The 72,089-nt window shown below is 34.6% G+C and overlaps 1 protein-coding gene across 1 annotated transcript; it reads right to left on the bottom strand.

The window, feature by feature from the left end:
- Window positions 1–28,832: 28,832 nt before the first annotated feature.
- LOC130865916 (60S ribosomal protein L7a-like) lies at window positions 28,833–29,687 on the bottom strand. Its single transcript, XM_057757062.1, has one exon. It carries the CDS (start codon window positions 29,667–29,669, stop codon window positions 28,869–28,871), a length of 801 nt encoding a protein of 266 aa, XP_057613045.1. The 5' UTR covers window positions 29,670–29,687; the 3' UTR covers window positions 28,833–28,868.
- Between the last annotated feature and the right edge of the window lie 42,402 nt (window positions 29,688–72,089).

The following is a 72,089-nucleotide window of genomic DNA, read 5'->3' as shown; positions in this document are numbered from 1 at the left end:
TTTATTCACAATTTTATTTGACACATTAATGCATGTATACAATGAACTCTGACTTTTCTATACATTGTATCTCCTATATCCCTCCTGTCTCAATCAATTCTCCACCCACCTTAAGATTTCATTACTAGATACATGACATTATTTTTTTGTTTGTTGATCAAATAAATATTTCTTAAATGTATTTTATAACTTTGAAATACTTTTATAAAATGAGTATACTCAAAGAGATTATTGAAAAAGAAATTATGAACTTAAAGAGAGATTGTTTATATTATTTTATGTTTTCATTACTTCTTATAGAAACACACAAATATACAATTCAGAGTTACAAAATTGTTGCCTTTATCTATAAATATCTGGTGAAAACATCCAGCCTGTAAGAAGATATTTTCTGACATCTATTTAGGGAGTAATATCTTTTGTATTCATAAATAAACTGGAATATAATAAATATTTTCTGTATTCAGTGTAAGTTATTATTTTGGTAACTACCATTGACAGAAGATAAAGAAATCTTTTATTCACAAGAAATTATATTAGTTGTGTTAGTCATATTCACAACTTTAAAATATTCATTTATTGAGATAGTAGCAAAGACATGAATGTTCTGTGAAACCATAAGTGAGACAAACACACTTCATGAACTAAATATTGAAAAATAGAACACACACAGTAATGGGCTCTCAATACATAAGGGAGTAGTACAATGTGCTACCTCGTGACCTGAGAATAATGACCCTTACATCTTTGTGAAAAGACAAAAACAATTCCTGCAAACTGTCCTTATACCTCCACACATGTGACATTTTATGTATAATGACATGGCTCTCTCTCTCTCTCTCTCTCTCTCTCTCTCTCTCTCTCTCACACACACACACACACACACAAAATAAATAAATACAATGAAAAACAATAGAAGAATGAAAAGTTAGATATTTATTTTTCACTAAGGAATACTACTCTAAAATGGCTATATCCTATATTGGCCCAAAATACAAAATGCTGGAACAGAGAAATCTAGGAATACATAAAAAGATCAGTAACTGACAAAGGGTGAAGAGAAAAGGAAGAATGGGTAGACAGATCTTCATAGCAGTTGAATCCTCCGTATTATCCAATTGTGGTGAATTGTACATATACTGAAGTCTGTTTATCTTCCAATATTATTGGTGAATTTAGCACCAACTATTAACTTTTGCTGATAATAATGTACTGTGTGAGGCTGATCAATTTACTGAATGTTTCAGTTTGCTGGGAGAAACTGATTAAGCACACATACTATGTGTGTGCATGGGATTATGGTACCCTTTGTTGGGAAACTAAAAATTTTCTAAATTCTGTAAGGATTAAAATCACAAAGCTGAGCATGATTCCTCGTTCTTGGACTAATGTTTGGCTGTGGGTCTCTGCATCCGTTTCCATCTGTCACTGGATGAAGGTTCTCTGATGAGGATTGGGATAGTCACCAATCCATTCAGTGATACACTTGCTACTGCTGCAGCAGTGGTAGTATCTTGCCAAGCTACTCTTTATAGTCGCTCCAAGGTTTCACAGATGGGTGTGATGGATGCTTTTCTCCTGTGTGGAATCCACAGCACCTACAGCTCTATGGAAGCTTCCAGTCCTACTGTGAAGATGGATACTAAAAAGAAATCCCACACTAGCTCAAAACTGAGTATAATATAGGACTATTTATTTAGGGGTAGACTCACAGATATCAGTCCTCTGCTTGAATGGGGAACAGCAACCAAATCCAGCAGCCTGGAAGAGAGAGAGAGAGCACACACTTTACATCAGGGTTTATACAATAAGAGGGCACCCCTAAGTGGGTGGGTAACTTAAAGGCTACTGGCTGAAGGATTTCCTACAACACCTCTCCCTTTTGTTTAAATAAGAGTTCTAAGCCTAATATAAAATTATTTACAATAAGAAAACATCATCAAGTATAAAAAATAGAATCATAACCAGCATAAACAATATCAACCAAGAAACATGGGATAAATGTTTCAATAATTATGCTATCCTAAGGAGTCTAAGTTTTATATTATAAATTACTTGGCCGACTCATGAGAGGAAAGTAGCGATAACTATCTAATCTTCAACCCAATCGAAGACACGAGATGGAAAATAATATTACTTGAGTAAGAAGGAAGTCCAATCAAGCAACTTCAAAAATTTGCAAAAAACAAATGACAAAGACAACTGACTTCCTGGGCAATTACCCAAAGTATCATTTGCAATGCTGGAGCAAACAATGTTGGCTAAGGCCTAGAGTAACTGACAGACCATTTTCAGAGGCAGGAAATTTTTAAAAACCATCTTACCTGTCTTGGCAGGATTTGACAGTGTTTTTTCTTGTATCCTGCTTGTCTTGTCCGGACACCGTGCATTTTGTCGATGCATGGGCCGTTCCTTACCCAAAGGCCAGTTTTGCCAAGAAGAAAACAAGCTCCAAGAGGAGTATCTTCAGTGTTCAATTTTCTCTCGGGAATAGATCAGTCCTGCCAGGAACAATCTTGTCTCATGTTAACACAACTCTAAGTTATTGTTATTTAAATGCATATTCTACAGTTCTTTAAAGAGGTTGAAGATAACCTATTTATGCAGAATACAATCTCCATGTATCTAAAGAATCTGATTAGTCTAACTGTAAGTATGATAAACACAAATGACTATTGACCTATAATTCTTAATACTGATATAACTTAAAGGCTAAGACTTAATATTAGAATATTAAACAATCTTTAAGCAACTATGCAACAAACAAGGACAATAACCTCAAAATGTAAACAATGTATAAGTATTTTGATCTGAGGTAGAAATGTATATTGCAATATGATAAATATATCCTAAAATTTTATTAATATACAAAATGTCTTAAACAGGGGTAGAAGCATGCATGCATACAATATGACAAAATAACTTTGCCTAGGTATACAAATATTGTAGAGAAAATAGAAACATATTCAATATAATTTAAGCTTGTATCAATATACAAGAATCTATACCAATGTAAATTATCTATAAATAATAGCTCACAAGTATTCACTCTATTATTCAATATAATTATTAGTGTGAGTACAAACTTTGTTGGGAAAGGGGACATCATCTTTTAGAATTACTTCCAGCTTTCATGGGGGTGATGTTCTTTCTATGATATCCTGTAAAATAAAATGATGGCTAAGCTTAAAGATTACTGTCTGGTATAACTGAAAATAGTCTCTGAGTATTTAGTAGGGTTTTTCTGAGGTTCATATTTGGAGTTCTGGCCAGAATGTTGTAAAACAGTGCACCATTTCAGCTAACTAAGTTGGAACCATCTTGAGAAGTTGATACCCCAAACAGGTCTTATAGTAGCCCTATCAGTTTCATGACATCATGAAACCAGGTGGAGTCGTTGTGGGGCCCCATATTTTTCCAGGAAATTTCAAAGATTACTTCTGGAAAAGCATTGTTCATTGTTGAAAACTTAAACATTATTTATATAGACATATATTCAATGAAAAGTATGATGGAGACAAAAATAGGTATGAAGAAAAGTAAATTTTTTTCTCAATTGTTTCAACTTTCTGTCCCATAACATAAATGGAAGAATGCTCTAAAAATAATAATGTATATGGAAAAAAAGGACGTGGTGAAAATCAAAAATGTTTAAAAATTAAGTGGAGTTATAGGCAAAAACATAATGTATATAAAGGGTTACCTTTCAGGAAATAATGTTAAGCAGTTTTCTTTTTTTACCATATTGAATGAAAAAGGGGATTAGCTGCAACATGGATAGTTCAAGCTAGCATGTAAGGGGAACATAATAAAGGATTTCTTAACAATACGGAATATTGAACTTGAAAATGGGTTGCCCAGGGAAGTCCCTTGCTAAGAAAGCGGTTTTACTATTTCTGTTTCTTTAAATGTGGTCTTGCTAGAGGCCAGAAAATGGACTTGACAGGCTCCCAGGGTTCTATCCAGTCCTGTGACTTTCCAAATAAATATTTGAGTAAATGTGATTATATTTTTCACAGCGGAAAGGTTTTGTGCTTTCAGGATGGATTACCAGCCATATTTTAGCATCATCTTCACAAATTCAGTTTTATGGTATCCTCCTGAGGAGATATTTGCATCCTTTTACAAGTGTGTTTCCCATAGAGAGCTGAAACTCAGGCTCTGTTCCACATTGCCATTATCAGGCGTTGACAGTGAGCTCAGTGGGCATTAGAGGTTTTAAATGGATATATCTCAGAAGCGCCGAGAACTGAAATTTAAATGGCTGTACTGCTCATAAAGCCTCCAGTCTTTAGTAAAAAAAAAAAAAAAAAAAAACAGTATGAGTGCATTTTCAGGAAATATGTTTTTTTGGAGTTATCTAAGTATAAAAATAAAATGTCAAGTGATAGAGTTTTACTGTCATAGGAGGAGGTAATAATATGAAACAAGATAGGAACAAAGACCAGTGTGTGTCAGATTGGAATTGAAGATTCTAATTGAAGAATCTAATATCATAATATGACATTAGGTAGACATTTAAACAAATGATTTACCATACACATACAACATAAAGATCACACACACACACACAAACAGTGTTTATTGCTAATTCAACCTGCTTAAGTTGCCTAAATCAACAAAATATCAGTAGCATCAATAAATAGATTTTTATCGAAATTAATAATTCCTTTGTAGTCTTAGGAAAATAAAGTGTTCACAAAACATTTTTTATTATGGTGTTAAAATATAATTAATTTATTTTTCATCAAAAAATAACAATTTTAAAGGTTACTAACACAGGAGTTTTTTTGCTTGGGACTTTACAAAATTCCCTGAATCTCAAGAGGATAATAGTCTCAAAAGGGGTAATAATTCGGTAGGTTTTCCTTTTATTAAGGAGTTGAATATATCCTTGTTATTTTAATTTAAAAAGAAGGGTAATTTTACTCATCTTCAGCACATTATCGATATTTATGAAATTTGTATCTATAAAGATGTGTCATGACTATTTCAAGTGCACATAACGCTAAGAGGAGTTAGTGTGTATTTTTGAAATTGTGACAGAAAATGAAACTGTGGCTCTGACAGTCCTTCCTCGCCCTCTTCTGTAGGATTTCCTGAGCTCCCTCTAATGTTTGGTTGTGGGTCTCTTCAACTGTTTTATTCTGCTGCTGGGTGAAGCCTTTCTCATGATAACTCGTCTGGGAACTAAACTGTAAGTATAATAGAATATCATTAGGGATCATTTCATTGACCTTTATTTTTTTTTCCAGTCTTATTTGGTTCTATCCTGGGTCACTTGGCTATCCAGCTTCTGGGTCCTAGCCCTCCACGCAATGTCAGGGGTGGGTTCCCTCTTAGCTAGTGATTGGTGTGGGAAGACCCTACCTATTGAGGAAAATGGCACCCCTGAGTTGGTGGTCTTGTGTGCTGTAAGAAGAATGAGCAAGTCAGTAAGCATTACTCTCTTTGTGACCGCTGTATCAGCTCTTTTCTTTACATTTCTGACTTGATTGAGTAGCTGCCCTGATTACCTTAAACAATGGACTTTGATATGAAAATGGAAGCGAAATACAACCTTTTCTCCTCAAGTTGCCTTTAATCATGCTGTTTTTATAACAGCAATAGATGCCTTAACCAAGACAACCACTATTATTTCACATAAAGTTTTGTATAGCCACGGTCTTCTCCAGTAAAGAGAACAGTTATCATGTATTATCTAAGTAGTTTCTCGGTGTCTCCAAAAGTTGCAGTCATACAGAAGGGCTGCTGGTGCAAAACCAGATGTAAAGACCCATAAAGCTTAGCAGAAATCCTAGAAATGTGGCCAAAACCCTCCAGGAACTAATATGTAACATATGTTTCCAGAGAATACACTAGAATCAGTTTCTTCTGACATCCACATGCAGAGGAATTAATCCAGATCTCAATCTGCCACCAATAACGAAAATCAAGAAACGGGTTTAAATATAAGACATGAACAATGAAACCTTTATAAGCTTATAAAAATTGCCTCTGGAAATATCAAATGAGTAAGGATTTTTATACAATGATTCTGAATGTGAAAAGGATACAAAATACTGTGGTGACTTTTCATAGAGATAGCATTAAGAATGAATCAGAAGTGATAAATTATAATATATAAATGTCTAAAAATTTTACTGTGACAATGTTGATAAGACTATGGGAAGCATCTGTAATTTTACATATTATATAAATTTAAATAAGACATTTGGTTACTATCTCTATATATGAGAGAGAGAGTGTGTGTGTGTGTGTGAGAGAGAGAGAGAGAGAGGGAGAGAGAGAGAGAAAGAGAGAGAGAGAGAGAGAGAGAGAGAGAGAGAGAGAGAGAGAAAGTGTATTTTCACAAAGGTCAACAAATATTTATCTAGGAAGAAAATAATATAAAGTTTATATAATGTTATAATTTACAAAACTGAACCTTTTGTCTATAATTTAGAAAACAGATTTCTTCTGCCTCATTTGACATACCTTAAATAAATCCTTTGTTTATTAATAATATTCAAATACCTTCACATTCACTTGCAAATTTTGCTCCATAGCTGCTGATATTGATATCACTATTATTATCAAGAAATACATGTTAAGAATTGAATTACAGTATTGAAAATTAAACCTAATTTTATAAAAACAATAAAATTACTCAATTATAATTTTAAGTTAATGAAAATTCCATTTTATGTATCCATATGAAAAAATTGAAAAATATTTTTGTGCACTTTTTTTCTTAGAAAGGCTCATAGGACAAAGACATAGGATGCACTTGAAAATATTTTGTATAATTTGTACTGTACAAAGAGTACTGTAGGCATTATGTTATTATTTAAATTTTAGTTTGAGAACATGAGTCACATAAGATGAACCAATATTCTAAAGCTGAAAAGATACTACAATAAAATGTTTAGTGCAATGTGTATACCATTGCATTGACAATGCATTAGTACTCAATTTTATTTTTAGGTAACAAAATGTCTGCCATGTTAATTAAAAGATGATGAGCTAGTTATTATTGCTGCCCAGGAAGTCTGCAAATATGCTAGGGGTTATCACTACAATAACCTTAATTATCATCTTTGGAAACTGTTCAAATTATGTGTGCTTTAACTTAGCTGATGACCAAATGGAAGCATTCACAGTGTGCAGAGTTGCAAATTCAGTGCCAAGAAAAGCTGCAAATAAGACATTTTGTAGCAATTTAATAGACTCCCTAAATACTGTGAGATTGCTGGTCATCATGTGTGAAATCTTCCTCTGTCTATAATTTTCAAGTTTTACTGCAGATCTCCATTTGAGCAAATATAAAACCTCCAGTTCTCAGCAGCTAACAACTGCTATTGATCAATCTGGGCAATAGTTTTAGGTAAGAAAAAGAAGATTATAGATGAAGAGCTTTGTAGGGGGATTTTATACACTTAAAGATAGGCTTTAAACTGTGATCACAAAAAAACTTATATTGACTTAAGAGACGTAAGTATCAGTTTTTAAAATAGGTATTTGTTTTAATTTCTGTGTAAGAAGAAACCTTAAAAATCAAATTGTCAGCTTGTCACTTCTCTGAGTCTTCTATGATTGATCCATTGTTAAAGACTGTGATTTGTAAGGATCCTTTGCCCTGCTCTTCCCTATATGGCAATAATTTCCAAATCATATTGACTTGATAATTTTAGTATATATCACTATTTTAACTACTTAATTAATATTAACAAAATATGGTTCCAAAATTATTGCAATCTAATGATAATTCTCTTTGCAAAATAACTCTTATATTTTTTATACTTATGTAATCTGATTTGCAAGTGTTTACATAAGCAGAAAATATAACTATCATTATATACTGATAATCTTTTTAGTTTATATAGTTCTTTTTTAGTTTTTTTAATTTATATATGTTCTTTTTCCAGAATATATAATGTAAATAAAAGTACAATAAAGCACTTAATGTTATTTTGAATTGTAAATAAGTCATTTATTTCAAGTCAAAGAACTATTAAAGGTATATTTTAGTGTATTGACATTACTCAGTCGCATATGTTAATTTTTTATAGATTTATGTAGATTTTTTTCTTTCACACAAGCATATTGTCTAGCCATTTCAGTAATTCAGGTGTGTTCTCTGTGAATATTGATACTTCTTATTTCAACCTTACCTTTATTTAAACGCTTTCATTTGTGTTGGAATTATAATCTTCTGTGATGAGGTTCTGTGCTAGACTGTCTGATTATTACACAAAAGTCTATGGTATAGACCCATGTCATCAGGAAAACAAACAAAATAATGCATAATAAACAGTGTATATTCTAAATTGATAAATTAAGTTATAAACACATAAAAAAGGAATTGTTATATTCTTGGTATATAGGGGAAAGATAAAAGTGTAGGCTTTATCCTTACAAATAGAACATGGATTAGAGAAGAGACAATATTTGGTCACTTTCCTAAATGTGTATGTGTGTGTGTGTGTGTTAACAAATAATTAATTTGAATTTATGCAGTAAATGCATTGATTTTAAAGAAAGATGACATAAAACTTAAAGATATAAAACAAAGCAGAAACAGAACAAACAATTCTTTTGAATATTGCTAAATTTAGTTTAGATGCAATCGAAGGCTGAATACAAGAAAAAAAGAGTGAAAGAAACTGAGGAAAACAGAGTAGAGAAAAATCTACTGATGAGATGTCTTCAAAGCATTAAGGTCACTGAAAATAGCACAGTTTGATTCTGGGAGTGAAAGCTGATTCATTGAAGCTGCTGGCTAGAAAGGTTTTTCAACTTGATGGGCTGGAGGCTAGCAAATTCTCTGAAGATGAATTGCTTGTGCTTGGAATTCCACCTTGGGATAGATCCCATGATTCCTTTGGACTGTTGTTATACAAACACACATCCACACTTATGCGCGCGTGCACACATACATATAATAGATACATCTTAAAAAAGTAAATTACTAAGCAGGGGCCATAATTTGGACTAAGACTCTGAAGTACCTCAGTGTGTTCACTGGAATAAACATGATTGACTCTCACAGCAGTCAATGTTCCAAGCTATATATCATATATAGATATTTTCTATATCAGTATCAACATTTCAATGATCATATTTCAGATTTTAAGCTATGCATACACATAAGCAACTGCTTGATTAATTTACTAAGAAAATAAATAAATATGTCTAGATAAAAAAATAGAAAATATTACGCTGTCCATAGCTTCAGGAAATAACATTGCTAAACCAAAAAAAGAAATATTAGAGAATTTAAAGTTTTTGCTTCAGTCAGTATTTTTCAGTAACTTAAACTGTTTGTTTTTTAAATGAGAAAACAGTTCTAAATAGAGCTATTTTTCAACAAAAAATATTTTGAATATATCTAGCACTTAAAAATATTGTTTGATGTAAAAACAAAAGGAAAATGAAGAAAGGCAATATTAGTAATCATTAAATCACACCCATGATAATTAATCAGACTTCTGTGACTGTCTTAAATGTAATGAACCATAACATTCTTCAAATTGGGCAAAGTCATTATTACAAATAGTTATTCTTGTGTATTAATTTGTAGCAATACATCAATATTTTTTAGCAAAAATAATATAGTATAGAAATCTTCAGTAAAAACACAAAAAACTTAAATTTCCCCCCAAACACACTCTGTTCATCATAGGCTTTTGCGTTAGTAAAGCTGCATATGGGAAGGTTGGTGTGTCTGGGCATATAGAGTCCTTGTCTTTCAGGAGCTCTTACTATGGAATCAGTCGACCAGTTGGGATTCCGAACTAAAAACAGAGGTTAAGAAGGAACACTGGTTTCAGTGACTAATGATGTAAAGTTAAAAAGTAACCCCAGAACCATTTGGAACTGAGACATTTTAGCAACTTCCAAGAAGTCAGAGTTCATAGAAAATTTTTTCGTGTTTTTGAAAAGTTAGCAAATAAGGTAGATCACTAAAAAGCACAGCACTGTATTTTGACAGACCTGTGAAAAATGAAATGATTACTGCCATCAAGGTAATTATATATCCTTCACACAGTATAGTAAACTTTCATGTGTATGTAATGATAACATTTAAATTTATACTAACTATCCAATTTAATTATTTCATACATTTTTACTAAGTATAAACATTATGCTTTAGATGGGTTATCCAGGATATATCCACTATATAAAAATCATATGTCCTTTGACTAATATCTCCATGTTTCTCCTTTTATCCCTACTAGTTACCATTGTATTTTGTGTCTATGAGTTTGCATGAAAATTGAAGAGTCATGGGGAAACTTTCTTATACATCTGCGCATTAACTCCCTTATATCAGTGACATGTGTTTTGAAATTTAATCTAATTGTATTATAAATAAAGAACTTTCATTGAAAGTAATTTTTGATACAATATTTTTGTAACACTTTCCCTTCCTCTATCTCCTCCCAGATCCTCTCAACTCCTCACCAACCTAACTTCATTCTTTCTTTCTTTTTTGTTTAGAAAACAAACAAATAAAACCAATAAACCAGTACTAAAGAGAATAAAAGAAAACAAAGAAAGAGCATAGGAAACATGCATACAAACAAAACCCATAAAACACAATATCAGAAACCACATTATACAAAAAAAGACTGTTAAAAATAAAGAATGAGCTCAAACAATCCAATATGAGGCAGAAGTCTCCAAAAACTATCACTGAGTTCATTTTGTGTTACCCGTCCAAGGCTTGGCAGGCAGTCTACCCTCAATTCTGGTTTCAATATAAGGGAGGACCCATTGGAGGCAACTAATTTTTCCCTTTCAAGTGTTTGCCAATTAGAGATAGCTCTCTGGTTAGGGATGGGAGCTAATATCCAATTCCCTCTCAGCACTGGAACCAGACCTGGCTAGAAACCATGAAATCCCTGCTCATATTTCTGCAGTCTTTGTAATTTTACATGTGTAACAGTCTTGTTGTATTTGGAAGACACTGATTCCTTGAAGCTACCTATTCCATTTGACTCTTGCAATCTTCCTGTCTCCCTTTCCACACAATTTCCTGAGTGCTAAATGGAAAAGTTGATGAAGACATCCCATTTAGACTGAGCGTTCCAAAGCCTCTCACTCTCTGTACATTGTTTTCTTGTCCATATCTGTTTTAGTTTCCATTTCCTGCAAGAGAAAGCTTTTCTGATTAGGCATAGTGAGATACTTACATATGGGTATAGCATAATACCAATAGAAGTCATTTTATTGCAATGTCCTTTCACAAAACAATAGTATCTGCTTTGCCCTAGGCCTAATCTAGTCTCGGGTTCTTGGCTGCTCAAGTAGTGTCCAACATGAGCTTCATATCATGGAGTTTGCCTTAGATCCAGAAAGGGATTGTTTATTCCCACAAAGTTGCTGATACTATTATACCACCACATCATGCAAAGAGTCTACCTTTGTAAATTGCACGGTGTGTAACTGGGTTGGTAGTTATATTTCACCTCTGCTTTCAAGCAGAGTACTTTTCAGTACCATGAACCCTAGTAAATAAGAAGGAAGTCTCTAGTTAGGCACCAACTTAATTTTTCTTTGTTCTATGAAATATGTAAACATATTTGTATTCAACAGTGGCCTTACAATAAGTTTATGGGGAGCTTTCAAGATCCTTAAAAGTAGCCTGAGTCATTTGGGCTTTTCCATGCGATCCCTTTGACCAATAAACTATTAGATCTAATTCATTTCTGACACTGAAAGTTTCTTTTGGTAGCAAAAGATGTCTACTTGAGGCATTCTCTCCCTTGTTATTTTGTGACTTCACTGATATTTCTTTCCTTGGTGCATGTATTTTGAAAGACTTCTACACATGACACCTCAAATAGTCATTAGTATTAGTTGTTCTTCATTGTTTTCCTTCCTAGCTTTCTTTTGCCTCCCACTCCCATTAAATCCTCACACTCCAGTCTCTTCATTGTCTTTCCATAACTATATCTACTTTTCCTTCCCTGGGCAGATCTTACTATGATGCTCAATTTAGGTTGTGCATTTGTTGGATTGCAAAATATGTTCAACATTAATGACGCTCCCTTTTGCACATTCCCTTATTTCTCTATAGAATATTCATTGAGGTATGAAGACAAATGTGGATGTTATTGTTACTATTCCATAATATGGAATCTAAGACTGAATATGAAAGCAATCAAGTGAAAGATTTCCCCCATTTCTGTTCCCTGATCTATTGATGTATGACCAGGAAGCATCTCACTGCCTCCAGTAGGGACTGATCCTACCGTTTCAACAACTTTTGTTTTGTTTTGTTTATCGAGACAGGGCTTCTCTATAGCTTTGGAGCCTGTCCTGGAACTAGCTCTTATAGTTCAAGGCTAGCCTAGAACTCACAGAGATCCTCCTGCCTCTGACTCCCGAGTGCTGGGATTAAAGGAATGAGCCCATTTCAACATCTTCATGGACTGCACCAAACTTAGGTTTGAGTCAAAATGAACTGTCCTTAAATTCCTTCCTGGGAAGCATTTGGTCACAGAAAATAAAAAGTGGCTAATAAAAACCTTAACCAATCTTTTAAAATAAATAAAGTGACTATAAGAATTTGTACTTTCCAATGTATTGTGGAGGGGTGTCCTGGGACAGTACTAAGTTGATATTTCCGTAGATCAAGGCCAGGGAGGAATGATTTGAAACATGACTCTTGATAAAGTGAGATGATTGAAAAACTATGAGATGGCTTTGATTGATGTTGACAGAATAAGGGCGTCAGAATGTTAATTACTTACATGATGATCCAGGGAATGGGAAACACATTTTACTGATTTATTCTGTAGGTTGGAAAATGTGTCAGAGTCAGAAGGCAACTTGAGAGAGTCGGTTCTTTTCTTCTATTTGTAAGTCCCGGGACTCAAACCCGTGTATATGGACTTGCTGGCAAGAAGCTTTGTCTAGTGAGCCCTCTTGTTGCGCTAATGAATATGTAGAGTGAAGAATCAGACAGAAAATTCAGTTTTTTTTCTTTTATTTATTTCTATAACTTACACAAGAAATAATAGGATCCATGTAAAAATTGTGTACTGTCTTTTTGTTATAATTTTTAGGATGAGATATTTTATCAAGAAAATTCTTTTGCTGTAGCCAAGGAGCTGTCTGTATATTAACAGACAGAGAAGTAAGACATTACATTTGCTCATTCTTGTCATAAAATTTTAAAACATAGACAGCTAAATTAAAATTGTTTCCCTATATGCGACTAGACCCTGTAAAATTGTAATTTGCACAGCATTGCAACTTTTTGGTTCTTTAGCCTTTCTGAATCCCTATTTTGTTACTGTCATTTAAAATATAACTTGCAATGTTAATTATGTTCAGAAGACATTTAAACATTCCAGCATGATTTCATGTTAATAGTGCCAAAAAAAAAAAAAACAAACGCAAAAATAACACCAATTTAAATTACAGCAAATTATGGCAGTTCATGACACTTTGTTTAAGAAAAAGAGCCCAGTAAATTTTCTCATAATCCTTGGTTTTGGTACAAAGTAAAATTGTACTCTGAATATATTGTAAGGGATTTGTAGAAAGAAAAATATTTTAAGAGATAAAGGTGTGAACCATTGCACTCAGAAACAGCAATAAAAACCTATTCTTTATGGTGGGATGCTTTGATCAAGCCTTGATGTGAGAGGAGGGAGCTTGGTACTGCCTCAACTCAGTATGCCATGCATTGTTGACTCCAGTGAATGGTCTTGCCCCTTCTGAATACATATATATTATATAATATATTTTGTATAATTATATATTAAATATTTTGTAATTAAACTATATATTATATAACAGCAATTGAAGTAGATGGAGATCTTGAATTTGAGAGAAAGCAAGGAAGGAAATATTAGAGGGTTTGAAAAGAGAAACTGGAAGGGGCAAGGTCAGTTCTCAGGCATTCACATCCTCAGCTCTACTCTGTTACAAAGCCGGTTTAGGAACCATACTTCTGGGTGCTGCAGGTGATGAGGAGCAGGGATAACTGCCCGCCTCTTATAATACCAGGGTCAGTTCTTCTACCTGTCTCAGGTGTTGGTGGACTGGAAGAGAGTGCATTCCACCTCTGCTCATGCTCCACTATGACAAAGGAGCAATGGAGACAACACTCCCATGCTCACAACATCAGAGTTGTTTCATCCATACCTCTGCCAAAAGGGTCACGTACACTGTGCTGGCCGGGGTAGATACAGAGTCTGCTTTCCTGAGTGTTTCAGAGGGTAAGTGGGAAGGCATCTTCCCCTTGTGTTCAACACCGCAATGCAGACGGGAGGGTGGGGGAGAGACTACACCATTTACCTATACCAATTATTTTTCAAGCATTTGGCTATCAGGCTAACCACATAACATATCTCATTCATTCTACACTAAATGCAAATCAAAACAACTTTGAGATACCATCTTACACCTGTCAGAATGGCTAAAATCAAAAACACCAAGGATAGCCTTTGCTGGAGAGGTTGTGGAGAAAGGGGCACACTCATCCATTGCTGGTGGGAATGCAAACTTGTGCAACCACTTTGGAAATCAGTGTGGCGATTTCTCAGGAAATTTGGGATTATCCTACCCCAAGATCCAGTAATACCACTCTTGGGAATATACCCAAGAGATGCCCTATCATATGACAAAAGTATCTGTTCAACTATGTTCATAGCAGCATTGTTTGTAATAGCCAGAACCTGGAAACAACCTAGATGCCCTTCAATGGAGGAATGGATGAAGAAAGTATGGAATATATACATATTAGAGTACTACTCAGCGGTAAAAAACAATGACTTCTCGAATTTTATATATATATTTTTTATTCACTTTCAAATTTGCTCTTCTGCTTACAATAGAATAAAGTAGCCCTTAACATTTAAAAATGGTAATTGTCCATATTTCTTTGCTCTCATCTCTGTCCGTCCTCCATCTCAACTATCCTGTTCACTCCAGTTCACCCCCCCTCATTTTCTCCCCTCTTCTTTCCCTTCAATACTCCCTTCTCCCCCGACCCCCATGCTCCCAATTTTACCAGGCAAACCTTTCAAGGTGGATCTATGTATGCTTTTCTTAGGTTCACCTTGCTTTTTAGTTTCTCTAGGATCACGAACTATAGGTTCAGTATCTTTTGCTTTATAGCTACTATCCACATATGAGTGATTACATACCGTGTTCATCTTTCTGGGTCTGGGTTACCTCACTCAGGATGGTTTTTTCTAGTTTCATTCATTTGTACACAACTTTCAAGATGCTGAGTAGTACTCTAATGTGTAAATGTGTCACATTTTCTTTATTCATTCTTTGGTGAGCCATTATGGGTCTAGCAAGAAACTTGACACTAGAGAAATTCCAAGGAATTCACAAGGAGGACCCCAGCTAAGACTGATATGGGAAGGTCATTTGTCAACCTGTTGTTTCATTGGTTCATCAATAAAGAAACTGCCTTGGACCTTTAATAGGACAGAAAATTAGGTAGGCCGAGTAAACAGAACAGAATGCTGGGAGAAAGAAGCCGAGTCAGGCAGACACCATGCCACTCCTCTCCAGGGCAGACGCGATGAAGGAAGCCACCAGGTCAGACTTGCTGAATCTTTCCCGGTAAGACTGGTGCTACACAGATTACTAAATATGGGTTAGGCAAGATAAGTCACCACCTCATGGTGTTACACATGTTAATAGAAATGGGCCAAACAATGTTTAAATGAATACAGTTTGTGTGTTGTTATTTTGGGGCATAAGATAGCCAGGCGGCCAGGTGGCAGGAACGCAGCCCACAGACCCTTCTACATAAGACCCTAAGCAATAGAAGAGTGTGTGACCTGACCTTGTCCTGTAGCCAGACTGATGAATATCTTAAATATCACCATTGAACTTTCATCAAGAAACTGATGGAAACAGAGGCAGTGATTTGCATCAGAGCACTAGACTGACCTCTGAAATTCCAGTTGAAGAGTGGGAGGAAAGAGAATATGAGCAAAGAAGTCAAGACTATGATGAGTTCACACACTGAAAGAGTTTTTCTAATCTAATGGGAGCTCACCAACTCCAGCTAGACAGCTAAGGAAACAGCATAGGTTCAAAGGAGTCCCTCTGAATGTTGGTGGCAGTTGTATGGCTGGGACAGACTGCAGGGCCACTAGCAGTGGCCACAGCATTTATCCCTGGTGTATTGACTTTTTTTGGAACCTTTTCTCTTTGAATGGGTATCTTGCTTAGCCTAGATATAGTAGTGAGGGCCTTGGACTTTCCCCAAATCAATGTACTTTACCCTCTCTGAGGAGTGGATGTGGGATGGGGCAGAGGGGTTAGTTGAAAGGAAAGGGAGGAGAGAAGGGAATGGGAACTGGAATTGGTATTCAAAATGGAAAAAAATATGTTTGTTTTCTTTTTTTAAATAAAATGGTACTTTTAATGTAAACAATAGTTGAAAATATATCCTTAACTGTTATGGTAGAACACAGTTGTAATATATAAGTACTGTGTAGGATTGAGCCTTTTAGTTGATATTTGAAAAAAAAAAATACTCTTGAGGATAAATTATTGTTTCTATTCAATCCAACTGCTTATGGTCTGGAGAAATAGAAAATACCTTGTGGTAATGTCAACCAGCCTACCCTTTAATAGAATGGCATGGTCCCTATTCTAAAGGAAACTGTTTCTGCAATTTAATAAACCTATGCAGGGCATATGATGTCATCCATTGACAGATAATTATGTTTTGCCCTTTTCTTCTTTTAACACAGTATTTTCCTTAACAAAAACTGTCAATTAAACTGTAATTAGTAATGAGTTAGTCTAAAATAACCTGAGTCCAGCATTAACGACTCTCTATGTCTGTTGGGTATTCTAAAAATAAGGTTTAATTATTTTTCACATTTAGTATAATTATGTACACTGCCCAACAGTATAAAATGTTCTAGCTAAGTACACAGTAGAGAGCAGTCCATTATAATTGTAAATGTTTTTCCTAACGTATCTTTGCTGATTTATCTGACCGAAAAGAATATTGCTGTGACTTGCACATCCTAAGGAATTATAACTTGTGAAAAAAAAAATCTTTCCACGGAGAAAATGTCAACTCAAAGTAGCTATATTTGATGACTGCATTTAATAAGGTGTTATCACTAAGCAATCATGTTCAGAGCTTCAGAAGTTCAAAAAATGAATGATAATACCTTCTATTAATGGTAAGACAAGAAGTGATTTACAAATAAATTTCAGAAAAAAACAAAGCTTAAATATTTTCATTGATACTTCTATTATTCCTTCGATATATACCTTTTTCAAAAGGCTTTGCTGTCAACTGATGAGTGGATAATGGAAATATAATTTATTTAAACATTGGAACAGTATTCGGCTGTTAAGAAAACTGAAATAATGATATTTTCAGGTAAATGGATAAAATTGGAAAGAATCACCATGGAAAAGGAAGCTCTCATTTTATGGCGTAGTTGTTCAACGATGTAAAGATGTGTTATATTTGTTTAATCATGTAAAGATGTGTTTTTGTTTTAGTTTGCCTCCTTTAGCCACCTGATTCATCTAATAAAAGACTTAATGGCCAATAGCAAGGGAGGAAGTATAAGCAGAATTTCCAGGTGGGAAGAGTAAGTAGGAGGAGGAATTTAGGCTCAGGGGAAGAAAGAAAAAGAGATACAAGGGAAACACCAGGAATCAATCAGCCAGACACAGAGAAAGCAGGAAAGTAGGACATATAGAATGAAAGGTTAAAAAAAAAAGGACTCAGACAAATGTAGATGAATAGATATAGGTTAATTTTAGTTATAAGAGCTGGTGGAACCAGCTTAAGTTTAGGCCAAGCATTCATAATTAGTAATAAGTCTCTGTGTCTGTTTTTGGGAGCTAGCTTGTGGTCCAAGGACAATTCCAACTACTCTTTTACATGATTTCAGCTTTCAACTTTACACATCTGTGTTTCATTGTTTAGGTAAGAAGTAAAATACCATGGTGTAGGAGGAACATTTTCAAAAAGGGGAAATAGAATATAGTGTTATAATGAGAGAAAGGAAAAATGAAACAAAATTGAATGATTAAAAGGGATGGCAGTTGGGAGATTTAGATGTGGTTTTATGTTCAAACAGGCAAACACACACACATATGCAAGCATATACACACACCAACACACACATAAATGCACACACACACATTTCACAATTCTGCAGGGTGACAGACCAAGGCAAAAGAGCAAAAGACCTCAGTGATTCTGCATGTGAGATCCTGCTTTCTAATGTATTAGCTAAAATTTTCTCACTGCTTTCTGACATAGCAATAGGGGTATCATGCTCTAAGTAACCCTGCTATAAGGGCAGTAATCACATCAATCAATGGAAATCACTGCCCCAAATCCTACCTTCAGATTTTATCAGTGTGGGGATTAGATTACCCACACCAATTTTGGTCAACATAACACCAGAACTTGAAAGTACCCCAGTGCTCTAATAATAATATGCTACGAACTAACTTCTTTTGTCAATGATGTAACTGAATTTAGTCTTAAAGAAGAACATTTTGTAGCCATCATTAACATTGTTTCATTTTAATTGTTATATATAAATTTTGAAAACCTTTAGAGTTAGTGTTTATCTCGTATGTAATTCTTGTGTCATTATATAGTAGTTTGACACTTAAGCCCCTGTGACAATTTGAAGAAGAATTATACCCACAGTCTCACCTATTTAAATGCTTTGTCACCATGGAGTGCCACTATTTTAGAGGATTAGGAGATGTGACCTTTGTGAGCTGGTATGGCTCTCTGGAGGACTTATGTGACTGAGGGTGAGTTTTCAAGTTTCAAAAGCCCAATCCCAGGCACTGTGGCATTTTTTTCCTGCTGCCTGTGAATCTGAATGTTGAACTCAAGCAATTTTTTTTCAGAAGTTTCTGCCTGTACACCACCATGCTGTCTGCCATGGGCGAAATCTCTAAAAGTGTAAAGAAATGTAAAAAATTAAATACTTCTTTTTTATAGTAGTTTCCTTGTTCTTATATCTCTTCCCAGCAATAGAACACTGACTAAATCATCACCATGCTCTTTTATTACAATTTTAAAAAATTATCTGTTTCATATTTCTCTAAACAAAATATCAGATCTATTGCCATCATATTGATTCAGTATAGATTATTTATCATTCTCATGACTAAAAAATCCTTTGGTATTCTTGAAAAGAACTTGAATACTAGCTATATGCAAATCTAAAGAAGTTTGATCTATATATTTATATTAAGTTTTGTAGTGCAAATTCTACTATCATTAATGCAGTATTGCATAAAATATGTTTCTTGAAACAATGTGTATGAGATTACAGTAGTCTGTAAAACACATAATAATGAAGTTCCTAGGCTATTTATTTTATAAATGTGCACATGAGAAAAATATTATGGAAAAATAAGCCTCAGATCTACAAGGAATAACTCACTATGGTTGATTTCTCTAGGCTTAAACGATTGCTTGAAACTACCAACGGTGATCTTACCATTTCGAAGGAGTGGTTAAATATAAATAAAAGTCAGAAAACTTATTCATAGGTCTCAGGTCACAGTTTCTGTGATCTGCCACATTCTTTCAGGTAGTTTACACGATTTTCTTCCTCCTTACTCGCTCATCTTTCCTTTGTGGAAGTAAGTAACTCTGGTTGCTGTCTGTAGCTTATTTGATGGTGTGTCCCAGTTTGTGTACCTAAAATAATGCATACAAATGGGAATTATTCTTATATTCGATCATCCTATTATACGTTGAATTCCTGAATACATGGTATCATGTATTAAGTAATAGACCAAAAAATGCCTGTGTCTTTTAGGTAATTCTCTTTAAGAATAGCACTCACTAGTAATTAGAACAAACATTCCTCTGTTTTATAACCTGACCTTGTGTGATGAAACCTAGATAGCAAGTTGACAGAATCCGGGAAAGATTTTCTTCCCTCCTATGGAAAGGATGGCATTTTACAAAGATTTAAGACATTTAGATTACTAAAGTTAAAAAAAAATGTAGTTACATAAAGTATAAATATTTCACTCTGTCTTAGAGTTCTATTGCTACGAAGAGATCATGACTCTGGCAACTCTTTTTCAAATTTCTTATTTATTTTTTGTGTCTTCTATATCAGGCATCTTGATCTCATTCATTTCCCTGTCCCTGTGTATCCACCTTCTGCCCTTGCAGCACCCCCACCAATAAAACTGAAAAGAAAAAAATAAAATAAAAAGAAAAGGGAAAAATATCATTATGGAAAGTGTAGTAGGACATGGTAAGTCATGTAGTAAAGCCTTTTGTCTAAATAACTACTTGCAAGTGTTCATCACAGAAAGATTTTTGTCTGGTTCAAAGCCTCTGGTTTCTGCTGCTGCACTAGCAATGCCTCCCCGAAATGCCCCTTAGTTACCCAGCTGTTGCCCCGTGCTGTTGAAACCATGAGTCTGTAAAACCAGTTCCTCCACATTCTCCAGCTTATTGCAGGTGGGGTGGATACTGGGATGGACTGACCCTGGATTTAGGCCTGGGCTGTTGCAAGGTTAGTCAGTCCACCAGCTCACCGGTGTCCTCGTTACCAGGATGAGCTCCACAGCATTGCCTTGGCGAGTTCGCATTCACAGCTATGAGCAATGTGTGTGTGAGAGAGAGTTGTGTGTATGTGTGTGTTTGGGGGGGTAGTTCTCCCGCTTTCGTGTTCTTAAGGTCTGATCTCTCACACCTAAATCCGCAGGGCCAGCTCTACTGCTGAGAGTTCTTACATCTTGACTCACTGGTAATAGGAGTAGTCTGTCTCACTGACTATGGCTGGAACTTATATGAGATTCCGAAGCCTGCCTCTAAAGTTGACACACTTTCTCCATCAACCACACCTACTCCAACAAGGCCACACCTCCAAATAGTGCCACTCCCCCTGTGGGGTTTTTTTGTCAAACCACCACACACTCCTTAATCCTACAGATGTTGATACTAAAAACTCCTTTACATCTGTACCCTTACATTCGTAGATCCTTGGATTGTGGCTAGAAAATTAAGTATGCCACCTATTTAGCAACTATATTCCCAAAGATATTATAATAGATCAGAAGGTTGTTTTTCTGATATTGAAACTGAATCTCTGAAAAGAAATCTTACTGCATTATAGTAGGTCAATTACTTTAAGAAAGTGTCCTGAACAATTTTATTCATCAATATGGCTATGTAATAAGATGCCTTGATATGTGTCAGTATTATTGTAGATGTGTTTGGAAGACTTTTTTAAACTACACTTGTTAAGATGGTAGGCAGACTAAAACATATTATCTTGATAGGTTAGAGTAGAATTCACTTAAATTATCAGGGTACTTAGTGAACTAAAAACTGAATAATCAACAATTTTGGTTCCCTTGCTTTCTTAGTGCAAGGACTTCAATCACCACCTATATTTCATCTTAGAATTAATACTTACATCAGAATTCAGATTTTATTGAAAAAGGGGTTCATCAAATTTAATTATTTTCGTATTCTTATGCCTGTAGGCTCTGATTAGAAGTAACTCTTAGACAACTGGGGCATAAATTTTCTGATTTAGGGACAAATTGGTCCTTATAATTAGACGAACACGATTCTTTGTGATAAATCTCTGTATATTTGCAGAATAAATTGTCTGTCTATATATATATATATATATATATATATAAAAGAAATAAAAATGTGTGTGTGTGTATGTGTGTGTATGTGTGTGTGTGTATACATGCATAGAAAGGACTTTAACATAGATTGGGCACATTAACCTGAAAAGAGAAAGCAAATCTGAAGTCTGACACAATTAATTTACTCTTCAGTTGCAAGCATTATGCTGAAAGGTGGTTTTTTCTCCCAAGCTTGTTTTTTTGAAGTATTCTGTTAGTCAAGGAGAAATCATTACATTGACAAGAATTGCTTCCTTCTCTGATAAGAATTACTAGTATTTATACAAAGCATGGTCATAAAACTTGCCAGCAATGCATTATAATACATTTTTTTCACTGAGTGATTTCAGGAAGTTGGTTCTGTATGTGGGAAATTCATTAGGGTTGTGTTCATGCAAATATTGAAAGGGAGTCTTGGTGAAGACAGGGAAAGCTTCAGTCTTGATGTCTTGGTACTTCATATTCAACTTTATTGTCAGTGTAAAGTGATGGAAGTAATTTAAACCTGCATGTTTAAGAATGTAACCAAAAAAGATAGTAACCAAAAAAGATGCCTGTCTCCATGCACATATTCTGGTAAAACAATCAGAAATATTAAACAAAAATAAACAAACAAATAAATAAAATCTTTAAAAAAAATAAACCTAAATAATTCTAAAGTCAATATAAAAACTTTCTTCAGTCTTATTGCTTAAAAAGATGCAGTCATAGCTTAATATTCTTTCTATGACTCTATGTAACACCTATCTGCATTCATGCATTTATCTATCTATAAGTAATAATTCAACCTCACCCAATTCCCTGTTTACAAATCCTCACACCTCAGTTTTCTTGAATGCCACCATCCTTCTCTTCAGTGTGGGAGTTTGTTTTGCAAGGATATCATAGTCACAAAGTGGAGTAGAATGAGTACTCATTTTGTTTATTTTTTTCTAAAAAACTGGAACTCATTAGTTCATAGTTAGTATGTGTTTTTATATCTCCTATCCATCATTCATCTATCTATCTATCTATCTATCTATCTATCTATCTATCTATCTATCTATCTATCTATCATCTATCCTTATTATCCTTAGTATTATGATATAAATATCATAAATATGACAAATATGTGTGTATATTTGTGTGTATGCAAAATACCATATATCATTTCTGGAAAAGGAAATTCAATGTCTTTAACTAGAATAGAAAATAGAACAGATATTAATAGAGTGATAAAAATGGCTTTATGCCTTAATTATACAATTTCAATATGTACAATCTAAAATATTCAGGTTTAAATTACTTTATCATTTTGTTTTACTCTCAATATAATTACTTAAACCTAAAAATATAGATACTCATACATATAAAACATTACAATATGTGAATTAAGTTGTTTAAGGGTAATTGTAGCCTTCAATTTAAAATATTATTCAAAAGAATACCTTCTGATGAATATAAAGCAGAAACTGTATGATATTAGTAAACATTTACATTGAATATGGCTATGACTTGCCATTGGTACTAAATTTCTTACCATGCCCTTCCATGTCTCTTATCATTAAACAATCTGAAGTGTGCACCTTTTCTATTTGTTTATGAGAAAATTGATGCACATGCACATAAACTTTCCTTAGTTATTTTCTTTCATTTTATGACATGTATCTTTATAATGTACATGTGGGTGAGAGCACACATGCACACACACATTCACACACATATGTAATATTCTTAGAGAATTGTTTTCTTCCACTTTTAATCTGAAGTCAACTCAGGAAAGGGGTTCTGATAGCTGTGTGTGAATCATAGCTATTCTCTTCCTTAGTCAGTTGTTACAAAACAGTTCGCATCAGGTCTCACACATGAATTGAGAGGGGAAAATAGCAGTCCAAACAGAGTGAGAATCATGGCCCTTGTAATTACTCGTGTATACCTCTTGCTTGAATGACCATGTTAGTTTTGTGTGCACCACTTCCATTTAATGAGGAATGCAGCTGTGCTTAATCGGGTGACATATAATGAAGCATAGTCGATAATCCAGATCTCTTTTCAAACCAGAATCTGTTCACAATGGTAGTATAGTGCTCAAAGTGAATTGTCTTCTTTTACTCTATATCCCAGGGGAACACATCATTATTATCTTATAAGGTCTTAAGACAAAAATAAATGCAGTGTGTCCTGGATGATCTGGCATGAACTGAAATTATACATGACTATAATGAGATACCATGCAATTTGGTGGGTGCCTTCTATTTAAACTATAGAATAATTAGCAAAGTCATGTGTAACAAAATGATATTTTTATAATTGTGGGAACTCAAATATTTTTTAATGAATCAATAAAATAAATTAATTTATTTATAAAAAATCAAAGTTCTTTTAAGATAAAGCAATGGTTTTGAGGCTGGTGTTGGTTCAGCTAATTGTGATACCTTGAACCCTAGAAATGGAAATCAGAACCAACTCACCCATGTTTATTTTGTCCTTCACTTACATGCCATGCTGTGTGTACACACAGAAACATACAGACAGGGATACAGAAACACCCATGGTAAAACTGAAAATCCTATAACTATTTAAAAAGTAAAACCTTGAAATTATTTGTTTTTCTTTTTTCCCATTTTCTGTTCCAAGGTTTTATGTAGCTGTATATGAACAATAGTACTCCACTGAAAAATTATCACCAAACCAGAGAAGCATTTCATATGATATAAAAGCAGTCTTCATATTCAATTTTCATCATAATACATAAAGAACAATGGAAGTTTTTGAATGCTTGCTATTCTAGCTTATCACATATTTATATATTCATAATATAGAAAAATGCTAAGGTCAATGTAAGGTTCCAGGAACTTTGTCACATTTCCTCTCGCTATTTAAGGTTTATTTATCCTTAATACCTAAAAAAAAAGAAGAAAAAATATGGAGACTATGGGTAGCATTTTCTATCACATTTTGATCTCATATTTGTTCTGGTGCAAAAATAGATTATCTATTATTTTCCCTAAACATTTTAGCACATTATTTAGTTGTTTGGTAACAGAACTGATTTAAGCGTTTCTTCTTTAAATTTTACAGTGTCAACTATAAAGGGAAGACTATCAACTTGTGTATGAATAAAATAACACAACACTAAAAATTATATAGAAACTGTATTGCTACATTTTAATGTACATCATCATCTCTGGATACTAGAAGAAAATTGGGCAATGGTTTTTGAATTTTGAAGTGAAAATTTTGTTTATTGTTGATCTGTTCACAATAGCTAAGGGAAGGGAAAATGAGCTGCTGTCTATCAACTGATAGAAAAGTTATGAAAATATTGTCCAGTTTTTAACTGGAATATTGTTTGCCTTTTAAGAAAAATATCAAGAAATTTTCAGACCAATGTTTGAAACTGAATAAAAATCATTGTTCTTTACATAATTAAGATTGAAAAAGATGTAAATTTCTTGGGTTTTTTTCATTCATAGAAACCAGTTTTGATTTTTTTTAGATATGTGTCTTGTGTGTTTCTTTTGGAATGTCTATAGATTTTAAGAAATTTATAAGCGACCATGGGGGTGGCAGGTTTTAAGGGAAGGTAGATAAAATAGGGTTGTATAAAAGGTGGAGGGAGAAGGAAAAGGAGAAGCTAATGGAACGAGAATGAGTAAATAGGGTCAGAGAGGGCAATGGGAACTACAGAAGGACATGGGAGATGAATATCTAATATCAAGAGCTTTTGAGATATTACTTTACAGATTAGTATCTCTCTACTCTCATCCGAGAAACATAACCATGCAGATTTACTATTTGTCGGTGTATAGAATAATAAACTACAAAGATTTAACCTTAATTGACCTATTATTATCAAGAACACACCCCCTAGGCTCAGCAATGATATAGTTTTAAATAATGTGTAGTATACCAAAATCAAAATGACTTTAAAGATATAGAATTTTTAAAAATAGTAAAGTTAAGATGTGATTGAGTGAAATAATATTACTCTTGTAAAATTAATATAGTGGAACTTTTCCTGTTTTGTTTCCTCTTAAATCTATTGGTTATGTTTAGTGACAGACAGATACCTTGTCACATACATGGAGGTAAGAAGACAGTTTGAAGGATCTAGTTTTCTCCATCAGATGTGTGGAGTCCAGGGATCAACTCAGGTCTTCAGATTTGGAAGATAGCTTTCTTCCTTAATAAATCATTTTGTATCATCAATAGTTTACTTGTTTATTATAGAAAAGTAATACAAATTTCATTATTCACACAAGCTAAATTATTGGTCTGAAACACTGAATCAAAACATCAAAATCATTTGTGTCAGTTGCAAGAGTTTGTCTACATTCTTTACAATAACAAATTCCCTTTCTTAATTTTATTTGCTTAGTTATTTGATGGTATATTGAACCTCTATTATATGAACTATAAATTCCAAAGTGTCAGATAATAAGATAAACAGTGGAAGAAAATGGTAAATTTAGATTTAGTTGGTTTTTGGTTATTTAGTCTTCAGGGAGATGCAGACACAGAATTATTAGTAAATGAACAGAAATAACTGATTTAGAACAATCACTATCATCTCTGTTAAACAATGAGTTCAATTCAAACAGTACAACACAGACAGGCCAAGTACATGCTGTTACAAACACTGATTTCTTCGTGGGTAATTTTTAAATTTCATGAATGAAAAACAGGGATGTGTTTAATTACTTAAAATACAAATAAAAAAGACTTTTAGTGACCCGATAGATTGACTGTCTGGAGTTCCATGATTCTGCAAAGAATGAATGTAACAAATGGAAAACAAAGAATTATCTGGAACTGTCTTTTTCTTCTGGTTATTAAACATTTGCTGCCAAACCCTGTATCTAACTAGCTGTTTTGTATAACCTTTATAATGAATGGACTAGGCAGCTCATAAAACTGCACAGTTATAATGTTTGAAACCTACAGAGGAAATATTTCATAATCTGCTGCAATGAGACTCTGTGATGTCTCCACAAGTGTTTGGTTACTTCATGGATTTATGGATTTCTTTAGTTCTATGACATGAAAGGCACATATGACATCTTCCCATAGGGAAAAAATTCACTACAGGCAACCTGAGTTCACGTACCATGGCCATTGCCACTTCTTTCTGACCGGAAAAAATCAGTTTCCTTAGGAGTGTTCTGTTTTGTGTGAAGAAAAAAATAAAAAAGGAAACCTTAGAAAAATGTACATATTTCACAGATAAACATGGCAGAAAGAAAACAATAAGCATATTCATTTGTATGATCATTTTTGTCTATCCTTTTCATGTATATTTTCTCTTGTATGCAAATCACACACACACACACACACACACACACACACACACACACACATATATATATATATATATCACAACACGCAAAAGTTATAATGCTCAGAACAGGTTGAATAATTTCTTTTGAAAGAAGACTGCAGAAGGAAATTAGGAGCAGCTGATGAAAGGGTATCTTGAGGTACTTGCCTATGTTAAAAATTAATCCAGAAGAATATACTTGTGTAGTTTTTCTTTGTACTTTTCACTTATATTCTTTAGAAATTCTGTCTCCTACAACCCCTGCATAAATATTTGGCCACAACCACCAGTATAATGTTACCGTCTCATCGACAAAAGTGGTTTCATATTTCAATAACATCATAAAAGATAAAATATCTTTATGACAACTTTTTATCTTTATGACATTATTTTCCTTTCTATGCCTTATTTTCCTTTTATGACTCTTAGAACTAACATAAGTTAATGGATTGAAAGAGACTATGAAATAAATGTATTTTGGTATAATTAGATAATGGAAAGTCTGATATTAGAACATTTGTTAGGTGTTTACTTTAATAATTTATAAAAGAAACAGTCAGAAAGTAAAGGCATATGAAATGTGCAGATTTGGAGACTTAATAATTATTCTTGCTATGAGATACATTTGTTGACAAAGAAGTTTGGAAACTGCACAGAACATAACAGCCAAGGCTTCAGAGGACTTCTAGATCATGCCTAAATCTCATCATTCCCAGTGGTTCTATTTTATCCAAAATCATGCCACAGCAATACATTCTATGATCTAATGGGGAATTGTCAATCATTTACAGTTAAGGCTCCTCAGATGTTACTGACAAATAAAAGAGAACAATATTTCGGACTCTAATCAAATAATAAATGCTAGTGATACATAACCATGAATAAAAGAATCCTATGCATCCTGGTCTTTATAATATTGATACATGGGCATATATAGCTATATAGTGTTCTGGGATATGCTTTTATCCTTTTAACATACACAATATACTTAGGATGTTTAAAAACAGTTAAAAGAGAAAGCTATGGGAATAACACGTTTCTGGAATAGCTTATATTCTGATTTGTGTCTGACCTTGAATAGGGCAGGTCTTTGCATTGCTTTAGTTTCCGCTCCTTTTCTTCTTTCAATTTCCTTTAAAACCAAGGTCAGGTCTTCTCTATCAGTTCCCCACAGAGCAAGAAATGGCTTATGAGGAAGTACAGAAGCTATTTGGGGTTGGATATATCACTTAAAGGAACACATCTAAAGACAAAAAAAAAAGTTGCGAAGGCACAAAGGTTTCATGGGCAACCACTGGAAAAAAAGAAGAAAGGTCACCTAGATACTAAAACTATATATGAGTTGATTTCAACTTTGAAGAGTAGTTCTTTATGTGTCTGAGTTTGGAATTATCAGCAGCTGCAGTTTTAAGATGGGTTCTTGTTTGTTGATTCACCAAAACTATTATGTACTTTAAAGTACATGAGACTTTCCCTTTAACGTCCTTTATTGCTTTATTTGTTCAAATTGGACAAAAGGTCTCTTTCAAGAGCTCTTATCATTAGTGAAAACAACTGAATATTTTAGTAAATGTGTGAATAAACATGAAAATAAGAGAAAATCACAGAGTCCTTGATGACTATGACTAAATCTAAACTAAAATATTGTGCAACATACACTTATTTAGATGGGAAATCTGCGGTGTATGTAGCGTTGTAAGTATAACTAATGATATAGGTGAAGAGTCAATTATGGATGCCATGTTACTCAAAATGAACACATACTGGGTGTTAAGTAATGTCATAGTAAAGCAGCAGAAAGGGGATAGTATAAAGCAGAAGCTACTTCTTTTCTAATTCTGAAAGGAGAGAGGATTTTTTCATTTGTTTGTTTTCTTTTTTTTTTAAAGTTTTATAATTATATTTATGTACAGAAAACTCAGCAGTACATTTAACCCAGTTTAGTGGCGAGTTCTTTGGCCTTTGCCTCTTCCAGCTTGGCAATTCGAGCCACAGATTTAGGACCCAGGACGTTGCCTCCCCAGTGGCGGCGGATCTCATCATATCTGTCGTTGTAATTGGTTCTAATAGCTTCCACCAGCTTGGCCAGAGCACCCTTGTCTTCCGAGTTAACCTGTGTGAAGGCAACAGTGGTGCATGTCTTCCTGTGGACCAGCCGTCCCAGCCTGGCCTTTCCCTTGATGATGCAGTAGGGGACCCCCATCTTGCGACACAGGGCAGGCAGGAAGACCACCAGCTCATTGGGGTCTACGTCGTGGGCAATCACCACCAGCTGAGCCTTCTTGTTCTCTACCAAAGTGGTGACTGTATTGACGCCCGCTCGAAGGACAGGTGGTCTCTTAGTTGGGACATCCCCTTTGCCGGCAGCTTTCTTCTCAGCACGGGCCAGCAGCCTCTGCTTCTTTTCCTGCTTGGTCTCTGGCCTGTACTTGTGGGCAAGTTTAAGCAACTGGGTAGCTGTTTGCCGGTCCAGGGCCTGGGTGAACTGGTTAATGGCAGGAGGAACTTTGAGGCGCTTATAGAGGATGGCCCTCTGCCGCTGCAGCCTGATGTAGCGGGGCCATTTGACGAAGCGTGTGAGATCTCTCTTGGGCTGGATGTCCTGCCCAATGCCGAAGTTCTTAGGCCTCTTCTCAAACAAAGGATTCACCACCTTCTTCGCCTCCTGCTTCTTCACGACGGCGGGGGCCGGGGCCACCTTCTTCCCCTTGGCCTTCTTTCCCTTGGGCATCTTGCCGGGCTGGAGGAGAGAGCTTGTTTTCTTTAAAAAAAAAAAAAAACAAAAAATAAAAAACCCGACTGCAGTTTCCCTCCCCTCCTCTCCTCCGAATTCCTCCCCCATTTTCACTCTTTTATTACTCTTCAGAAAAGGGAAAGCCTCCCATGGATGTCAACCAGTCATGGTATATCAAATTACAAAAAGACTAGGCACCTCCTCTTCTATTAAGGCTAGACCAGGCAATTCTTGAGGAGGAAAAGGTCCCCAAAACAGGCAACAGAATCAAGACAGTTCTTGCTTCCACTGTTAAAAGTCCCAGAAGATAATCAAGCTACACAACTGTAACGTATGTGCAGAAAAGCCAGGTCGGTCTCCTGCAGGCTCCCTGGTTGTCAGGTAAGTCTCTGTGAGCTGCTTTGAGAACACTTTAATTGCTTCTTTGAGATCTTTTTCTGTTGCCGTGTGTGTGTGTGTGTGTGTGTGTGTGTGTGTGTGTGTGTGTGTGTGGTGTCCTGACTCACTCATTTCTCTGGATAGAACATCTGGTACTATATTAAATAGGTATGGAGAGAGTAGACAGCCTTGTTATGTCCCTGAATTGAGTAGAATTGCTTTCAGGTTGTCTTCATTTAATTTGATGTTGGCTTTAGTTATCCATTGCAAATGGTATTCAAATAGCTGTTACACTCTAATGATTATAGAATGTGAAAAATATCTGTATACATTCAGTATAGGTATGAGATCGAGATTAAAAATATGATCATTGACAACCACAGGGAATGCGAAAATCTGTAATCATACGGGACTACAACAAGGACTGCACATACATGAGTAATAAATTATTTACATAACTGTTATACAGCGTTCAGTGCCTAAACTGTCAGCATTTGGAGGCATGATGAATATTTTGTTTGCATATGTCTAAAGTAAAATAGGAAGTTAGAGCTACTTTTCCAAATGAGATAATAAACTTTTTTTCTTTTTCTGGTTTGAATTGATTTCTTGTTTTTCCTTCTTTTTGCTTGTTTGTTTGTTTTTGCTTTTCAAAACATGGTTTCTCTGTATCTTTGGAGGCTATCCTGGAACTTGTTCTGTAAACCAGTTAGGCCTTGAACTCACAGAAATTTGCCTGTCTCTGCCTCCTGAGTGCTGAAATTAAAGGTGTGTATCGCCACGACCCAGCCTTAAATTTTTTTAATTTTTGTTGTTTTTCCATTTATTAGAATTAATTAAAACTACCAATATATGCTGATGAAAAGCTGTAAATTTTGATCTCCTTGTTTTGATGGACCATTGCAAAACTGTCTCAGTAAAGGCTGGGTAGTGAATGAAATATTATGCCAAAAATAGCACTGGTTTGGTGCAGAGAATGACATGAGTTTGCTGTGAATATTAATACACTTTTGCCACCCTCATCTATATGAGTGTGCCAAAGGATCCAAATACAAAATCTCTTTGCCATAAATATTTCAAGATCATCAGATCTGTTAAACCAGAAAGTTCCTGTGATGACAGAGGAGTGTAGTGGCATTTCATTTGTATTTTAATAGATAAAGCTTGCCTGAGGATCAGAAAAGTAAAACAGCCACACTGTCCCACCTCATAGAAGGGCCAGCAATAACACACACCTTTAATCCCAGTAGCCACAATGACACACATATTTAATCCTAGCAGCTACGCTGGCTTGCAGGAGAAATCGGGTGGTGGTAGTGCACACTCTTAATCCCAAAACTAGAGAGGATCATGAAATATGGGGGGAGACAGTTCTCACTCGCATTCTTTTTCTGAGTTTCCTGGAGTCAGGATCTCTATTTTGGACTGTAAGAGCCTGTCTCTGGGTTTTTATTAATTGTGCTTCAGAGAAGCTTGCACAGAAGCCTAAAACAAATGCAGAGACTTCCCTTCGAGCCTCACTGGAAGCCACCATTTTTTCCTACTTTATAAAAGAACTGATGTGGAACACTTATGGGAAAAGGATGTTCCTCTAAATTCAAGGAAAGTGTAGAGAGTTCCATTTAATGGAAGGACCCAGAATATCTATGCAGTTTCTCTATTTCAATAAATTCTGAAAAATTCAATTAATAATTATCTGTACGTCCTCGAGACCGGAGTGATATTCTTCAGACACATCCCATACTCCAAATTTATGCCCATGTAATTTATAAAATGTATGCGATATTTTATTTTTTAAAATATTTTGTCATGTGTTAATTTTAATGGTATTGTTAGTAGGCTTTTTTTGTGGGGGGAATGTTTCAGGTTGGAGTTCTAGAAACTAGGAGATGTACTTAGATGATTTTGAAACTAACTGACCTCTGTATGGTGACAGAGCAGAGGGAGATTAGGACATATTCCTCAAGTAAAGAAGAGGGAGCTATCTCATGGACTCGTAGAAACACTGCTGAACTGGTGTTGAAGACTTGGCATAAGCAACAGGCTAGATGTTCCTTGACAAATTGGTTCTCCCCATATGCCCCATTACAACTTTCAGGGTCATATTCCTTCTAAAGATATCCTGTGAGATTGGGATTTTAATTCATGTTCCAGTTCAACAACTTGCTAGATAGGACTCTGAGTTCGGTTTCAGAAATTTAAGCCCTTCAGTTATAAGACCCAGGGATTTATTTTGAGAAGGGTCTAGTAGTTTTCAGGTCAGTTATTTCGGGTCAGAGTCTGAGCCAGGATTGAAATACCAACCTTATGCTTTATGGTACTCACTTCCTCAACTGTGATGAGAAGTATTCAGAAAATAACACTATGCTTTATTTTTGAGTAGAAATAAAGTGTTTCACAGTACTAAATGTGTTATCACCAAAATTTTTCCATTTGAATAGTTGACTAAGAACATATAATGGGAATATTTTCTATAAAAAAAAAACAATTCATGGACTGTAACTGTGTATAGGAGTGAAATAGAGTATTTGTTGCCATTACAGCAAATCTCAAATAGAATTGAGTATAAAAAACTTAGTACAGATTTTGAAAACACTGTTTAAAGAATTGATAGTTCAAAGGGTGCATTGCTAATAAAGTATTCATTGTGTTAAATTGAACATAGAACAAAAACTGTAGGATATGTGATATTAGGTAGATAGAATATACATAAATTTGGAAAAATAAATGTGTATCAGATTCCTGCAATTATTTTTTCAATAGCAATGTAAGTATTTTATTGAATTGATAATTTCATAAAAAAACATTTATCAAAGCTAGATGTTGGTAGTTTAAGAAAGAGATGAATAAATCAAATATTGAGTGGTGTAATTTTTCAGTGAATTACATACTGGAAGATATGTTAGGTATCTCCACATACTCTGAAACAAGAATAAGATCGCAGATTAACTACTTTGGTTTCGGGAAGATCAGCAACAAGGAAACTGAAATATTCTCAGAATTTCTCTAAAAACTAATAACAAATCAAATATTGGTTAAACAAACAATGCCTGGATGCTACTGAGTAGTCTATAATACTTTGATTACATTGTTTTTTCCATATGCATTTATTTTTTATTCTTTGGCAATTTTACATTTACATGTATAATGAATTTTTGGTAATTTTTATGCCTTATTGCCTCCTTTCAAAGATGTTATTTCCTTTATAAGACACAGAGTGAGGACAAGGGTAGCCTGTTATTGAATATTAGTTTAAGATATGTTACATTTTTATGGTGTGGAATATTTGTTTAATGATGCAAAGATGTGTTTCATTCTTTTATGTTGCACTTGTTTAACTCTGTAAAGTTGTGTTACTTTGCCTGCCTAAAACACCTGATTGTCAAACAAAGTGCTGAATGGCCAATAGCTAGGAAGAGGAGAAATAGGTGGGGCTGGAGGGCAGAGAGATTAAAAATACGAGGAAAAATCTTGGGAAGAGAATGAGAAGAGAGAAAAGGAAGAAAAGAGGACATCAGCAACCAGCCACACAGCCACACAGCCACACAGCCACACAGCCAGCCCTGGAGTAAGTAAGTCAGAAAAAGGGAGAGAATAAAATAGGTTAAAGTCCAGAGGCAAAACACAGTTAAAGCGAAATGGGATACTTTAAGTTAGAAAAGCTTATACTATGAAATATCTGCTTTAAGTATAAACTGACTCTGTATAATTGCGGTAGAAGCCTATATTAGTCTGTATTATAAATATAGCTTCAAACATTAGAGACTGGGCAGTATTTTCAGCCCATAATCTGAGAAAATTAAATTATATAGTTAAAGATTACCTAGCATACAAATCCCACCTCAGCAATGCCAAACATTTTGAAGACTTATTCATTGTTGCGGGTACAATCTTGGTTTTCTATGTCAAAATGCAAGAGACACTAACAAAATTTATTTGAAAGGGCATTAATTTTATCCAGGAGAGAAATTCCTGGAATTAACATTTGGGCAATGGAGAAGCCTAGTCAAATTGCTCTTTTTCTTTTTAGAAAATTTCCTTTCATTGGTATGTTTTATTCACAGCTTATGGTAACAATTGTGTAAGAAATTAAACTTTAATGAAATAATTTTATATAATATAAAAGTTTCAGATAATTTTTTATTTTTTGACTATTAGTTTTTTATTCAATAATTAAGTAAAATGAATTCAGGTTTGTAAAAAGGCATGATTTTCTTAGTTTTTGCTTGTTTTTATTAGAGAATGCCTGAGATGAAAAATTTGTTAAAAACAAATCAAAACAAAAACAAACATATAAGAACCCAGAAATGTATCTGCCGACACTTTTGAAGGTTAAAGTTCAAAGCTAAGCAGTTAGAGTCTATGAGTATTGCCTTGTGTTACTTATTGAGGCAACAGAAGTGGAAGAGAGATAGCTCATTCTTCGAGTCCCTGTGTTAAAATGTTTTATGAACTGTAATTATTTTCTCTATATATAAGTGTGATTAACCTACACGTGTGTCTGAGTAAAATATGCATGTCTGGTGCCAAGGGCCAGAAGAGGATGTCAGATACAGTAAAACAGGATTTACAAATAGTTGTGAGCCACCATGTGAGTTTCTAGAATCAAATCTGTGTCTTCTGAAAGAGCAGTAAGTACTCTTCAGTGCTGTGCCATCTCTCCAGGCTCCAAACCCTGTTAAATAATACATATTCACAAGGGTGGTGTGGTCTCCATATAAATGTTGTTATAGTGGTAATTAAATTGCACTCTGAACTTTAGAGAAAATAAACATCCAGAAGATACCATGCCATAGTCAGGAGAACAAAACAGGACAAATAGGAAAAGATGAAAGAAAAGAAAATCCTGTAACATGGGGGTATATTAGCTGATACAAAATGTTATCAGAACTCTAATAAAATTGGAGAGAAAAACATAAATTGTATTTTTGAAACATTGGGATAACCATATTCCTTAGTGACCTGAAAGCACACACCTTACTTTAGATGGATTCATAACTGCAATCTCACCCTTCCTTCTGCAAAATAGCAAATTCAATGGTACGTGCTAAATCTTAGTTCAGGCTATGGATTATAAACAATAAACAATAGTTCCAGCTTCTGTTAAATGAACTAACAATATACACCTTCTAAACACCTCTGCTTATCCCTCCATTTCAGCCAATACTGGGGCAACATGTAACTCATTCTCCATAAGAACATTTGTTAATGATGATAAAAAGCCATTGGAGAATTAACTGTGCAGTGTCATTTCCAGCCTAGCAGGTTTCACTCGTCTTAGAGAGCAGCTGCTAACGTTTTGGGAGACTGAAAAATTCTATCTGCTTACACAATACCTTCTTTATTTTGTTCTTTTTTTTTTTTGCAAAAATGATAAGCATGGAACAGCATTCTTATTCTCCAGATTCAACTGCGATGTCCTTTTCACCACCAGAAACAGTAATTTTCTTCTGTGACACCAGAACTGGTAGCTAAGGAAAATCTGAAACTTGCTAAAGTGCTTTAACTTCTGCAAAAGTGATGTACACTTTCACGTGGTGGTCACTGCCATGATGCTTTCATATTTATTTTGAAAACTTATTTGATTATTCTCATCATTTACTTGTAGTAGTTCATGCTCATTGTGACTTTACAAATAAGATATTTACAATGTCTCTTCTTTGATCATCCTGGGAAATTATACTCTAACTTTTGTTTTCATTACAGGTTGAGATATTGATATTTCTGCCAATGCATGCCAAGCATTTATGCTTTGATTAAACAATTTAAAATATATAAAATATTGCCATTTTAGGGATTATAAAGTTGTAGCAATGTAAATAAAAAAGACAAATAATAGTCCCCTAAATGTAATTCATTATTTTCACTTTTGATATTTCTTTGTGTAAGGTGCCGATTTGTTTACTGTATCTCTCTTTAGTAAACCTAAGTGCAATGCATGCAGTCATGTTAGACAATTTAGAGAGAGTGCTACCTAAACTGTTTATTGAGACTGCTTTAGAGAGTGAAATTTTATCAAAAACAAACAATACAGGCTACCATTCTATGAATCACATTTTTTTCAGTTTTGGGTGAAGTAACTTTTCTGAATACAGACTAAACTAGTAACTGCTGGAAATAACAGGAACTACTGGGTTTCACAAATCTCATCTGCATAAATAAGAATATTTTTAGCAAGTGTGTGTGATCAGCCTATGTGTGTATAAAGGTTCTTATGTGTTGTGGGTACAACTGCAGAGGGGAGCAGGCACATGTGTGTTTGCATGTGTTTGGAGGCCCAGAGTCAATTTTGGAAGGTTTTATGATTAGTATCCCCCTTATATATTGAGAGTCTTTGACTGAGTCCAGAGCTCAACAAACTCAGAGCCTAAGTAGTCTGCCCCTTAAGTGCCACTTCATCTGTTTTTTTTTTTGTACTGGAATTCTAGGCAGACTGTTGTACCTCTCTGGAATTTAGTACCAGGGGTTTCCAATTTCTGATCCTCATTTCCATTCTCCAGTGTGTTACTAATTTAACACCACTGAATTCAACTTGCATTTACTTTTTGTTTAATAAGGTTTATTTTTTATTTATGTGCATGTACTGTATGAGTTTTGTGCACGAGGTGCACCGATACTAGGAAAAGGAATCCGATGCCCTTATCTAGAAATATGGTCACCTATGAGGTGCCATGGGGTTGTTGGGGGTAATTCAATTCTTCCCAATAGAGGTAAGTCTTCTTAATGAGACTTCTCTCCATTCCTCTGAGTTTATCGTGCAGCTGTTTGCACACCTGCATTATAGACTACTTCCTTTATAGACTCAGAGGGTGTACTGACTATTCCCTATTTCAGTTACTCAGAACTGCCTTTCACTATCCTTAAATGATGTACCTCACAGCAGTTGAAGAAATTTCCTTACTTTGAATTTAACTTATTAAATTAGACTCATCCAGAGATCCAATAAAATCTCCTGTTTAAGATTTATAATCTTATACACTCTTGCAAATTTCCTTTCAGCTATATGAAGATTAAAGTTTGAATAACCAGAGAACTCGAAACTAAGAACATCTTGTTAGAATTTTATTTATCATTACTCATTTTTCCATTATATAAGATGCTATTTTGTTTTCTAATAATCTCAAATTTCAATGTCATTCAGGAAATACAGATATCAAAATATTCAATCTCTTAATTAAAAGAGGTTGAATTGAGACAGTCCTTAACACGTACAATGTTTGGATTTTAATTTTTTATTTATTTAAGGGTGTGATATTTTTGAGAATTTTATATCTCAATATGAATTTTAATTACATTTATCACTAACCCAATATTGGATTGTTGACTGGTATGAGCTCCCAGACACCTAAAGCTGTGTTTAGTTTCCAAGCACAGCTGTGCTGTCACATCCAGAAGACAAAGTTTGAATTTAGTAGTCCTCAAACTCTAGTTCTTATGGTCTTCCCACTTTCCTCTTTTCCCAGCATTTTGTTTGGGAGGAGATACGTTATAGATATGTCATTGATGAGCGCTCAACAGATACTTGTTCTTTATGGTCATATCACTCTGAAGACATCACACTTCATCCAAACTGACTTTATAACTGCTTTTTGTTTCCGTGGTTGGCTTTAAAATTATTTGGATTACACCTTTAAAAATCCCATACTGTGTGTTTTGATCATGTCTACTACTATGACTCATCCAAGTTCTTTGTTGCTTTTCCTACTCATCTAACTTTGTGTGTTTCTTTGTGAAGCCATCAAGAACAGTTTGCACTGCTCAATTTTTTTTTTTTTTGATGTGTGGTTTTCCACTTGAAACCATTAAAGGCAGTCATAGGTGGATAGTTTACAACATTGTGTGGCTGTATTGATTATTGAGATATCTCAATTTAGTTACAATGTATCTGAATTGCTTAGAAAAAAAGAATAATTGTTAACCAAAAATGTGTATGGGAAGTTATTATCAAAATAAGGTCTAAAATCAATGAAATCTAAATGAAAAGTAACCAAGGATTTTCCTTTTTATTGGATTTTCCATACTATGCTTCTTTATAGTTTGTGTGATGTTTACTATAGAGACAAAATAAACCATCTACTCACCATAAATAAGGAACCAATGATCAACCAAAGTAAGGATTCTAATCAGTCCTGACTTGACAGACCAGTGAGTTTATAGGAATTACCTACAAAAATATAAAAGAGGAGTTGTATTCAGGAGCATGGAACAGTCAAAGAGAGTTACATCACTGAAAAGCCTACCCTGGGATAGGTGACTTTTCATGAAAATAATAATCTTAAAAGTCCTTACATGACATGCAGGCATTTCTGAAAGATCCTAAAGTCTCCTTCAAGAATCTCATTCCACTGTAATGTATCTTCTCTATAGCAATTGTTACTATATATGCAGTGTTGAGGTGGACTTTATGAATCCTTCACGGTTCAGTTTTCTATGATGTGAAAGATTTTATTTCCCAAATCTAAAGAATATCTAGCTCTCTCTCAGAGTGAATGTTTCTGTCCATAGAAAATTGCTACCCAAGAGTTTTATTCGCAGAATTAAATCAGCATTTATGACTGCTTCTAGAACTCCTATCATCTCTGCTTATTAGAAATGATTGAAATCATGCTAATTAATATATCTTTCCTGAGAACCAATGCCAGAAATACTTAATTGAATATACTCACCTGTTTACATGGCTTTTTGGTAATGCTGATGACTATCCAAAAATATCTTTATTCAAAAGAGTTTCCTTGGAAAACAGATAAAACAGTTGTATTAATGACTAGTAATATTTACTTGCCAACTGTGTTAAAGATGGAAATTTGACACAATAGTTTATTTAAAGCACTAGTTCTTTAAAACAGAGAAATAGAAAGGGTGACTGTGTGAAGAACAACTCTCAGAAGCTATTATTATTCGTGAACACTTGGCCTCCAGTTGGTGAAACTGTTTTGGAAGAAATAGCAGTGGCTTTGTTGGAAGAAGTGTGCCTTTGTGGTCAGGACTGGGGATTTCAAGTCAGGACATTCAAAGACAGCTTTATAGTGATATTTTATTTGTGTTTTATTCAATAAAACCTACTTGAAGATCATAATGCAGAGATAAGCCACTAGAGGCAAGGGAATGGTAGCACACACCTTTAATCCCAGGATCCAAGGACACCCTGGGAGACACAAGATTGAATAATCTGTTTAAAAAGACAAATAGAACTCGAAGTTGTCCCAGCACTTGAGAGTATCATGGCTTTAATGCCAGCACTAGGGAGGTGGAGACAGTAGTGACTTGGCTTGGCAGAGGATATAAGGCAGGAGGAGATATGAGCAGTGTAGTGTGAGGCTTGGTGGAGAGCACAGCATTCTACAGTCACTCTGATTACAGGATTGCCCCTTTGTTTCTCTGAACCTTGCTAGGGGTAAGAACTCTAGTGGCTTGGCTGCTTTGAACCCCAATATCTGTCTCTCTGTTTTTATTATTCATGCTGTATAGGCTTCTCCCTGCCACCTAGTTGTTGCTTCAACATGCAAGCTCCCTGCTACTGTTCCAGTGCCATGCAGGCCTGCCTCCAGACATGCTCCACTGCCATGATATGACGATCATGGACTAACTTTCTGAATCTGTAAGCCCCACTGAATGCTACATTCAATAACTTGCCTTGTCCTTGTTGTTATTTAACAGCAATTAAAACTCAACTAGGTAGATTACTAACAATTTGAACACACACTTCAATTACATTTATAAAACCATTTTAAACTAAAAGTTTTATAAATCTTTTTAGTGACTAATTGGCGATATATACTATTCGGTGTTTCATTTGGTGTTATTTCTTTGTTTCTTGATCATGTAAATAAGTTCACTAAAATTTTTAACAGTTATAATCCTGTTTCTTTGGAGTATTAAGTATGAAGACAGGCAAGAATATAAGGACCTTGTGGCCTGTTAAAAGAGTCTCAGTTCAACATGGCTTGTAGCATAGGCTCTCAGAGAGTACAAGGCCAAAGCGAAATGAAATGGAAACCAACTTCATTAATATTGTGAACACTCATGCACTATTTCAGCTTATAAGACTATGAAGTTAGAAATTTCTGTAGAATGAGAACATCTTAAAAGTAAAACTAAATTTTCATAAAAAGAATCAATTTAAATTGTCTGCCTTTAAAGATGATGAATGAAATTATTAGACATAAATCAAATAACACGTCTATCTTTCTGATCTGAACACTATCTTTTCCATTAATGGGAATATATCCCAAATGCTTTATAGACTCTTGACAATTTAAAATATATTATGTGAGAAAACAGAATTCTGCAACAGAAGAAACATAATTGTCCTGGCTGATGACATTCTCATCGATGAGGTAATGGTCTGAGTCATCAAAGCAGTTTGTTCCTCCTGTTTGCATCAGTTATACTTTCTGTTGGAAAAATAATGTCAGGGAAGCTCAAAAACAGTTTAAAGGTGATGTATGTCAGCTAAAAGTGACATATTTGTTCCAGTCAAGTAATTTTTCTCTACTGAACACTAGTAGACAGAATAGCTAAATTTATTTAGTGAGTGTATCACATAATAAATAATAAAGCATTGTGGTTGAAATTTTCATGCTTTTTGATGTCGTTACATTTCACTGTATGAGATAAACTAAGACATTTTGTAAACATCCCTAAAATAAAAACTCAAACTAACTTATGATGATTGTAATTTGGAAAGCCTAGGAATGTTGTATGTGATGAATTGCTCACATTAATTAAGAATGACATGATGACTTAATTTAATGGAAAGACAAATTGGGAAAATCGAGGGTATCATAAATTAGAGAAGCGAAGAGATTGTCGTAATTTACTGTGTGTACATTTGTCTGCATATGTGCATGTGTATGTTTCCATGAGTGTATGTATGTGTGTGCATGCATGTGTGTGTGCGTGTTTGCGTGTGTGCATGTGTGCATGTGTGTGTGTATGTTTGATACAGGGATCACTATGTAATATTGACTGCACTGGAACTCACTATATAGATCAGGCTGTCCTTGAATTCACAGGTACTCATCTGTCTGCCCTATAGCTAGAATCCCAGGATTAAAGATTTGTGCCATTGTATTCATTCTAGTTTCCCATGAGAAAGACCATAACCAAAAATGACTTAGCAAGGGAAGTCAAGACAACAATCAAAAGGCAGAAACAGAGAGAGAGCCATAGAAGAACACTGTTTTGGATTCTTCTTTCTGTATTGTTCAAGTTGGCTTTCTTATATCCCCTAGGACCACATGAATAGGGAAAGCATCACCAATAGTTTCAGCATCTTTCCACATCAGTTATGAAAAAGAAAATTTTTCACACTTACCTTCTCTAATGAGAATTTTTTTCCAAATGATGGCATGTCTTCTCCAATGACTGTAGTTGTGTACTCAAAATGACAAATACAAAAAAAAAAAAACCCACCAAACTTCTAACTAGCACATGGTTGTAAAATGATTTGATGAAAGTCTGAAGTAATAATATTGAGTACACTATCAAAAAGGCAAGGAGCAATATGAAACTCTGATGGATGTCTGGACTTGACAGTGTCAGCTATGTCAACTTGGAGCAGACACTTTGTACATATATGTGTATTTTACATATTCAGTCAATGAAATATTGGAAGATAAAACATCTTTGAGGAAACTCTCTACCTCCCACATAATCCAGTTTCAGTAAAAATGTGTATACCTCTCAGTATAATAGTTTCACCGTTTGAAATATATTTTCAGATAACAATGTACCTTTCCTCTTACACATTATAATCAATTGATTGAAGACATATTAAAATTAAAATAGATTTAATTTATTTTATAAAGGACTGTATTACTTATTTGTTTGCTATTACTTATACAAGAAGTAATTATGTAGATGAATGACAGATTGGATTACACACAACATATAGTTGGAAGCTGTCAGTTTGAAGATACTTTGTTAAATTAATGATAATCAAAATATTACCATTATTATAATGTGGAGTATATTTACACAATTCTGTGACATGAAATTGATTTAAACTTTCTCCTGGTGTTCAATTAAAATAGAAAAGGAACCATTGCATGGCATTGTATAAAGATGCCATTTAATAATTTTAACATTAAAATTGGTTCATCTGAAATTATGGACACAAACCAACATTAAGATGCTTTTGTGAAAATGAAAGCAACAAAAAAGACAATAAAATGACAGTGATAAAGATGTATTATTGTTATCATCCTACCCTGTGATTTCATGATAACATTTCTAGTAACATATACAATGATTTCTGCATCATTTCACATCAGACAAAAATGACAGACATGTGAAGAAAAAATGTCAATGTTATTTTCTCATGTTTTGTCCATTTAATTTAAAAATTAAAAAGTCAGTTTTATTTGGGAAATGAACACAAGCCTGTTTCTCATGAACTCAGAAAAGTGCCCCCAGTTAACATCAAGAGAGAATGAGCAACTGTGATATAAATTGTGATCTTATTATGAGACTCAAACCTTTACCTAATGAAAAAGTCTAATTCACCATGAAACTAATTATACAATATTAAGATTAATTTGAGAAACTAATATATTTTCACCTAAAATTGCACTATTGTGATTTTTAAAATAATTACATTTGTACATTATAAATATTTGCATAATTACTTGGTGAGGAGAAAATACAAAGAATCAAAAAGATTTTGTTAAATTTCATCAAATGGTAAAATTTATCATATATGAACATTAATGGTAACTGTACCTAGCATATATCAATAAATCTATGTTCTTTAGTAGAACAGTAGTGTTGGGGACTTAATTCTATAGAAGGCAGATATCCCTGCCAGCATTGTTTGAATTTTCCTTCTCGCCACACACTTTCCATCATGTGTTTTCCTATTTTAATGGCTGTCTTTGTTCCTAGGATGAGACTGAGTTTCAACAAAAAGTGAACTAACCCACTTCTAATTTTCATTTCTTTGGTGACTAGATAGGTTGAATATTTTATATGGTTATATGACATTTCTATTCCTCATTATTTGAGAACTGTCTAAGTATCCCATTATCACATTTGCATGTTGGATTGTTGTATTTCTTGTGGTTAATTCTGTTATTGTTCATATATTTTAGATGTCAACCCCGTGTTAGATTTGTAACTATCAAAGATATTCTCCCATTCTGTAAGCTGTCTCTTGACTTACTTATTTTCTTTTCTTATTTAAACTATGATTTCTTTTTTATTTTTTTAAAAAAAGCAAACTATCTTTTTTCATTATACATACCAATCCAAGTTCCCACTCTCTCTCTCTCTCTCCCCTCCTCCCATTCCCTCCACACATCCCCACCAGCCTGCCCCCCATCCATTCCACAGAGTGGTAAGGCACATTGCTTTGTTGAAGGTCCAAGGCCCTTCCTACTACATCTATGTATTCATCCAAAGACAATGGACACCTGATTTTTGACAAAGAAGCTAAAATTATACAATGGAAGAAAAAAAAAGCATCTTCAAAATATGGTGCTGTCATTAACTAGATGTTGACATGTAGAATAATGAAAATAGATCCATATCTATCCTCATGCACAAAACTCATGTGGAAATTGATTAAAAACCTCAATATAAATCTGAATACAATGTCATGAGGTCACAATTACCAATCTTTGGAATTATTTCCCGAGCAAGTGAACCCTACTTAGAGTATCTTTTTCTATGCCTATATTTTGAAAAACCTTTACTCTTTTGTATAATAATTTCAGAGTCCCAGGTTTCACTTTATGCCTTTGATCCATTTATAGTTTATTTTTGCACATAAGGTAAAGTTTTAAATTTAATTTCTTGGCATACTGATATCAAAGTTTTCCTGTACGCTTTGCTGGAGAGGCTATCATTTCTCCACTGTACAGTTTTAGAATTTTTGCCAAAATTCAGGTGTTATAGTTTTGAATTTATATACGGAACCTCTATTCTATTCCACACATCTGAATGTCTACTTTTGTGTCAGAATCATGTTTCGTGTTTTTACTATGGCTCTGTAACATAGCTTGTAATATATCCAGTATTATCTGATTGTGATCAGTTTTTCTAGTATCTTTTGTGATTATATGGGAATTTAAAGATTGCTTTTCTCTTCCAGTGAATAATAACATAGGAATTTTAATGAGTACTGCATTGGATCTGTATTTTTTAGATTTATTTCTGGTAAAAATAATCACTTTTAAAATAGTCATATGTAATAGTAACTGAACATGAATAATCCTTATGTATTTACTTTCTTCTTTAATTCCTTTCTTTATTGTTTGAAAATCCTAAATGTAAAGGTATTGCACTCTCTTACATTACTATATTATTTAAGTATATATAATATTACAGTATATTACTTTTCAGAGAATATCAAATGAAATTTATTTCCTAATTTCTAAGCACCTTTTCATTGGTATATATAAAACTGCTGATTTTGAGAGTTAGATTTGTGAGTTGTTGATTGCCTTACTGTTTATCACTTCTCCATGTTTTCTTGTGTATTCCTCAGGTTCTTTCATATATAAAATCATATTTTAATTTGAAGATATCTTGACACTAACATTAGTATATCCCTCATATTCTTCTGTTTCATTGCTGTTTCAATAAAAAGTAAGAATTTTATAAAAGTTATATAATAATATCAAACAGACATAAAAATTTCAACAGGTATTTAAAATTATAAGCACATTCTTTTAAAAAATACTTGAGGAGAAAAAGTCAAGCTAGAAGTCATTCCAATATCATAAAATTGAGATGACTGTGGAAGAGCCAAAAATTAGCTACACTAATGAAGCTAATGAAGTAATGAAGACACGGGGATCCTGATGGAGTTGCAATCCATATCTTTAAGAATTAATACAAGCAACACTTAATTGGTGTACTTTAACTGCCATGTTATTGTAAAGGAATACCAGAAAATATTTTGCATTCTATCAACAGAAGACCACCACAATAGGCTATAGCTAATACAAAATAATACATAAATTCACCAAGACACTGAAGGAGTTAAAGTGCTTCAATCATTTATTATTTAATATTTTACATGCATAAAATTTCCTCTAAATTACTCCTTAACATTTGAATGATAGAAATTATTAATGAATATGTGAGTAGCAAATCAAGTGAGTGAAAACCATGGAAAATGTATATTTAAAATTGCTCCTTGTTATAGTTATCAACTTATAGGGATATGAAACACAGATGTTGAGAATTGTCCATGCATTGGTAAATACATCACTTTAATTTGATTTCTAGGGACATGAATCTATTTTTACATGCATTATAGGCAAATTGAAAGCACGTAGATAATGGTAGCTTTGTCTAACTGAAATGCAATTTTCTTAGTATTTTCAATTTGACATCAGAATATAATGTCATCCTCATGTAAGCATAAGTTGTATTGTATGCATTTTGTGTCTGTTGCAATAAGTTTCAAAAATAAATTGAAAGAAATTTGACAGTAACATTGAAAGACATTTATCGGGGAGACATGGTAGTCTATAAAGCTGTTAGTTGCACTGAAGTTAGCTAAGACAGGAGTTAATGTTTGGTCTTTTATGAGCATCAGGGGAGAAATAGGCTCTAAAATATTTTTCTATACATAAAGGCTTGGGTTGAAGTTCTATACACATTTCAAAGTGCTATTTACACAGTTATATTTCTAGGGTAAGTGCACACATCCTCTGTGGTAGAATATTATTTTAAGGTATGTTACTTCTGTTTAGGCTCTGTAACATTTGTTTAATGATACAAAGATGTATCTAATTAAATAAAATTAACCTGGGATCCAGAAGCTGAGTCAGTAACTAGCTGACAAGAAGTCGTAGGGAGGAACCAGGTGGAAAACATCTTATAAAGTGGGGTAAGGAAAACCACAAGGACTTCCTGGGAGATGCCAGGAGGCAAGTTAGGTGAGTTGCTTGCTATTCAGCCTCTCTGGGAAGCAAGATTCTACTTCAGCCTTTAAATCTTGAACTCTTTAGTGGGACAGAGACTTAGATAAGTTCTGTTAGTAGTTTTGAAAGAGCTAGTACCTGAGGGAACAGAATTTCTTCAGCCTGTGGTTCTTGCGGCCTAGCTGAAGCTGGTAAGAGTGGAATTGCAGTTGATGACTATGATAGTCTTAGTTTAAAAGGCAGACAATTAAAAAAGTGGACAATAATGCTGAGAACTTTTAAAATGATAAAACAAATTATAAAAAAGATAACAGCAAATTTAAAGCAATTCATTAAAATATTTTATTATATATTATCTATAATCATACAAAGTATGTACTATAGAAATCCAACATCATTATATATAATATATGTAATTTCCAAATTTAAGGAAATTTTATTCTTCAGGAGAGTGTAATGTTACAAGTAGGAATATCCACAAGGAACAATTTTAAAGCTAGTTAATCTAACCTGATGGGGTAATGATCTTATATTTTTAGTGTTTTTGTTTTCAACAAATATTGAACTCCAAAGAGAAGTTTTTAAAAAGGTTAAGTAAAGACAGGCTTTATGATTTATCACAACTGGAGTTTTAGCACCTGAATGCTCAGAAGGAAAAAGAAGAGCAACTGTTGATTGTGCAGAAAGCCAAGGGGGGCAGCTGTTGATTGTGCTGCAAAGCATCTCCACTTCTCCAGCAGGGAGCATCAGAGTGCTGGAGAGTTCTGATTACAGACTGACCAGGTACTCAGCGCGTCTTGCCCCTAGCTTGAGTGTGGTATGTATCATCACATACATTTGCCTCATTTTATTTTTTAAAATGTTATTTCACGTTCCAACCACAGTTCTCCCTCCCACCCCTCCTCCTCTCCTCATATCCCCCCAGTTAACGCTCCTTCTGCTCCTCACAAAGGATAAGACTCCTCATTAGGAGTCAATGAAGCATGGACCATTAAGTTGAGGCAGGTCCAAGCCCCTCCCCGCTGCTATAAGCTTCAGCATGGCATCCCTCCATAGGGAATGGGTTCCAAAAAGCTAGCTCATCAAAGATAGATTCTGGTCCTGCTGCAAGGGGCCCCTGAAATAGAAAAACCTATACAACTTTTGCCCAGATGCAGAGGTCCAGTGGATACTCCACAACTGTGGGTCTAGATTTCATGAGTTCCTAGGAGCTTGGTTCATCTGTCTCTGCAGTATTCTCTAAAAGATTATTATGTGACAGAGTTTACTTTCCAAATATCTTTTTGTTAAACTATGTTCCCTGTAAAACTGATTCCAAAGCAACTATTGCGGGTACTTTTTGTTCCAGTCTTTAAACTATTGGGAAGAATCAGTTACCTTGGGAATTTATCTGTCTTGTCTTATGTGACCCTTCAGAAGCTATAATATAGAATTTTAGCCTTTAAGAAAATTGTGATATATGATGTATACCTCAAGTCTGAAGAATCTAAGCAATTGGTAAATTATATATAATGTGTTGTTACTTAATATAAACGGTGATGTTTCTGGGAATCAGACAGGGTGTGGAGGAGAGTAGAGGAAAAGAGTGAAAAAGAGAAAAGTCATTACTTTTGGTGATTATACATATTATGTGTATTATACATATTATGTATTATAATAAGACATTGCAGTTTATAATAATTAATAGTCTTGAATCAGAGTTGAGGTATTTCCCCACAAAGGCTGGAGGTGTTCGGTGGTGTGTCAGTATGCATGGTGTAGAAAACTGTGTTCCTAGCCAACACACGGTGTTGAAGTCACTTGAAGCAGGTGAGAGAGCACTGGAGATTTATTATACATTGGACAGGAACTAAGTATCAGTATCTACATATCCCGGAATATTTTGACAAACATTTTTGCAAGCCCACATTCAATTAAATGACCCCAGATGAAGTTGTGACCTACAATCTAAGAAGTAAGGAATGAGTTCACAGTAACAATGACTGAGTACATTTTGAGGGAGAGAAAAGGAAATTGGGTAAGCGTGGGATACTGTTCCCTCATAGGAGCACACTGTGTGTCGGTAGAAATGGATTGAAGCACAAATCAGAAGTGAGTCCTGTGGACTGACAAGTCCCAACTATTCTCCAGATTGTGGTGATGGAGAGACCAAGATGAACTTAACGTATGAATTTCACACTAGCAAATTTCCTTCCTAATATGCTGGGTTCACTGACTATGTGCTGTGGAAGGAATCAGATCGGCTCCATCAGACAATCTAATCCCACCAGGCAAAATTAAAGGACTACCTTAAAAACTGAAGACTATTCGTTTTCAGCAATTCATCTTCTGCAGCCTGGTCCATGCATAGAGGATACATGCTCAGCAGGAGCAGGCTGTTGCTGGCTTTCTGAGGGTGTATGAGACAAGGGCTTGACGGCAGTATGTACAGCATGAATCAGGTAGCCGAGTACCTATGGGTACTAATAATGAAGAAAACAATTTATTGAGTGATGGTAAGACCTTTGTCTCCCCTATTCCTCATGGTTCCATGAAACCTGTGAAACCCCATCACCTGGGTGTTATAAATGGCAGCTACAGAACTATTCCCTAAAGATTACCAATATTCTCGGAGAATAGCGTATCATTATAATTTAAATGCATATACATTTTAAAATATGCCCACTTTGTACTAAATTTGAAAAAGGAAAGTTTTTTAAAGACAAGAGCAGGTTCACCTATATAGTTTAAAACAATCATTTTAGGTTATGAGAATCAATAAGAATGGAATGAGTCCAAAATTAAATGCATAGGAGCTAGTTAGGCCTCCTTCCAGGCGCAGTTTGCATTTATTCTTGTTTTTGAGATAGAAATTTAATTAGATTATCTATGTAGTCCCTTTCTTCTCTCCAGTGCCACCCCCTATAGCTCTCCCTGCCCTTCTATTAGACCAAGATGTGCTACTATAGTACAGAGGTTGCTAAATTAAACAAAACCCAGAAAAGTGCGGTATGTTAATATGGATAATTTTTAATCATCTAAATCACTTTTGACACATTGCTCAAAAAGGAAAAAGAAATATTTTCACACATATGATAAAGTTCCTTTACTGAATTAATTTATGAACTAAAAAGGCATAGTTAGACATCAAATTTGAACAGGCCATTTTAGAAAAGAAGACACCACAATAATCAATAAATTAAAAAACACTCCATGTGATCAGGACAAAAGAACAATGAAATGCTAGAGAACATCCTTCAGAAGACCAATAAGCAATTATTCCATGAACACCACTGAAGGGCATGAAAACCTAAACCTTTTTTGAACAATGGTGGGGCCATGTAAATTGACTTACTCAATTCAGTATTTTTTATTATGGGCATGTGTGTTGATTTGATTAAAAACACAATATGCATATTGCTTGCTAGAAATGAAGACTGTGTTGAGTACATGGACAAACATTACTGTTACAATGAGTACAATGACAAGTTGCAAATATTATAGATGAGTTTGGTGACCATGATGTTGTTCAGATGATTCTTGTTACTCAAGAGTTCTTGGTACTTTAACCCACTTTCCTTACTGGGAAATAGCACAAATAATGTATTATTACCAGATTTGGGGTACGTGTTATCATACAAGAGGTAGGGAATTTAGATTTCTAAGTAGTAATATTTTGGGGAAGTTGACAAAGTTGTTTCTTAGCTGGTCTCACTTAGCATAGAGATGCCTAGTCTGTGAAAATCTAGCAGGGATTTTTAAATTATAATTTATATATGCTTTCTTGATTTAAATTTCAATAATAAAGCTACCTAGAGCACCTTGATATAACTTGAAATTTATCAATTGCAACGTTTAAATAAAGATCATATATTACTACTTAGACAACGAGTAAGATAGATTTTATCCATTAGTGTATCCAATTGGATGCTGAGATATATCACACATACTCACACAGAACTGAGACTTGAAGGAAAATTTTTAAATTAAAATTCACTTTATTATGCATTTATAGTTCATCAGTAATACATAGCAGGATCTGGGGAAATGGCCTTTTTAAATTTCAGTTCTTTTTCTTCCTAAAACTCGTTTTTCTGAGATCATGAGGAAATGGTGTGACTGAGAGACAGTGTGTGGTTGCCGCTCAATCCGTACTATTTCCTTTCTGTTTCTTGTTTACAAAGATTTGAAGCTTGTGTTCTATCATAACCCATCCAGAAATTCTCAGGTGGTTCAAATTCTAAAATTCTATAAAACTGTTCTTTTAGCCTTTAAAATCTTTCTTTATGTAATAAAAGAATTCCCCACTCTAATTGTTTTGGTTAACAAGATATTGTTAATCTGCAGGTTTGGCTAGCTGCCTCTGTCAGTGGAAACAGTTGTGGGGTAGCAACTAGGTCAGCTTCTTAAGAGCTTTATTATACAGTAGTTCATGTATTTCTTGCTGACAGATTTAGTACACTTTGTGAAAACAATAATTGTACTGGGATTAGAGCTGGCAGGCTTCCTTTGCAAAAAAACGGCGAAGGAGGTTGGTATAATACATTTGACTGTTAAAAGCCAAATGAAGCAAGGAGTCTCTGTTTTTTATTAAGGAATTATGCTGCCTCTAACATTGGGAATAATTAAAGTTGATACAAATAAACTATAATGATAACTACCAAATACCTTTCCAAGCATGAACTGGTAGATTCCTCATGAAGACGAAACTTGAGTTACTGAACCAAGGGAATGTTTTGAAGATGTCACACAAATTTGGGTGTGTTTTGTTTATTTATAATTATTTTCTACATCAAACAGGACATTTTTACACATTATCATGTAAATAAATTAAAAGGCAGAAAAGAGTGAGTGGTTCAATTCAATTTCTTTGTCCTTTCTGTCTTAATATAGTATGCTATAAATATAATTTCATTTCTTTTTTTTTAATTTCAGTATGGTTTTCAAATGTGAGAACTCAGTATCTGGTAAACTTAGTTTGCTAAAAAGATTATTTTAAACATCTTAGAAGATCATGGAGGAAAGTTCAGATACATTGTTTTTTAAAATACATGATGAGCCATTGCTGCATTATAGATGACCCAAAACTTGAAAAGATCAAAGACTTTGCCCAATCTTATTCCATGTATCTACACAATGGTTAAGCAGCACTATTGAGGACTACTAAAGCAATGTTTCTAGAATAATTTGACCAGATGGAGAAAATCACTGTCTTTCATGCCTCTTTCACCCTGCGTGCATTAAAAAATCTCCAAAATAGTCATATTTGAGATTATGGGCTATGAGAGAATATTATAAGTAACTCCATCGTTTAATACAAGTGCAAGTTTATGTGCCCTTGTGATTCAGAATTGATCACTTAATATTAATTTCAGTGCTCTTGCTAAAATGATGGTTGTGTACCCTAAAAGCTTGTTTCACTTATTAGATTTACTAATATTTTATAGATTTAATTCATCAAAAAGTAATTAGATTATATATTAAGACAGGCTTCTGTTTGTTTCCCTACAGTGTTGGTGCTTTGTTTCTCCTGTGATTAAATTGGAAATTCCAGTGTGATTACTATCCTGATAGCATTAGCCTGACCGTATAGTTCAAATAAAGTTACAGAGTATATAAGATTGCCATAGTTCTAGGAAATATCTGAGCATGTGGGGAGAAGTTTCCCATTACTAGTTTTCATTTGAAATATTTCAACTCCACAGCACTCTGTCTATGTATTTAGCTAGTTTTGTCTTGCTATTTTCAAACATTTACATTCTCAGAAGTCATTTGTGGAGGCCCAAAACTGTGAGCCTATTTCTACCTTCTCTGAAGGTAAGAGAGATTGAGGTTGCTCAAAATTGTTGACAACAATCAGGGCTACACATCCTGACCCAGGATGTGACTACTTGGTTCTTTTGACATTAAGATGGCCCATATAGGTAGATCCACTTCGCCCTGACTAATGGTCAGGATATGCAAACATAGTTCTGTTCCTTCTTTTGAAATAGGAGGTTTGACTTTGGGAGTGACTGCCTTCAGGATAATTTTTGTGTTGGGTGGTTGGTTTCACTTCCTAGACAACAGAATGCTAATGAGTTTATATCTCAGAGTATTGAAGCAATTAACTGTTCTAGTTATCCTTTGTATCAAGTTAAAGAAGTCTTTCATTGACTTCTTCCCCTTTTGTTTTGCGGTATAAAAGTGTATGGAAAATTAAAGGCAGTGATTTCAATAGTCAGTGGAACTCCCTCCTGGTAGTGTGTTATGATTCTGTTTTGTTATTTTCACTCGTGTCTTTGTACTCTTTACTATTTTTCTAGTCCCCATGAAACTACCCTGGTAAGTGGTATTTTTGTCAAAGCTGGACTCTGATAGTCATGGCAGCCATAGAACACGTAGGTGTGGCTATTCCTTGAGTTGGCATCAGAACTTGAAACTTTGCTCACGTTGCTGTATTTTCAACCATGCAAAAACCAAGAGTCATGGATCATAACACTTGTACCAAATTCTAATAATAAATACTGTGAGAACAGCTAGTATGTAATAGGTCAGATTAACTGTTTGAAGCCCAGATATTGGATGTTAAGACAACAGTGAAGTTACAGCTTAAATATCCACAGAAACTCCAGTATTCTAGAGAATGGAACAATGACCATAGAAAACTTCAGGAACCAGATGGCTCCAGTGAAGAGTAAAGTCATGTGCACTGTACAAGATAGAACTATAGTCTATTGGTGATTCCCAAGATTATTGGAAGCTTAGATGTTACCATTATATATCTAGGATTGTGGAAATAGAACCATAGATTTTAAGATTTTTCTTGTCAAATTTGTATCTATCTTTGATGTACTATTTTGAATATTGTTAATACTGTTAAGACATTGGAGAACTACAAAGATGAAGTACTGTGAGTAAATTTTTATTGTGAGATGGCCATGAGCCTTTGGGGCAGGAAGAAAATAGAGTTGAGAATATAAAATATCTTCCACATTCTTACATTTTGACTACGTGATTCTTCAGCTCGTAAACTTAGTTTGAAGACTGTGGACACTGTAAGATGGGGGGTGACAGGTGGAAACGGGAAACTGGGACTAAGTCTTTCAAATGCATACTCACTTCAGGCTCTGTGGTATGATTTTTTGCTTCCTGGTCCCCACCATTAGATGTGGGCACCACTGAAACTGACAGTGAGAGTTTCTGCCAACAAAAACTAGTTTGTTCCTACAGTCAAGTCTCCCCAAATTTATGATGAGGCAAAACACCTCCATGAAACCCTGAGGAATTAATTTTTCTTCTAAGAAGTTGCTTCATTCAGGTATTTTGCTATAACGACAAGAGCAATAACTAATATACCATTAGTGTAATTATGTAAGAAAGAGAGAAATGGCTGTATCCATCAGGACCCAAAGAGAAAACCTATGCATGTCAACAATGTTTCTTTGTAAGACAATTATCAAAAAACTCACAGAGTACAAGAGATAATTTGCAAAACTGGTACGCAATAGGTAATTTGTTTCTAGAACATTTAATGCTTCAAAGCTGAATGAAAGTTAGCATGAAGGGAGAAAGCAGCACTACATGAATAAGCTAGCTATAAAAACATTTTCATGCTACAGAGAAACCCTGTCTTAAAAACCCAAAAAATCAAAATAATACATTTATATGACAACTGATTTTTGAGTGGGTATTCAACTTCAGTAAATTTGAAAACAAATACTAAAACTATATTGTGATACCTTCACATACATGTTAGCATATCTAAGTTAAAATAACAGAACATACAAAGTTTAACATAGAGATACAGGAAAAGAAATGTGTTTTTTGTGAATAACAATTCAAAGAGTATTTGGGAAAAGATAAAAAATAAATTTAAAAAGATAAAAAATAAAACAGTTCATACCTATGTAAAGTTAAAACCTTCCATTTTATTTTTACAGAAAAGGGGAAATGATGTGGGAAGTTCTTCTGTATATGTGTTGCTTTTATTGCATAATGAATAAATAAACTGGTTTGAATCTACAGCAGGGCAGAACAGAGCTATAGGTAGGGAAAACTAAACTGGATGCTGGGAGACAGAAAGCAGAGTCATGGAGATGCCATGTAGCATGAACAGATGACTCTGAAGCTTGCCAGTAAGCCATAGTCACATGGCATACAGATATTAATAGAGATGGATTAAATTAAGATGTAAGATCTAGCCAATAAGAAGCTAGTGCTAAGAGGCCAAGCAGTGATTTAATTAACACAATTTCTGTGTGTTTATTTATTGTCTGGGCAGCTGGGAACAAACAAGCAGGCTCCTACAACACACACACACACACATCTTCATCTCCCTAGTAAATATATATATATATATATATATATTATATAATTATATATTATATATAATTCTATTATATGTAGTCTTACATACTAAACATAGTTAATAGGATAAATAAAGATATGAAGGTAAAGCAAAACTTAATACCAATAATGAAAACATGCTATGAATCACTATACAGTATATCCTTATTATTTGGTGGACCAGCATCTGTATCTTGATCTGAGTATTCATCAGCATCAAGTATAAGCACATTTTGGGCGATGGTAAACCACAGTTTATATATTTTTTTAAAGTTTGACTTACTTATGCCAGAGAGTTACAGAAGACAGTATCTGTGAGTCATACTGAGATGTTAAGTCTCCCCATGTAATTGATGGTCATAAAACTTTCAAGGCTAAGATACCCACAACATGATGGGCTTTAATGCTTCTAAGTAACTAGCTGAAAATTGTCTGTTCACATTTCTCAAAGTGTAAAAATAATTAAAATTATAATAATGAACTTTTATCAACAAGGGAAGCTTCTTAACTGGATTTAGTGTTAGTTAATTACATAATTTAAATTAAAGTTGAAAACCCACTATAATGTGGTCATACAGGGCCACTGGGAATGCCTGGGATGTTTGTGTGAAAATAGCTCTGTCAGAAGCTTCATCTGTTTTGTTTCCATAATGAGAATTTTACTTATTTCCCAATATAAAATGTAATTATTACGCATAGGACACTGTCTCCCTATACAATCAAACATGATGCACACTTTTGGGAAAGGAGAACATTTTAATGTGAAAGTTGCTTTCTATAGATCCAGTTAAAGTTAGATGCTATTTTCTGACTCATACGATTTTTGTGTGCTCTGTGCTCTGCATGTGAAATAGAAACAGAAGCTGCTAGGCTCTGTCTTTCTTGCTGATGAAAGATTCACTTATCTTCCTCATTCAGGGTTTCTTTGCCTCTCTGAAGATTAATAGAGGCAGATGTCATTAATGCCAATCAGAGCAGACCTGTACAGGCCCTATGCACGCTCCTTACAACTCTGAATTCATGAGATTTGTTCATGTTGATTTAGAAGGCCTTGCATTCTTAATGTTCTTCATCTCCTCTGTCTCACACTCTCCATCCTCTTCTGCAAGGTTCCATGAGGCCTAAGGGGAGGGATTTGATGGTGGCATCCCATTTAGGGCTGAGTGCTTCCAGGTTGCTGACTCTCTGCCTAATGTGGCCTGTGGGTCTCTGAACTTGCTGCCAAGTGCTTCAGGAGGAAGTTTCTCTAATGATAGGTGAAGAAGTCATTGATCAATGAGGATATCAGAAAATCATTAGGAGTCATTTGATTACTACAATTATTCAGACCAGTAACATTTAGTTTTAAAGTAGGTCTCTGGGCTATCAGTCTCATGTTCTTGATCACTCCAGCAGTGCCTTCTGGAGAGAGCCTTAGACAAATCTGTTACTGCTTGCTTTGTGCTACCATTGCCCTAGCATAAAGAGAAAGAAAGAAGACATGAAGTTGCAGTAGAGGTATGGAGCACCTGGAAGGTGTTGTGGATGGGGAAACCATACTAAAAGAATGTTGTATGATAATAACTATATTTTCAATAAAACATTAAAAAGTAAATCCTTTATTTCAAATAATAACTCTGCTTATCACAATATCATGTCTTTGACAGGTGATGTAGTATATTTCATATTAGTGAATGATGTGACCACTTCATGAAGATCCCTAGGTATGACATAAATGTTGATGAGAGGTAAACAAATTGTTCTTCAAAATATTTCAAACAAACACTTCTCTTATTGTAAATCACCCAAAGCTACAATAATAAAACCATCCTGAAGCAGATAAGGCATAAATTACTTTTATGGAGCTTGCTTCTTATGAGATGTAAGTCAGCACTGATATTAAGGAAGCAGGGGTTCTTGGAAAGACAAAGGTGTGTCTTGGAAGGTGGACACATGAAGCAAGAATGAAAGATGGCAGGCAGCTCACCTGCAAAGCCAGTGTGCTTCCAATAGTATGGTTAAAAATGGAAAACCATAGAATTTTTTTTTTTAATTTGGAAATGAAAAATCAGGGTTTGAATATGTAAAGGACACTGGAATTTTTCACCCAATCAACTATTCTCTATATTACTGTAATGGCCGACATATAACATGGCTCGGCTATCACATGTGTGCAGTATTAAGGCCGGCTGTATTGTGTTGCTCAGGGGAGGAAGGGAAGCTGTAAGCATGGGCGAGCTACCCCCACTACTAGTCTGTAATGTGGTGGATGGTGCAGAAGAGTGAACGAATGCCCCCTTTACCTCTTACCCATTACAACCTGCAACAAATAAGAGAGGTTACCCTCCTCCTTGGCAGCTGTATCAGTCAGGAAATGGGCCCTGCCCCTCACCTAGGCTGCATAGCAGAGTTGTTGGGAGGTCAAAGATGAGGGTGACCCAGCCTGATGTTATGAACAAAGGAGAGCTGTGCCATTACTCATCAGGCATGGGGTATCATGGGCTTAGAGATGCCCCCCCCCCACTTCATCCCATTAATGACTGAGACAGGTCGAGGTGTTGGCCCTGTGTCATAAGGGTAGGAGGGCTACTTCTACACCTCCTTTTTCTTCTTCATCCTCCTTTTGTGAGTTAGATTTTATGAGAGTTTTAAGATGAAATTTGCACAATAAAAAGGAATCGCAGAGTAACAGAGGTTCCCCAATTCCAAAAGGAATACAGTCTTTCACTGTGGTTTATAAGGCTGTGAAAAACTGGTTGTAGTATGTGTACCAACAAATATGGCATATTTTTAAAAAAACATACAACATGTAAAATACTCATAGAATAAAGTAAATGAAAGGAAGGAGGAAGGAAAAATAGAAGAAACATAATAAAGTGCGTGAGAGAGAGAGAGAGAGAGAGAAAGAGAGAGAGAGAGAAACAGAGACAGAGAGAGAGATCATAGCTATTTTTCATAATAAAGTTGAGCAAGGAGAAAGATGATTCTTTGAAAGGATAGAAAGAAAGTGCTTTACTGTAAACTGAAATGTTATGATACTAGAACATCTTATTACATTTAATACATAATCTCTTATTTAAAGAAGATAGAGCAAATTTGTTATTAATTACATAAAAGTGAATTTTTCTGATTTTAGAAATTAATTTAGGAAGAATAAATTCACAATTAAGATTCAGTTTCTAAAAATTAGAAAGCTGATTTTTGCAGGTTATAAACAGTATAATTACCAACTACTTATGAACTGAACTGCTTTTTAGAAATTATAGTGAATGTCTCACCAAGTCTATTAGAGAAACAAGCTCATATGGCCACAAATCTTAAAACTGGTTGTGTTTATGGTATTTCATTTGTCTATTGCTCTGATACTGAGTAAAAAGATGAGTGAATATTTTCGTGGTAAATAATGGATTAATAAACATGTATCTTGTGGTATGCAAATTTGGATTCTCTAGGTGTTTTATGGAAGTATTCATATATATATATATATATATATATATATATATATATATATATATATACTCATATATAGAGAGAGATATACATATGATTGTGGGGGGGTCCTAAGGTGGTTTTTTTATTTTAATTAATTTATTAAGCCCAACACAGTTTTTCCTTCCTCCCTCCTCTTCTCTAAGTCTTTCCTCCTAACACACTCTCTACTACTTTTTTTTTTCCTGTTCAGAAAAGGGTGCCATTTATAGCAGCAAGCCACGACATATCAAGTTGCATTAAGACTAGCCACCTTCTCTCCTGTTAAAGTTGGGCAAGAAATCCAGTAAACGGAAAGTGTCCTAAAAGCAGGTAACAACGAAAACCTGGGCTTCCACTGAGAGGAGTCCCACAAGAATACTAAACTATAAAGCTGTAACATATGCAGAGGGTCTAGGTCAATCCCATGCAAGTTATCTGATTGGTGGTTCAGACACTGTGAGGTCTTATGAACCCAGGTTAGTTGATTCTGTAAGTTTTCTTAAGGTATTCTTGACCCTTCTGAATCCCATAAGCCTTTTTAATTTTTAAGGGGCCTTGATTGATTTCTGCAGTGGATAGACTTATTTTCTTTCCTAAAAGAAGTGTGTAAATACTATTCCCATGAATGCTCACCAGCATTTGTTCACTTGGTGAAAAGCATTCTGGGTGGGAGGAGGTGAAATCTCAACACTGGTTTGATTTTGAACAGTTTTTCACACGTTTATTGATTAGCTATGCTTTATCTTTTGAAAACTTTCTGCAAATTTCATTATCCTGGATGTTATAATTGATTGTTTTGTCATTTAAATTTTTACAATGTTTATATGTTCTAAATGTTAATTGACTATTAGATGCAGAGTTGACAAATAATTTCTCTCATGCATTAAGCAATGTAGTCACTAAGGTGATTGCTTTCTCTGAAGTGAAGAAGCATTTTAACTGCATGGAATTCAAGCTTTCCATTCTTGCTATTAATTTCCCGTGGTAATAGTCCTATTCAGAACACCCTCATCTATGTCTAAACCCTTAAAATATTTTCTATATATATTACTTGTCTCAAGGATTTCAGCTTAATATCATATTATAAGATAATACTTGAGAAAAAAAATCTCAGTCTTAAAAAAGTTCAATACTTTACAAATCTAAGGTCTCCTGAAAATCCCAAGTCTTTTAACTGTGCTTCTATAAAACTAAGACAAATCCGGCACTTTCCTTTTCTAATACGAAGAAAGAGAAATACAATTACCATCATATCAGAGTAAAATCCATACTTCACAGTGTAAAAGCTCCTTGTCCACCATCTGGATTCACTCTTGATCATTTGATTCTAACAAGCTTGAATAGCTCCAGTTGCTTACCCCTGACGTCCCCAGTGCACTCAAGCTAGGATAGTCCCGTTTTATATCATTATCTCAGTGATTAGAGGGTGTTTCATGACATCTCCCTCCTTCTAGCTTCTCCACTGCAACTGAGGCTGCACGTGGTTCCAATGGCATCTCCTTGCTTTTCTTTCAGTGTTGGAGAGTGTCATTTTATCTCCACAAACACTCCAGTGTTGCAGCTTTCATGTTACCAAAACAAGTACCTATCTGGAAACTCTTTACTCTACCAAGTTCAAGCACCAGTTTGATATGTGGTCTATGGTCAATCACCTATTTGCACCATAGCTTAAGTGTGCTGACCCAGAGAAAATCTGCCTTTGAGGATTTCATCTCAATTGAAGGTACCTCTTCCAGGTATGTCAAGTTCACAATCAATATTATCCATTTCAACAGATAATCAATAATTGTGTCTCTTTATTTTCACGTCAAATAGTAAAAGTTGAATCAAAACACAAATAATATTAATTTTTATTTACATGAAAATGACTTTGATTTTTCAAAAATTGTTTCGCATCTGTTTATATAATATTTAGTATTTTGAGATAATTAAGTCATGAACATCCATGAGTAACATTCATGTCCTTATTAAATGAATCCTAGAAAGTTCCTCTTTCCACTACATGAGAAGACAGAGTAGGGTGAAGGGAAAAGAAAGTGGAGAGAGCCTTGACTTTCCTTAGCCTTTCATCACAATATCCTATGTATAGATGAATGTTAGTTTTGATTTTACAATTTTTTTTTTTTTTTTTTTTTTTTTTTTTTTTTTTTTTTTTTTTTTTTTTTTTTTTGGTTTTTCGAGACAGGGTTTCTTTGTAGCTTTGGTGCCTGTGCCGGAACTAGCTCTTGTAGACCAGGCTGGCCTCGAACTCCCAGAGATCCGCCTGCCTCTGCCTCCCGAGTGCTGGGATTAAAGGCGTGCGCCACCACCGCCCGGCTGATTTTACAATTTTTAAGAGTTATAATTTTACCTCAGTGAGTCTGGTGTTATTTTTTGTTTTAGGGAAAAACAGTAACAAGAAAACATCACCTGACTGAATGAGCATGCAATCAAACTGAACTCTCTGAATGTGGCTGACAATGCGGGCTGACTGAGAAGCCATTGATAAAGGCACTGGGACTTGTTTCTACTGCACGTACTGGCTTTTGGGGATCCTAGTCTATTTGGATGCAAAGCTTCCTAGTCCTGGATGTTGGGGGGAGGGCCTTGGACTTCCCACAGGGCAGAGTTCTCTGCTCTCTCTTAAGGAGGGAGGGGGAGGGAGGAGGGTGAGTGGGGGAGCAGGAGGGGAATGGAAGGAGGGAAGGGTAAACTTTTGAAAGGAAAAATAAAATAAAATAAAAAAAAGAAAATATCACCTGGGAAAAGTGCCGCAGGTGGGTTGATGCAAATAACGAACAGCAGCAGAGAAACATTAGGGTCATTTGTGAATGGCAAGAAAAGAAAGAGGACTGAAAGAAATAAAACAAACAAACAAAAAAAGGTTCAAAGCATAGGATTCTCAGCATGAGAGAATAATTGCCTTAGATAGAAGGATTTCTTGGGTAACATTGATATGGAATATAATGAGTTCTTTTTCTTTTTTTGCTGTATATATGCTTCCATCAGAAGATTATCAACTACTCTAACTGGCTGTTTTACATGTTTTTGTTTACATGCCTTAACATAATCTCCAGTGTCTCTTCTTGTCATCACGGACTTGATCATTAAAGTGCATATCAAAAAAAGATACTTGTTGCTCAGCAATTGATGCATGCATGAATATAGATGAATGCAAATTTGTCCATGATATTTAACAACCTTTGTCCCTTCTCAGTAACATATGTTCTGGTTGTATGTGCCGTGTACCTACTAGCAGAATTTCAAGGTATCTAGGTATCTATCATTATTGAATATAAGAATTATTTCTCTTGTACAGTCATCTGGTTCTTTTTTTTTTTTTTTTTTTTTTTTTTTTCCGAGACAGGGTTTCTCCGCAGCTTTTTGGTTCCTGTCCTGGAACTAGCTCTTGTAGACCAGGCTGGCCTCGAACTCACAGAGATCTGCCTGCCTCTGCCTCCCGAGTGCTGGGATTAAAGGCCTGCGCCACCACTGCCCGGCTCATCTGGTTCTTAATATTCTTTATAAGTTACAAAAAAACAGATACAACATCACTGCATTTATATTTTAGGAAGCATTACATTAAATCTCCATAAATATTTGGTGACTTTAATTAAACTTAACGAGTTTTGAACGTTCATAATTTGTTAGCCTAAACTAAACTTCTTAATAAATCCTGAATATATACATTGCTTACACTTTTCACTTAAGAATGGCTTTTAACATAAACTGATTTTCTATACCTCAATTTTTCTCACTAATTGTTATTGCATTCATATCGGTATATATCACAATACAATCTTTTGAAATATTCAAAATATACTATTAAGTTATACCTCATAAACACATACTGCATTAAAAATTCTTTATCTTAATCCATTCTTTGAATATTTTTATAAAATACACTATAATATTAACCATCAGGCACAGAAAAATCTGCTAAGGATGCAGTCTTCAATATCTCCATATGAATACAGGAGATTATATTGTGACCTCAGAGTCTGATTAATAATGAAGAAAAGATAATTATTAAGGGTAATTATACCTTCTCATTATAATGTACAAAAGAAAGACAGTAATAAACACAGCATGGCATTGACAGAAGAACAAACACATTGTTCAATCAAATCTAATAGAAGACCCAGAAGTGGGCATCTGAGTTTTTATAATGAAGTCAGAAATGTACACTAGAAAAAAGATAGCATCTTCAACAAAAGGTGTGGTCAAACCGGATGGATGCATGTAAAAGAATGCAAGATGATCCATAATTATCACTTTGTGTAAAACACAACTCTAAATAGTTAAAAAACCTGAAAATAAGTCCAGAAACACTATATCTGATAGGAGAAAAAAAATGGGGGATAGTCTTGAACTTGTTAGAACAGGAAAAGACATTCTGGAGAGAACACCAAAAGAATAGGCATTAATCAAAATTATTGTATGAGACCTCAAGAAATTAAAAACATCTGCATGGCAAAGGGCATCATAATTCAGACTGAGCAGAAGCCTACAGAATGAGAAAAGATTTTTACTAACACATCTGGTAGAGATTATACCAAGAAAACAAATAATACCTGAATGGGGGTGATTAAGAAGGGAGAAGGAAAGAAGATGAAGTGAGGGAGTAAAGTAGAAGTTCTCTAATATATATATATATGATTAAATGAAATCACCAAATAATGGATAATACAAACCCCCCAATGGATATTTTTTATGAGCATATGAAGATTCCAGTACCAGGATTGGGTTCCATCTATTTGAGTTCTGAGCCAAAGGGACCCCATGTGAACCTTCAAACAACCCAGGCTGTTGTTCAGGCTCTCCACAAACAGATATTAAGGGCATGTTACTGAAAACAATACCCACTCAACTCATGAAACACAGAAATTGGAGCTGAGACCTACTTAGAGCTTTCTCCACTGCTGACTCGTGTTCAGGGTACTAGACGATACTCTGCATGCTACCACAGAGGAGAGGTAAACACCACCGCAGCTACCAAACCTGCCATCTACAACGCTGTCCTGCCTGCCAGAAATGTTAGTGCGACAGTAGCACAAAACTTGTGTTAACAACCAACAAATATCTGATTTGAAATAACATATACTCCATGAGTATTTGGTCATTTCTTGAGTGACCAAAAACCTGAAACTAGATAGTACAGTCTGGAGGAAACCCAAATATTTCTGCTTTACAAAAGGTGCATAGCATTAAAATGATGCCAGATGGCATTCTGTTCTACCCATAGATCAGTTGTTCAGACATCAGAGAAGCTAGCTCCTGAAGTAGTTGGAAACAAATAACAGACAATATGCATAATATGAAAGAACTCTCTCACCCTTAAATGAGATGTCTCCTTCAAATCCCTCCACACAGGACTCAAGCAAACAGCTTGCTTATATAGTGTCAGTAAGGCTATTTAGAGCAACACAATCATGTGCCTATTTCACAGCCCCTTGATTGGGCCAGTCAGTCTTGCCATTTTAGCACCAATCATAGTCATTAACACTTGCCTTTGTTTTGGAGCAAATCTTCCCTTGCTCCTTAGCATCCATCACAATAGAAAGGCTACACGGGGGAAATAGTCTTCTTTTGACCAAGGAGGAAATGACTCATCCAGGCCTGTGATTGCAAGGTCTGATAGAAATTGTTCTACCCAGCCCTTGCTGGTTCTGTGCCAGGCCCACTCAGCAGCACTCTTTGTGTCGATGTCTCAAATAGAATTGTGAGTCTCCCAGGTGGCTGATGCTGGTGTAGTGTTTTCAGCACTGCTGGTGTGTGAGTTCTTTAACTCGAGTTAGCTTTATGCTGCTCATGGTTTAACTGCCCTACACCCAGTGTTTGTATCTGTTCACATTAAAAAAGGAACATTAGAACAAGTACGTGCTTAGAAACACTTAAAAATTAAACCATCAGTACCAACAGAATTTTAACATCTGTTAATTGGTGCTTAAATCTTGTCTAGGTCCAAGAGAGGTGGATCTGCCTAGCATTTCTCAGAAGGATATACACACAAGACAACAGAGATTACAGTCTGGAAGAGGAGAAGGAATAAAATCATCTTGGACAAATTTTGAGTTTACTGCATAATTTATATATATATATATGCATAATATATATTATATAAACAACTTATATTTAGAAGTATGTCCTAAACTATTTAATTCATAAATATAAATTATTTCTTTTAAATGTCTTAGAATGATTATCTATTCCAGGATTGAAAAAATGCTTTTCAAATTGTCCTAGAAACATGATGTGAAACAATTTTACCCTGGATAAATATCCCTTCCTGGTCAAATGTTGGCCTTCTCTGTTTACATGTGATAAAGATTTGCATTTGTGGGAAAAGAAACATTTTAACTTTGGGGCACCTTTCTGTTGTCAAGTCAGTTTGTAGTGTGGAGAATAGTGGAATTTATTTTTCTATGTTGCTGTTGATTCTAAATGTAAATTGTAATAGTCAGATTTTGAAAACAAAAAGAATAAAGTTTGAATTTACATTGATAGAAGATATTTCAGGCTTACGTTTGACTTTACCTTTTGGATCTTCAATTTGCCTTATACATCTTCACACTAAAACAGAAAGATGCAGGTCTGAGAGATCCCTTAGTGGTAAAAGCACTTCAAAGTATCTCTTCCCATCTATGTTCATTTCCTGGAAGCCATGTACATATAGTAATCAAGAACCAGCTCCTAAAAGTTGTTCTATGGCCTCCACACATCTCCTGTGTGCACATCAGTCTACACACAGAGATTGTCTATACACATATTAATGATAAGGAATGAAAATAAAACTTAAATTACTTGTTTTTCTCCAATAAAATGAAATATTTGCATTTCAACTTGTACATTGTCATTACTGCCAGCAGTAGCATGTTTATGGGCACAGACACACGTATCCCTCATCGCATGTATGGAGTACAGAAGACACATTTATGGAGTTGTCTATTCTAGCCTTACGCTTTATTAAAACAGGGTTTCTCTTATTTCTGCCACACTGTAGACTAGCTAGCTAGTGTTAGATCTGAAAGGAAATTCTCCTGCCAGCGCCTCCATCTTGCTTTACATTGGCAAGATCACAGACATGTCACCAAATTCACGGTTTTTAATGAGAATTTCAGAGAAAGAAGTCAGGTCATCAGGGGAAGCAAGCCTGTTGACCAACTGCATCATTTTTCAGGTCTCACTACTAACAATCTGAATATAATTATGAAGTGAGTTTTAAAACTATCATTTAAGAAAAGCACATTTATTTTATATAGCATTCTTTTGCATAATTTATAGATATGCTTACACAGGCACTCATTAAGATATAACTTGGGGCAGGAAAATTTGAAGCTGTGCCAGCATTGCCTTAAGGTTGAGTTGACCACTTTGTCCTGCCGTCCTCACCTGACCATTAGCCACGTTTAGACAGCAGGATGGAACTCTGAATGACTGATATCTGCACAGCTGTTCTGTTTACCTTTGCGAGGGGAGGCAGGCTTTCAGCTTCTTAGTCAATTCACATGGAATTTGATTCAAGAGCTTGGCATTACATGGTATGTTTCAGTACCTTCGTTGATGTGGATAGTGCTTGCTTTGAAGAACAGAACGACAAACTATCATGTTTTTATCCAAAAATAATAGAAATAAAACCCCAACCTGAGTAAATTATGTTATTCTATAATGTCCCCAGGATGGAAAACAATCGAACAAACATCCTCTTGCTAATTATGCATTCCTATCCAAGGTGTGGAACAAGTAAGATTAGCAGGTAGCGCTCTATCAATAACTGAGAGCCCCTAAGAGCTGAGAATGCCAAAGGTGAGAAACTAGATAACAAGCAAAAAGAGTCGCACCTGTTACCATGTTGCCTGACATTGTAAGAAGCTAAACAGTGTTTGTTGGTGAAGGATCCATCTGTTTGGGTCTGCCCTGCTGTATGTAAAAGTTTCTGCAGCCTTAATGATGTCATGTAAAATATTTATATCATGGTCCTCTGTTGAGGACTATTATTCTTCTGAATCAAGTGAGAGTGCTCAGACGCTGGGTTCATTCTGGAGATCCTTCAATATGTCCTGATATTCTATTCTCTGCCAAGGTTAGCACAACTGCTGAAGATTTTGAGCAATTATTACCCACACATTTATACAGAAGAGTGGCTTGTATCCTAGAACTTGGTAACCCAGCACCATTAGTAAAATTCAAAAGAATAAAACTAAAGCTTCATATTTTGAATAGTTTTAACTGGACTTTGTATTTGGTTGGACGAAAATAATATAATTATAAAACCCACATCCCTAACCAAAGTGCTATAACATTACATGCTGACTGTAAGGATCTACTCAATGTGAATGTCTTGGTTCAGGAATTAAAGAATGAAGTTATGGATTTTGCATTGCATTTAATTGCTAATAAGCTGGTCTACCAACACCACTTTAGTATTTATGTCCAACAAGACATGGAAAACATGAAATCTTGAGAAATCAGATGTTACTTCACGTTTTAGGGAGGTATTCATTTTACAGTTAACATATCAATTCAGTTAAGGAAAATGTGTATAATTTTACCAAACAAAACTTTAAAGTAGACTCTCATTAGAATAATTTAAACTGAAACCCTGAGATGCGTGAAAAGTCTAGGGTTACCCTAAGATAATGTGACATTTTATGTGGCAAGAGCCTAATTATATCAGTGAGAGCTGATGAGCTAGAAAGATATAGTAAAAATATTTTACAATAGATAGTGAATCAGATGATTAAAATAGCCTTTAGACAACAGAATTTGCATAAATAAAGGTTTAAACAGATTATGGACTAAATTCATTGTTATTGTTTATGATAATAAGTCTGAAAATCATTTTCAAGATTAATTAATACAAAAGTCTGGCATTGATGAAACAAGACAGAAAATTTTTATATAGTTCATATTAGAGAATGTAACTGTTATATACATTAAAACAGACAAGAGTAAGATGGAGAAACCTTCCCAGAATTAAGAAATGTTACCAGATTTATTAAGAGTAGTTGGTGACAGATTTGACACGAGAATCAGAGAGAGAGAGAGAGCAATGAATTATGATGCCATTTCTTCTATTTTAAGGATCAGGATTCAATTATGGAAGCATTAAAAATTATCATATTTTAAGATTTTTGTTCTTAATAAAGTATGTTCTTGACAACCCATGAATTCAATAGTCTATCTCTGTCTTGTAAAAGTTAGTAGATAATTATCATCAATTCATGTACTGTGGATCTGCTTCTTTTTTTAATATCATGCCTATCAAAGTGGTTTCATGATTAAAAATAGAAATGATTTCTACTGGCTTCAGAGTTTTAAATAAGCACTTTTTCTCCAGCGAGATAGAGGTAAAGAAAAATAATTTTAATACCTGTTGTTATATTATACAGTGCACAACAATGATTGTTTCTTGAGTATGCAGAAATTTTATACTGAATTTAAAACAACCTTCTTATATATTTGGAACATTTCACTTTTATAGAACTCTGCAACTACATATTCAGTGTCAACAAAAAACTAAAAATATTTTGTGATTATTAACATATATTTGTATTCAAGTTGGGAATAAAGTGATTTACAGTTGTATAGATTATAAAAATTATTAAAAGTACAAAATGAAATTTGAATCCACAACTATATTCTATTATGTTATTTTATTGAGATCAGGACATTTTATGAATAATTTTATATACCCAGAATTCATCTGAAATTTGTAGCATTATTAGAGGAAATATTTTTTCACAAAAAGAGGAAAAATATTAAACATGCTTTTCATTTGAAAGTTGCAATGTTTACAATAGCTAACAGCATGATATTTAGCAACTTGAGCACATAATAGCAATTTGTCATTTTTTTTCTTTTGAGTTCATTGACATTGTCAAGGCATATTTAACTCAGCAGGAGAATGTGAATTTCATACTTGATTTCATGAAGCATTCATCTCACCCTGAGGTATCAGCTAAAAATTCCCTTATTTCTTTCAATAAATTACTATCTATTCATTTCCCACTGCTCCATTAGAATGTTCAGATGAAAATAATCAAATGCCACCTGTTTCAACATAACTATGTTTTTACAAAAGTTAACTTCTGATTTCCAATTTGAATAATGACTGAAGGAATGATTAGAAATGTCTTCTCTGTGTCCCAGTACCATTGATGATTTAGTCAGGGATGATATCTGTGTGGTATAACATGCTTTCTTTGATTACTCATTTTGTATTGCTTTTTTTTTTGTCAGTTTAGGTTATTATTTATTGAAGTAAAGTAAAAACCTATGAAGAAATACAGAATAGCGTATTTTCAGTAGGAATAATGCATTCTCTGTTTTTGATCTACATAGAGTACATATGCTATTGTTTCTTGTGTGAGTTTATGTGGCTGTGCATACATGTGTGTCTTTGACTGTGTGTGTGTGAGTATGTGACTCTCTGTGTGCTGTGTGAGGACCATGAGTTCGTATAAGTGGAGGTTCTAGATTGACAACAGTATTTTCCTCAAGCACTGTCCACTTTGGGTTTGACAGTCAAGTATGTGCAGGAATCTGGACCTCACTGTATTGGTGGGACTCAATGTATAAGCCTGAGAACCTCCTCCTGGAATGAACCCAATCAAAGACATAAATTGTTTGTTTCATTTTAATACTGAGAATCATATCCAGGAACTTCAGGTCTTGTCAGCACATACACTATTTCTAGAGGTTTACCAAGAAAGGACAGTGTTTTCCTTATCAACACTTATAATGATAATTCTCTTTAATCAAGAAAATAGCAATATGTGCTAAGCACTGTCCATATTATCTGTTGTAACAGACATTCCTGTCTCTGTGTCATCTCATATACATTTGAGAAAAAGCCAACTTAGGTGTCTCTTGTTTGGTGAGGCCCACAAGAAGAATGGCTGCTTCGGATGTTGAGCCATCACCTTTCACTATTGTATAAGTAACTGTATTATTGGGATAAATACCCAGGCCAAACCAGATTACAGACAAAACGTTTGCTCTCATTCACTATTTGAGGCCACAGCACATTGTGACGTGGAACCATAGTGAATTTAGCTTTTAATATTCATTGTGTGCTTTCTATATTAGAAGAAAATGCCTATAAAAACTGATTTTTTTTCTGTCAACAACAGCATCAATGTTTACAAAGTACAGATATGAGCTATGTTTTTACAATAATGCTTTTCTTCTACTAAACTGTTTTTTATGCGTTCCTTTAAATCTAGAAAACTTTGCAGGCTAAGTTCATGTATAAATAACAATTTCATCTGTGATCTCATGGATTAATTGTAAAACACACTAGTAGGAATAAATGACGAGGAATGTGGATCTCAGAGCATGTATAGATATTTCCATTCTTACAGAAAAGGAACAAGAATGATTTTATGTAAAAGAGAGTTGATAAATCTAACAAGAACTTGACAGTTATTCAATGTTAAGGGAGTTTTTTGGTTTTTTTTTTTTTGTGGCTAAAAGAAGACAAATGACAATAATTGATTCATTGGGTGGAGAAATAGCATATTTGGCAATATTTTGACAAGTGTTAATAATCTAAAACCCTATATGTACTTTTAGGAATGTGTTTTCAACATACTTTAAAAGAACAGGAGATGCTTATAAGTAGTGAATCGTTATAATAAAATGATAAATATTTATTCAGATATTTATCTGCCTTCTATTTAAAGGAGTAAAGATTGAGGACTGATTTTCATTCTTCAGCACTTTATTGTATCCTTCTTTAATTTTAAAAATCACAATCATTTATGTCAAAACACCTAAAACATTATCCTGCATAGGCTCATGTCTCTCTGTCCTCATTGTTTGCATTAAAACATAAATTGTTACGATAAAAATGTCAATTCAAATGGGAAATTTGAGAACACGTGAATTTTCTCCACTGCAAAAGTCATTAAAATTACCAAGAAGAATATCTTTCATTTAAAATATGGTTTTATATTGTCTCTACTAAATACACGGCGAAATAAAGGAGTGAGAGCTATAGAAGGAAAAGAAAGAAAATGCATGAGTGAAATGGATTGGGCTTTAGCGATAGCTGCTAATAATGCCTTTCAGAGCAAGGAGGAAGCCACAGACACAGAATTTAAAGGACAGATAAAGCCCTGAGAAAATGCAATACTTTGATTTTTACTTGTTTGATTTTTTTCTTGTTTTTGTATAGGAAAATAGTTCAACTGTAGTCTACACAATTAAAAGCATAGCCCCAAATTACACATGTTCATGTTCCACTCAGCGTTCACCTGGAAACTGAGCTTCTTTTGCAGATTTTAAAATGGTGGTAAGTGTTGATTTTAAACGAGGAAGAATTCTCTCCAAAATTGGTAAACTTTCTTTGGCATTTTGTTTTGCATGTTTCAAAAATACTTTAACACTTCATTTTGTTCGTGATATACTCTTCTATTTACCATAAATAATTCATTTTTACAGAATGATCATATTTTTTCGAATATAGATAAGACAATAAAATTTTCCCCTTTCAACTTTCTATAGTGCCATTTAGCATGAGTTCTGGGTCAGGCTGGGCTAAGAGAGTTTAGCAAGGCCAGAGAAACCTACCACAAAAGCAGACTGTTATTCATGATTTTTATGCAGGAGAGATAACAGCAGAGAAAGGAGACCTGGTTCCTGACATGTTATCTTGTCCTTGCCCGCATGGACAGGACATAAAATGGCATTTCTTTGTCTACTCTTCGTCCTTTAAGACATAGAGGTTATGAGATCATATACAAAGCTGGACCCTATGTTAACTCTCCATCCAGAGGTGTAGCATACAACAACTGCTTGATTTTTGTGTATATTTGAGAGAATTATTAAGAATATTAAAGCTGCTAACCTAGATCATCTTCAAATTCTAATTGAAGTAACATTATTTTTTTACCTCTGAAAAAGTCATTTTGCTGTGAGATTTTAGTTTCTTAAGAATAATATAAACTATTAAGTAATATTTAAAAACACTATGATGAAAGATTTCACATTGCATAATTTTCTAAAATTACACCCAAAACCTTTTAGATATTGCCTGTGTTCATAAAAAATATTGACCTTTTCTGAGATTACTTAAAGCTGACTTTTGATGTCACTGTGATTCAGTGTATGGAATCATTTCACTGCAGGATTTCTGTTATATTCAATGCCTATGCAAGCAAATACATGGGAAACTATACTCAATTCATACAATAATGCTGGAGGAAAATAATAATATCTTCAGTGATAATTACATTTTAACTCAACTATAAGATGAATGTTCATTTTCAGATTATTTTCTAAAATCCCAACTCCAGTTTATCAAATGAAAATATAATTATTTTCTTTCCTTTGATACTTTGAAAAGCCAGATTTATCAACTGGGACTTGTTTCCACTGCATGTACTGGCTTTTTGGGACCCAAGCCTATTTGGATGCATAGCTTCTTAGGCCTGGATGTAGGGGAGAGGGCCTTGGACTTCCCACAGGGCAGGTTCCCCTGCCCTCTTTTAAGGAAGGAGGGGGGGGGGTGAGTGAGAGAGCAGGAGGGGAATGGGAGGAGGGGAGGAAGTGTAAATTTTTGAATGGAAAAATAAAAAGAAAGTCAAATTTATTTATTTAGTCACAGTGTGCATGATGTAAACATTACTATGTTTAGTTGTAGAGCTTTTTCCTTCTTTGTGGATGTTTGGGATACAACTCAGCTGATCAGGTCAAGAAGCCAGTGCCTTTTTCCACATGAGCTAAAAAATGAGGCTCTGTTTATTTTTTTATTTGTCAAATAATTTTTCATATACATTTGATTTGAATGTACACAAAAGTGATTCTACATTAGATATTACAGTTCGATTTGCTTGTAAACAAAGGATATATGCATTTATATAATTCAGAAAAATCTTTAGGCCGCAGAAATTTAGTTACATCCAGAACTTTATTTTTATTTCAGCACAAATTCACTGAAGGTAAGTGTGTCCAGCAGGTACGGTCACAAATCAATTAAAATGCAGAGACAATCTCTCTTAAACTTGAATTCAATACAGATAATCTCCATTCCCTGGGAACATACTAGCCGATGAGGGCAGGGGAACAGGTAAGCTAACTGAAAATCCACTAGTCCTCCTCTACTCCAAATCCTACCCCTCAGGCTTATCCCTATCTCTGCAATGGGACACTGCTACATTCCTTCTTCCCACATCTCCTGTGGATTCCCCAGACCTTCCCTGCCCAATCTCTCTTTGTCAAACTTGTTGATTTATCCCAGGCCTCAACTACAGCAGCCATTGTCTGCTAAACCTTCTGTTACTCTTACTAGTGAAGCAGGTAGACTGACAGCAGATCTCCTGTTCCTCCAAATTAAATCCCTCACTTTCATTTCTTAATCTTTAGCAGACCACTAAGGTGACCTTCCCACATTCTTAGATAAAAAAAAAAAAAAGAATACCCT

Source organism: Chionomys nivalis, chromosome 24, assembly GCF_950005125.1.
Source record: "Chionomys nivalis chromosome 24, mChiNiv1.1, whole genome shotgun sequence".
Lineage (NCBI taxonomy): Eukaryota > Metazoa > Chordata > Mammalia > Rodentia > Cricetidae > Chionomys > Chionomys nivalis.
The sequence above is the reverse complement of the archived record's forward strand: the minus strand, read 5'-3'. Positions and strand labels throughout refer to the sequence as shown.

Excerpts from the sequence above, each read along its gene's own strand:
- LOC130865916 (XM_057757062.1), bottom strand. The coding sequence starts at position 29,669 with ATGCCCAAGGGAAAGAAGGCCAAGGGGAAGAAGGTGGCCCCGGCCCCC.